We start from the raw sequence: 72089 nt of genomic DNA, 5'->3' as shown, positions 1-72089 counted from the left end.
CATCTTATTCATCTTATTTGCCTCCAGACAAAACACAAAGGCCATTTTGTTCCCAGGACATAAAAAACCCGACAATCAGAATACTAAATAATATATTTAAAATTTTTAATCAAAGTTTGTTTGTTCAGTTCCAGGGATGGAACCCAGGGGCACTTACCCACTGACCCACATCCCCAGCCCTTTTTATTTTTTTATTTAGAGACAGGGTCTTGCTCAGTGGCTCAGGCCCTCACTAAGTTGCTGAAGCTGGCTTTGAACTTGCCATCCTCCTGCCTCAGCTTCCCGAGGTGCTGGGATTACCGGCCTGCACCACTGCACCAGGCTATTTTAAGTTTTGGGGTTTTCTGTTTTTTTAATAATATTATGTGATCGGCCATGTCTCCCCAAGAACACGATTTCCTGGGAAAACCTAACAGAACAACCCAAACCTGAGAGCTGGTCGCCTTCCAGCATGATTTACTAGGAAGTGGCGTCTTGACGGTCGGGCAGCCATGACACAGCTACCGAGGCCCTACGGAGAAGCAGAGCAGTTGACCCTGTGAGAGAACCCTGAGATGACATAAGCTGAGTTCCTCAGCTGGCACCCAAAAGCCTGTGGCCAGAGGTCTAGGATCCTGGCCATGTGACATCTGCCTGGTGACCTTACGTGGACAGGGAGGCCTCAGCCGGTTCTCGTATCCACACAAGCCCACAGCCTTTGTCCCCCCCCTCCCACCCAGCCTTCCCATCCACACGGAGGTCTCCCTTTCCTGTGGTCTAAAATTCACAGGCCTCTGAGTCCTCGGCGTCCTCAATACAAGTGAGAGAAATCAGATCCGTTTCCCTGGCACCACTTGTCACTTTGAAAGACCATGCATGGCTCCTGGATAATCCAGAAGTATTTCTGGCCAAAAGATAGACGGCAAAAGCCACATCAAGATGCAGAACTGTCAGACGGGCTGACGAATAATGAGGACTGAAACTCAGGACAGGAAAGAATTGGTGGTTTCTGCTTTGTCTTTTTAAACTCCGTCTAACTTCTCTCCATCTATTCATTTATTTCTGAAGATAACCTTTTCTACTGCAAGAGAAACCTTGGCCTGGATGGTTACTATCATGAATCTGTGTAAGTAGCTTTTGGGGCTGACAGCCGGGAAGGCCAGGAGGAGAGAGATCCGCCTGCCTTGTACCTGAGACACTCGGCCACCTGTTCAACGTGGGGCAAAATCATAACAAAGCACTTCATTGACCAAGCAAAAGAACCCTTCCTTCTGCTCCACGCTCTCTCCCCACCCTTTGGCAAAAGCCTGGGTAAATAGGTACATTCGGTGCCAGGACTTGAAGGTCAACAAACTCCTGCTTTGTCAGAGCAACCTGGGAATCAAGTCAACTGGACTTCACGGAAATGCCCTACCTCCCCGCTCCAGGGGTGTCTGAGCCCAGGGATTAGGAGTAAAAGTGTTTCAGGGAAGTTTGCCAAGAAGATACACAGCAGACGCCTGATACCGTGGCCTGGCTTGGGGCCACCCGAAGGTTTGGCAATACCATCTCAGCTGACCTCCACCCGTGGGCTGTGTATGGATGGGGACTGCTTCCTTCAGAGTGACCATCACAGTGCTCCAGCTCTTCTATGGTGGCAGAATGCTAAGTTATCCCTAGACTTCCCAGGCCCTGGTGTACACACTCTATAATTTCCTCACTTGGAAGGGTGGGCAGGACCCGGGAATAGTAAAATACCATATACATTACTTTATATAATGAAGGTGAAGGAGGGTTAATATATGATTAAAGTCCTTGATCAGTTGACTTGACTTTAGGGATTTTTATCTCATTTGGGCCCAACTTTACCAGCTGACTTTCAGTTGCTCATACCGGAGAGTACCTGGGCGGGCCTGGCCTAATCAGATGAGCCCTTTAAAAGGGATCTATCTACAAGTCACAGATGGCAGAAAGCAGAGAGACTTGAAGCAGTACAGACATTCTTTGGGTTGAAAAAGAAAAACTGTCATGTATGAAGTGAGCCACATGGCTGGGAATGGAGGCTGAGGGCCTTTCTTAGTCCTACAGTCGCAAGGGAATGAATTCTGCAATAACCAGTGAACTTGGAGGCTGACCTCGAGCCTTACATGGGAATCACAGCCGCAGCCAACACCTTCATCTTGGCCTGTCAGACTCTGCACAAAGAACCCAGCTATGGGAAGTCTAGACTCCTGACACTGGGAACCCCCGGGATGAGAAAGGGGTACTGTGTTCAGCTACTGTGGTTGTTTACTGCGTGTGTAGAAAACAAATGTGTCATCCTAGGAGCTACAGAAAGAAAATGAATCTGCATCTTCTGGACACACTGTCTGCCTCCAGGTGGACTCCTGAGGTCGGGTTTCTTCACGCAGAGGTGAAGCAGACTGTGGAGTGGATGAAGGAAAGTTGGTGGGGACACGGACGAACACTCCCCAAATCCCCATTCCTGGCTGTCTGGGTCATTAAAAGTCTGGCTGATCTTAAGAATGTGCTCTGCAAGAAGGAAACCCACCCAAACCATTTTGCTTCATATGAGATGGTCACAAGATCAGATGCACATTTACTCAAAGACTACGTCGATATCTGAAATTTGGGGAGTGGCTCTCCACCAGAAGATAAAATGTCCACCAGAGTTCCCTAAAGCAGGTGACAGAAGACATCTGAACTCAAAATCCAACCTGGCACAAGAGCCACAAGGGGCACGGTGCCTTTCTGTGCTTGGAGGACTATTCCCGAAGATGATTCTTGATCCAGAACTGTCTCTCTGGCTCAGGGTTGACAACTAACCTGCTGGAAACTTCCTAGCAAATTATGTCATGACACACCTGCATTTGACAGATGAGGAGACTGAGGTCCAGGGAGCGTAGCTACCTTTCCCAAAGCCACCCAGCCAGATGCGACGGAAGAAAGACCCAAACAAGTCTTTCAACTGTTTCCCATCTGGCCAGCTTCAGTACAAAATGAGCCAAATGCCTACTGGTTAAACTGCCAATTCTAGTAAGTAGGACATTAGGTTCAGATCTTGCCTCAGCCTGAAACCAGCTGTCCTGCTCTGCCCAGAAGCATGACACGGACTCTCCTGACAGCCGCACTCTCCTCTCCTCTGCTGTGCTATCGGCACTCCCATCTCCTACGGCTAAGCAACCATGAAATGACTCAGCGATCCAGGTCCAAACCTCCCTGGGTGTCTCAGTTTCCTGCAGCTGCGGTAACGAAATACCACAAATTGTGTGGCTTCAAACAACAGAAATCTATTGTTTCTCACTGTTCTGGAGCCCAGAAATCTCAAATCAGGGTGTCAGCAGGGTCATGCTCCCTCTGAAGCTCTGAGGAGAATCCCTTCCTCCAGCAGTTCACAGCCTCCCAGGGCCTCTTCCCTGTGTGTGTGTGTGTGTGTGTCTGTGGCCTCTGTGTCTCTTCTGGAGATAACACCTGTCATACTGGGCTCAGGGCCTGCCTTCGTCCAGGACTACTGCATCTGAATTTAGCTAATTACATCTACAAAGACCCTGTTTTCAAATCAGGTCGTATTCTGAGGTTCAGAGAAGTCATGAGTTTTGAGGGGACACTGTACAGTCCTCTACATTGGGTTTTAACTGTACAGTCGACACAAAGCCCAACCAACTTCCCCAATGCTACTGTGTGTAGCGTTGCCCTTCCCCCACCACGCCCCACACTGCCAAGTGCTATAATAAACCAGGACCCAGAAATTAGAGAGTTGAGCTAGAGATAACTTTAGAAAGCACCTAGCCAACGGCTGTTAATAATCCTGGATACATCTGAAAAGAACTAGGGACAGTTGGAAAATACCAGTGTCCAAGCCCACCCAATACAGAGATTGGGATGCAGTGGGTCCAACATGTGACCTGGACATTGGTAGTTTTTAAAGCTGCCAGATGATTCTAATACGCAACCAGTATTGAAAAGCCACCAATTTAGCCCTACCCACAGTTTTCAGATGAAAGATATGAGGCAAACAAGGCTTCGGCCAACACTGTCCCCACCGTATACTATCACCTCCAAGCCTTTAAGTGTTAATTCTCTGCCCAAGTGGAAAGCTCTGTTCACCTATTATGGTTCAATATTAGTTGTCCCCCAAATCTCATTGTGAGACAATGCAAAAAGATTTAGAGGTGAAATGATGGCGCTATGAGAGACTTAACCCAGTCAGTGAATTAACCGAGTAGTAACTGATGATGGGGGGAGTGTGGCTGGAGGAGGAGGGTCCCTGGCAGGGTGTGCCTTGGTCTTTGTTGAGCAGAGCTCTCTGATTCCTGGTGTGATCCTTGAACCACTTCTCTCTGCCATCCTCTTCCACTGTGACCTTCAGCCTTGCTTGAGGCCCAGAGGAATGGCGCTGACCTTCTAGCACCAGGACCTCTGAAAAAACTTTTCCTCCGCTAATTGCTCTTGACAGGTCTTTTGATCACAGCAGTAAAATATCTGACTAAACTACCTGGGTGGGACAAGGCCCTGAAGTTGTCAGAACAAAATCCCTGTGATGTCCACACCATCGCCTCATAAGAGAGAAGCCAGGAAGACCCCAGCAACCACAGGCAAGATGGCGGCCATCTGGTGGTTGTCACCATGCCCTCATCAATCTGTGATGCATACCCATGACCTTTAGAATGACATTGCACTTGTAAGGGCTTTGTAAACTGTGAAGTGCTGTGAAAATGTGCCTTATCACTCTTATTCCTTCTTTTGTGATCCTCCAGAAGACTTTGTAAAGCTCCATATGTGTACACCTTGCCTACTCGCCCATTTGATTTCCATTATAATGTGTTCTTCTGTGTCTTTCTGGCTGCTACTTATTTCCTTATATTTTAAAAGTAAGAATAATTTTGTTACTTCTTTTTAATTTTGATGCATTTCAGTGACATACTCAATATAGCCAATTCTTCTTTCCCTTGCCTGAACTAAGGAAAAAAAAAAAAGCCCAAGTATGCACTGACTTAAAACTTTCTTTCAAACAATACTCACTTTGGGGACCATTTAGTTATTTATGAGCTTCAAAACAAAAAGAAGAAGAAAAATAAAACAAACCATGGGAATATTCTAATGGAGACATGGCAAGGCGCACTGCTCGGCATCCCCTTAGGCATGTCCCCAATCCATCTTCTTATTACTCCAAATCTGCTCCAAATGTGGAAGAACCCAAGACCATGGGGGATAGGAGTTCAAGTGACCTATGCAGACTTCTGTATCCCTCAGGTTATGACAGTTAAAAATCGAGAGACTAGAAACCTTGTTAAAATTATTCGTTTGTCTTTTTGTCCAGTCCACACCTTTGGGAAAACATGTTCAAATCCTAAGAGAACCACCACATGCATCTTAAATATTTGGGCACATGGAATGACAAGAGTGAGCCAGTCTGGGTGGTCCTTCCCAGAGTGCCCATTAGGATTCTGACCTCCCTGTTCACAACTCAGCACAAGGCAACCTGGAGTTTCCCCAAAGCTCTGAGCCATTGGTGCATTTGGCTCTGAGGGGGCACTGGGCTCACTGGGCCTGGAGAGGAGAAAGGGGGAGGAGGGGCCCAAGAGCTCTTTTCAGATCCCGAAGGAACTGTCCACCCCACCCCAGTCTTTTTCACAAATGTCAACCACTTCCATTCTTACCAAGGAGTCTCTCGCTCCCCCTCTAAACACGCACACGCACACACACACACACACACACACACACACACGCATTTCAAGTCTTATTCCTGGAATCCCCAAGGCCAGAGTCTTTTCAGTTAGTTAGCTGTTTTCTGAGCAGGGAAACCTGGACAGAGGCTTCCCGGTGCACCTTTTTGTGGGTTTCTGCTGAAGCTGCCTTTTGGTTTGTGGAGAGGCGGCCAAGGGTCCTTTGCTAAGGAACATATGCAAGAGGTTGACTTTCCAGAATCCAGAAAAGAAACCCCAAAAGAGGTGGGGTTTGGTGACAGGCAAAGCTGAGCCTGGCGTCATAGTGACCACAGGCCCAGCCCCATCACTGCCTTTGTCTCCTGCTCAGCTGGCAACATGGCTGAGCCCTGGACTGCAGCAATCCAGGGTCTGTGGCCCGGCTTCCCAGAAGGACCCAGTGTCCAGTCTGCCTGACTGCTTTGGATACTGTTAAAAGATGAAACCAAGTGGATGGATTTACTGGTTGCCTGGCAATAGACTCAGGAACACTTCAGTAATGGGGACTGGGCTCCAGACCCACAGGCATCAGGGTTCCCCAGCAGCAGGAACCTCATCCCCTGCCACTCCCTGCCCTCTGGCTCCACAACATGCAGCCCCGCTACCTCTCAGGGACAGGCCAAGGGCCCCAGAGGAAGTTTTGGGGTGCAGCCATGGGGTGCCTCCTCCCACCTGTCAGTGCCACTGGATGCCCTCAGGCCTATAGGCCTATTCCAGAGGAGGAGGCCAGAAGACAGACAAGCTCAGGGAGGACTGCTGGCCCTAGGAGGCTCAGCTAGGGAGGCAAGGGGATGGGGATCACCGGATCTCAGATGCTCACCCCTTAGTAAGACCATCTTCACACAGTGTGAGCCCCCGGGGCATTTGACTCCAAGGTCAGGGGAGCATTGGGCTCTCTGGGCTTGGAGAGGAGAAAGGTCCAGGAGGGCCCCAGGAGCTCTTTTCAATTCCCCTCCCCTGGCCCATCTGTTTGCACAGAGATTGGGCTCAGGATCTCTAGAGCAAGTTGTCAGCCTTAGGTGTGACAAGAAGCTCCCTGTCCTGGACAGGGCTTCCAAGGCAGGACTGGAAGTCACAGGACAGAGCAAAACCCCCTTCTATAGACACTCCACAACACATCAGAAAAACACAACCTGACCCTCAGGAGCCAGGGCTGAGACCAGAGTGCTCATTCCACACCTCACTTCTCTTCCCCCTGAAAGGTCACCTTTCGGCACACAGGCCACCCTGGGCCGACACCCAGAGGGCCGGGTTGGGTTTGGATGAAGTCCAAAGACTGTGTCTGTATCAGACCAGAGGGGTCAACCCAACTCGTGCTTCAAGTTCTCTGGTCTCAAGGCCAGCTCATGAGAGGGTGAAATGAGGTGCCTGGCTTCAGGGGACGGGAGCAAGCGCCACCTAGTGGTGGAAGGAGGGACTGGCCTGGGTGGGCATAGGGCTCTGGCCTTAGACCAACAGACCACCCACTTTGATTTACCTATTTTTTAGGACTGTGAGTAAATATTATGCCACTGAAAACAGTGTCTTCAGTGAGCAGGCTCCACGATACAGCTACCCTCCATTGTTAAGCCTGACAGAAATCCAGACCAGCTCTACACACCTAGGTAGTCAGCAGAGACTGACCAAAGGGGACAGCTAGTGACCATTGTCCCTCAGGGGTGCTTTGTAGAGAGCCAGGAACTCAGCATTCACCTGTGTTCCGTCTCTGTGGAAGTCTTGAGTCCATATATGCTTGTGAACTCACATCTTGTGCATTTTGACAACTTGTTTTCAGGACTGTCACTGAATGAGAAAAGCAAGTAAGAGAAAAGGTAATCTGTATGCATTGCAGAGTTTACAGAGAACTTCTAAATAGATCACCTCCTATACACCCGTGAGACATTGTTCCAGGTTCACAGATGAGAAGAGTGAGGCTAAGAGATTAAATGACCATTCAGATATATCCAGAGACATCTGGGGCCAGATTGAGGACCCGATGTCTGCTGGGAATTTCATTGTTTTATTTATTTCTTTTCTTAAGCATTAGTACTGCCTCAAAAATCATTCTAAGGAAGAGGCCAGTAATATGTTTAGTTTGTTAGTACTTAATCCAGAAAATTAAAAGCAAATAAGTAAACATAAACTGTAGTGCTGTTTGAGTACACCCCTTTTTATAAAACCAAAGGAGCATTCTCAGAAAAAGCTGTTCTTCTCTTTCTGGAACCTGGACTTATTCTGGGTTATTCTGGACCCTAAAGAGGATCCAAAACATTGGAAGAGCTCTGGCAGGTGTTAGTTGTGAATATAGAAGGTAAGAGTTTAAGAATTGACCTAACTCAATTCATGAGTGTCAGCCACGTAGAGAGATGGCCTCACAGGGGGAACAGAGCTCAGCAGACCAGCTAGACTAGGGACAATCCTAGGCTAGCCACAGGGGGCCATTGTTCTTATCTTCTCACCAAGAGTACATTGCAGAGCATGGCAGAAGAGATCACAGAAGAGATGGGAGTTAGTGGTGGCGCCATCAAGAAAAATGACTTCTAAAGAGCTGCTAGGTCAGGCAGAAGCAGAATGTAAAGTGGAGGGTAATCCCCAAAAAGGGTGAAATGAATAGCACATGGGATAAAATCCCATTGGTGGCCAGCCCCAGCCCTTATTCCTCAAATTGATGGCTTCCCTCTCCTCCATGCAGTTCCATGCTGCTGAACAGACTTTCCCATGAACCTTGACTTGACCCACCTACCTCCATCATTTAGAGGCAAAAAATGGTCACCCTGGGTTCTCCCTGAGTAAATGGTCTTCTTTGAGGCAAGGGTTGTCAGAGACTCAGGTGGAACCCTCTGCAAAGGGAACAAGTGACCTTGTCAAGCCAGGACCACAATAGAAGGTGCTACCCCTGGGGCGTCCCTGAGCACACAGGCTCTCTCATGACCTCAACCCACATGTCTCTGTGAACAATTCAGCCAGTTCCTTTGTGACCAGAGTCCACAGGTATCCATCTGGTCTTTAAGTGGCTGTACCTTGCAATGAAATAACACACTAAACCAAGATCCAAAGGTCCAAAGAGAAATTGGTGAATGGAAGAGCTCAAACCTAATGCACGGTGTGGAAAGAGAAGTCATGCTGTAACTTTCATGTTCTTCCAATGATGGGACAGTTTGGTTCTTGCTATGGCCTGGATCTGGAATGTCCCCCCAAACCTCTTTTGTTGAAGTCTCCACTGCAGTAGAGTTCAGGGGTGGGGCTTTGGGAAAGTGACTGGATCCTAAGTGTGAGGTGGTGGGATCTAGGCATATTAGGGCATGGTTGGGGGAAGTGGCCAATGGGGGTGTGTCCTTAGGACTCTGTCTTGTCCCTGGTCCCTTCCTCATTCTCTCTCTGCTTGTTAGTTACTGTGAGCTGAGCAGCTTGCTCCCACCACACCCTTCTTCCATGATGTTCTGCCTCTGGTCAGGCCCAAAGCAATGGAACCAGCCAACCATGGACCAAATCCCCTAAAATCATGAACCCCAATAAATCTTTCCTCCTTTAATTTTGGTCACAGCAATGAAAAGCTGATCAACACAGTTCTCTTAACCATGGAACAGAAGATGGGTTTGGGGGTCTTAAAAAAAAAAGACACTCTCCTAAAATTCTTCCAAAATGTAATTATGAAACAGTGAAAGTGAAGACTGAGGCGCAGGCGTAGACTTGCTAAGACTGCTGGGGATCATACAAGGGATCCCTGAGCTCAGTCTGCAGCATGGGGTGAGGTGGGGTGGGCCTGTGCCAGCACACACGTGTCCATGCCATGTGCGAATATACCTTTGTAAACACGCCTGTGTGTGAGAAAGAGTAGGTATTGTGACAGTGTGGTGAGCATGAGTATGCATGTCTGTGTAAACACGTGTGTGCGTGATTGTGTGTGTTTCAGGGCAGTCTGTCGGAGGAGTGAAGGCTTTCAATTCCCAGATAAAGAGATACAAACTGGCCATTATCTATGAAGACCTCGTTCTCTCAGAACTCCTTTCCCAGCTTACCTCTGTCACTCATCCCCATTTTCTGAGGAAGAACTATCCAGAAAGCACAACCTTGTGATGCTCTTGTGTACCTTCTCAGCCTGCTGCCCGAGGGTCTGTGGTGAGAGGGGGTTTGTCGTTGGAACCGTTGTTTGAACTTTGACTAAAAGGCAGAATGGGATCCTCTCTGGCCTGAGAACTTTTCACACCATTGGTCCAAAGAAGTATTCAGCATCTGTCCATATTTGCATTCTGTATGCTTTGAAGAACACGCATTTTGTTTTAAAAGCCAGTGTAGTAAAGAATTTAAGCCAGGAGATTCACTTCAGAACACTTCTCACCTCTGCACAGGAGCAGATCCTTCTAGAGAACAGAAAGGGAACTTAGGGGAGGAGCTGCTGATGGGGAGGAGCTGCTGATGGGGCGTGGCTTGGGCCAGGGGGTGGGGCTTGGAGGGGATGGTAAAAAAAAACGGGAACTAGCAGCTTTAGGAGTGAAGCAGCCTGCAGGACCTCAATTTCAGTCATCTGGACAAAGACTGGTCACTTACATTGTCTGAGGCCTCCTTAAGTTTCCGTTCAAATGTCTTTGTGTTTCTTAGTTCCAATATGGATTATCTCCAAATACTGATCATCTCTGGTTCAAATTTGCTGTCACAATTTTAAAAGAAGCTCATAATATTCATTTTACTTCTTTATACCTAAATGGAGAATTCAAACTACAAAAATGAATAAATACGAAGAGACTGGCTCCATTTAAACGTTTTTATAATCTGTTTAATTTTTAAGGCACACGGAGTTTATGATCACGTTAACATCTAGAAGTATTAAAAGGCACTAGTAACACTGGTAGTCTACTCATTTGCCAAGTTGACATGTAACATTACAAAACTCGATTTAAAAATCTGATTTCTAACAGCTGTGGGACAGCATGGACAAAGGTGACACATCTAGACACAACCGCCATAAATTCAACGTTGACAAAGAAAGCCGACTTCTGGGACGAGATCCCAGCATCCCGTAAATGGGGAAAGAGTGGCCACCATATTGAAGGCTTTGTTTTTTTATGAGACATTTTTCACCAAATTCCAAAGTTGTGACCCTTAGTGCATTTTATTCTCTTTCAAACAAATCACCCACAGAGCAGGTGCATGCATGAAAGATGAGCATTTTAGCATCCACCACACACAACCAGCCATACCAGAAGGGGTTTTGTAAGATGCATGTGAATGTCCAGCAATAGACCTGAAAGGACTGTGAGTATGGAAGCGGCCCTCCATTCTGTCCTCTGTGCCTGAGGCTGGGGCGCAGCAGCCCCCCCACACCCACAGCTCTGATGTGTGTTGGTTACAGGGTGGTGGAGAGAAAGCCACAGACCGCCCAGGAACTCTCTGAGTCAATCATTTCCACTTCCTCCCTAACTGGACTATTTACCAGAACTGCCCAAGAGTAGTTACCATGAATTTAATCTCCTGGGTTTCCCCTGCCTGACCTCTAAATGAAATAAAAAGAGCAGAGAAGGGACAGTGGCTGGGCTAGCCCCCACCACAGCATCATCACTAAAGAAGGGCCGTGTTGGAGCTTAGAGAGCACAGTCATGAGAAAGAATCAAGGTGTGCTGGCTTCACACTGCAGCACAGGGCAGGGAGTCTCCAAGTTGCAGCTGGAATGAAGAGTCCCCGTGAACGCACAGTCTTTGCAAGAGGGGCCGGAGCAGAAGGAGTTACTGGAAAGGAACCAAGGGCTCAGATGAGCATTCTCCTACTCTGGCCCTCCTAGAATCAGAGGCAGCAGCACCTGGAGGCCAAGACAGTGAGGTTCATTCTTGGTAGCTGGTGACTCCACAGCCTCTATGGGTCCCCATCTCTTTAAAATCTGACCAAAAGTGTCCTCTGTAGCTCTGCAGTGTTGAATCTTTTTGTGTGTCTTAAGTCCTCTATGACTGACCATCAAGGAAAGACTTTAAAATGAACACAATACCATATAAAAATGAATGAAATTGTGTGTGATGCACATGTCGACATGCACAGAAGACAAAATTTGGAAGATGTTCACCAATCATTTATCAGTAATGAAGTGGAGTAAAATTATAGGAGATTGTTTTTACTTCCTTCCTTATATTCTCTGATGTTATCTTGAAGTATTAAAATGGGAGGGTATCATCTTTGCATTATAAAAACAGTATCTTCATCTTGAAAATACTTAATTATTAAATTAATAGTTAAGAAAAACCGACTACATATGATTATGAAAAGTATCAAAGACAAACCAAGTCTTTAAAATTTGAAAGAACTGAATCCAAATCTAATTTGCTTTGAAACTTTCAACTGCAAAGTGCATTCCCTAAATGTCACAGATTATGAGGTCAGTGAATGCCAAAGATATAAATTAATATAGTCCAGGCAAACTGGTATGTTTAACAAAAGGTACTGGCATATTAAAGTTTGCCAATGAGTTGACAAATCATGAGGCCACGTATCATTTGCCATTGAGTGGGTCCCGCTCTAGACATTATTTTGCAAAAGATGGTTATTGAGGGAAATGCATGAAAACACGCTCTTTTGGAAACCTAGCTCATTCCTCTGAGGCACAGGACAGGAAGCACCCCCGTTTCACTTCATTCTTTTTGCAACATCTGAATACGCATGTTCGATCTCCTGGTCGGCGGGACACGTGTTGGTGAACTCATCCCTAGCGTAAGCATTGTCCAAGTATCTCCAGATGCCGGTCATTTCAGAAGGAAATTCAAAATCTCTGTATTTCTTGGCCACAATCTGAAAACAAAGAAGGAAATGATCAGTAAGGGGAAATCCACTAACGTAGGCCATCAAATCAGACCATTCATTCTCTGGACGCATGTTAACTCAATTCCTGATGTCATCCCACAGTCATTGGGGCTACCCACAGTCATTGGGGCTACCCACAGCGGCACTGTGACTTTGAATGGGGGACATCTTGAGTACAGGAAAGGCAGTGGAGGTACTGAATACCAAATGGTAGCTCCTGCAGTCCTGCCCATCAAACTGCCCTGCACTCCGTCGGCCAGTTGGTTTGTCCCTGTGTATGGGACAGTGTTCTTTTCACGCATTCTGCTACTGTGTCTTTGGTTCATAAAGATTCATGGTGAACCCTCAGTGTTAGATTGCTACTGCAATCCTGAATACCTGTGTGTGAATCCCACAGGTCTCCATCATTCTGCCACTGAGCAGATCATCTGTGGACCCACCAGACAGATGGGATAGTTTCATGAGCAAAACAAGACACGAATCCCTCCCCTGATGGAGCTAATGGGTGTAAGAAAGGGAAAATGAGTGTGAGCAAAAGAGGAAGGGTGTATCACACTGAGGACCGTATCAGTTTGCTCAAGCTGCCATAACAAGTACCACAAAGTCGGTAACTAAGTACAACAGAAATTTATTCTCTCACAGCCCTGGAAATCAAAACCAAGACATCAGAGGGCTCTACTCCTCTGCAGGCTCCGGGAAGTGTCTGTGCGGTTTCTCTCTTAGCTCCTGCAGTTCCTGTGGCAGCGTGACTTGGGTCTCACACAGCGCTCTCCCTGCAGGCAGGTCTGTCTCAAGTCCCCCCGACCTTTTTGCAAGGACATCAGTCAGATGGGAGTAGACCCCACCCCACTTCAGTACGACTTCATCTTAACTTATTTCTTCTGCAAAGACCCAACTGCCAAATGAGGTCAGATCCTGAGATACAGGGGCTTAGACCCCCAACATAGGAATTTGGGGAGGGGGTAGAAACAATTCAACTTGTGGCAGGGAACCAGACCTACAAAAGGCCAGTTCTGCCTTGTCATCTCTCCTCCCTGGGATGTCTGAATGAGGCAAGCAAGGGATCAACCACCAATCAGATCTTCGGGACTTACTTCTGAGCCTCTGGAGACCAGCAGCCGTGGGTGCGGTGTAGCAGCACATCAGGACCAGACAACGTCAGAAGGCCTGATGTTGATGTAAGCAATCTGTTTTCCTTTGTCCACATTTGCTTGGTTTGCATTTCTCTACCTTTTTATTTTACCGTTTCTGAGTAAGTTTGCCGAGTAGTGTTCCTCTCATTGTTGGAATCTTGTTTTCTATTTTCTGAAGGTGATTCTTTGTCTTCTTTCTGTTCTGTGTGATTCATGTGTGTTTCTCCCTTTCTGGTAACTCAGAGGGTCTGCAGTTCATGTTAACTCTTGTCAACTTAACACGCTGTCTGTTGCCTCCTGTCAAGGACAAATGCGGGGATTTGTGTGTCTACACTTCTTTCCATTTCTACTCCCTTATCCTCCTTCCAATGACTATAACATCCAGGTTTGCTACCTTCTGACTATTCTGTGGCTATAATTGCTGTTTGGTCTTAATACAGTTTTAGAATTAAATAGGTTCTTCACCATGTGTCCTTCTATATCACACAGCTTCTCTGTTCCTAGATTCTTATTTTTATTATTTTTATTTATCATTTTACTTCACCATATAGCTATTTTATTTTATTTTTGTTTTTATTTTAGCGAGGAACTTCAGGGATCTATTCTACAATATGGAGAAGACATACCTTTGCCCCCTGCCCCAGACACAACTGTTATGACCCCGGAGTTGGCCAGCAATGCCCCTTAAGGCCCCATGTGGGGTTCTAAAGACAAATCAGAGCATGAAAATGCTAAGCTTTCTTCCCCATACCATTATTTATGGAATTCACTTTTTCACTAGTAGCAGAAATTTTACTAAAAATTGGTCACTAAACTGACTTTTTGATATTTTTCCCTCTTAAATTTCTTTGCTAAATATCTTCACTGCCCAACGACTTCTGCTTCTTATTTTCTTGTGAACACTGTTAAATGGCTTAAGATGGCTTATGTGACTGGAACTAGGAGTCTAGGTCGGAATTGCAATTTGCCCAGATGTAAAATTCTTATATCATACATCCCAGCCTGACCCTTAATTCTTTACAGATGCTAACCTCTATTTTATGATCTTCCTTATTTTTAATGTCATCAAGATATTGGAGGTCAGTCTGAATTTCACCCCTCTGCAGGTCCTTGCTTTACCATGATGATGATTATGATTATGATGACTATGATTATCACTGTTGTTATGATCATTACTGTCTGCTACGGTTTGAATATGGTTCGGGTGTGTCATCCAAAGGTTCCTGTGTGGGAAGCGTGGGCCTCGGTGGGGAAGGATTGAGGGACCTTTAAGAGGAGGGGCCTGGTAGAAGACCATTGGGGGAACTGCCCCCAGAATGGATCAGGCAATTCTCATGTGACTCATTCGTCCTCTTAAGAAGGTTATTATAAAAGAACAAGGCTGGCCCCTCCTTGCTGTCTGGCTTCCAGTCCCACCCTCTTCTCCTCACACACTCTCACCAGTGCTGCCTTGGGGGCCTCACCAGAGCCAAGCCAAGGCCCACACCAGGCCCTAGAATCTCCAAAATAGAGAATTAAATAAACTTCTTTGCTTCCTTCATGGCCCAGCTTCAGGTATTTCCTTATAACAATGAAAAATGGGAAAACTTCAGTACCCAGAAGGTTCTTTTGACTTCTCATAGCTCCATAGAGCATCATGTGTGTCTTACTGTGCTGACGTTCTGGGCTGTATTTCCCTAAACATGGTACATAATTTAAAGTGGAGGCGCTGGTTGTTCTTTATTAAATAATTATCCCCTTGAAATCCACCCCTCTTTAAATTTGTCTTTTTCCATTTTCTTTCTCTGTTCTCCTGTTTCCGCTATGTGCATCTGGGAACCCAGGAACCCCCTTGGTCCCTTTTGTTCTTTTCCACTTGGTTTTGGATGACCTTTCGGACCCAGCCTCCGAATCCCTTGCCGCCTTCTGCTGCTCCCAACATGACCGTCTTCTCTGCGTTGACTTTATCTGTCTTTGCGTTTTGCTGCACGCCCTGCCAGCCTGATGTCCAGCCTGCTGTGGGATGGTCTCCAACATCTTGGGTCTTGTCTTTGAGCTTTCTCTGGAAAGGCCCCCACTCTCTTTCATGTCTTGAGCCTGTAGGAAATCTGGAATGCTCTTTCATTGACTGGAAAAGGTCTTCCTCACATGTTCGCTCTCCTCTGCCTTCTTCCTTTCCTCCGTTCCTTCTCTTTGTCCTTTTTCCTCTCCCCTGTCATCTCACAGGTGCACAGCGGTCCCACTTGGATTCTTCCTGGTTATCAGTCACCTTTCATCAAGGAAGACTTACCATCCGACCACGGTGAGGCTCCTGGTATAGCACCTGCCTGGCATGGGGAAGGCCCTGGGTCCCATCCTTGGAACCAGGAAGAACTTTTTTTTTTTTTTTTTTAAGTGCAGAAGGTAAAAAGGAAGGTCGACAGGGCAAGTGGCAGATTGATTTGGGTGTGTGCCCTCAACCTCCGAACACTGTGCCCTGCTCTGTCCCCGAGGCACGCTGAGGTGAGCTGGGACCAGGTTAGGGCAGAGAAAGGGTACCCTCTCCACAAAGATTAGGCAGGAGGTCGCCACGGCTGGAGATGAAGCTTCAGCCACTTCTCATCTTGACTGGGTTGGGGGCTTGTTTCTCTTCTCTCATCAGCAGAGACCAGGCAGAATACCACTTCCTTCTCTCCCCCTGCTCCATCTCCCCTCCAAGTGGTACCTGGCTGGGTCACAGGCTGGAAAGATGGCCCTCCATCCGTCCGTCCACTCCTCCTCCTAGAGAGCACGGTTCCAAAGGCTCCGGATGCCTGTCCCCTCTTCCCTGACCCTGAGGCAGCTCACCCTGGATGAGGTTTCTTAGTCTTCCGTGGGCGATCTGTCTTTGCTGGTCCTTTTATAAAAGATGAAGCTAACATTCTATTTTTTTATATTGTTTTTTTCTGGGTTTCAGGAAGGGGAATAAATTTTAAATCCCTTCGCTCTCATCTTTTGCCATAATTCCCCTAGATTGATTCTCATTTCCTTTCAGAAGTACTCCATCCTGGAAGATCATTAAGCCATTTGGGATCTTGAGTGCTAAATGGCTTTAAAGATTTTGCAGCTAGGGCTGATCCTGAGCCATGGCTGCTTTCTCTCACTCCGAAGCTCACCTCTTCTACGGAAACGTAAAGCAGTGTTTTCCACAGGCGCTCACCCAGTGGCCACTGACGCGGATTGGGATATTCTCCCTGCTCAGGCTCCGTGTGCCTCTGCGAGCACTCCTTACCCAGCAAACGCCCAAACGCATTCGCTGAAAGGGACTGAGTTGAAACACAGTGACATAAATACCTGTTGGAAAGCTGTTCCCAAATTCAGCAGCTTTTAGGGGACTCAGTTGCTTCAGTTAGAGGTCGGGGACCAGGGCAGTGGCAAAGCTATGGAAAGGACACTCCCTTGAGGGATCCGCGTCATCTCCAGACCTGCATTTGGATGGCTATCCCTCAAGCATGACAGGTGCAAGAGAAGAGGGAAGGTAAACAGGGCAAGGCAAAGAGGGCAAAGAGGCGGAAAGAAGAGATGCAGTTGAGAGTGGCAAGGCTAGGGAGTGGAGCAGCCAGGAAGGACACTGGTGGCCCCCGGGAACAGCGCCACAGACCAGGCGAACCTGAAGCGTCATTCCAGGCGTCAATTAATCGCGCTGTTAGAACACAGTCTTGACTTGCGCTTCCTGTGTCTCGCCCATCACCCCAAGGTGATGGGGTGATGCCAAGGACCTTGCTCTGCACCTGGTGGGATTGTAACCACCAAGATGCCCGAGAACAAAGCATCAGCTTCTCCCTGAGGTATCTGAGAACCCAGCAATAGAAACAATGACAAAAACAACATCCCTGAGTGCTAGAGAGGCTGAGAGCACTGCTGAGAGACAGCAGCCACCCAGGAGTCCAAGCTGGGGGCTCTCTGCCCAGAAACCCCGGGGGCTGCCCCTGGAAGTTCTGGTTTAGTCAGTCAGATTGGAGGACGTAAATGTCTAAAAAGGCCCCAAATAATTCTCCTTTCTTCTAACACTGGAGAACCACTGTCTAGGAAGTCTTCAGATCCCAGTAACTTAGAACCCACAACCCTCCCATCATGGGAAGACAGCACCAACCATGGCGGGGGCCAAGTCAGGGAGCTGTCTTCCATCATCCACAGTGGACTGAGGTCACAGTTAAACAGCCCCAGCTTCCAGGCATCACCTCCAGGCCTCAAGCCAAGGAGAGCCCCTGTTCCTGCCCAGATTCCTTCAGTGTAACTTCCTCAGGCCACGAAGTTCAGACGGACAAGAGCAGCGAGGACAGAGGGTCAGGGGCCAAGTTCACAGGTACCTCATGGGAACATTTAGGGCCCTTTGTTTCTGTATCTGAAACTTGTGGCTTGGCCACCTCGAACGGAAATGAGCTCGTTTTCAATTCAAGAGTCCACATTTCAGGTGGTCGGAACGTCTGGCTCAAAATACACAGCAAAGCCTCATTCAGGCCTGGAGCACGGGTTTGGGGAGGAAAGACAGACCTTAATGATATGGAGCTTGGGTAAGAGGTTGCAGTCGGCCAGCGTGAGCTCGTCCCCATCCAGGAACTTCCTCCCGGAAACAGCCACCTCCTCCGTGCTGTAGGCATTGATCTCATCCGGCAGGGGACTAGTCAAGTAACTGTCCAACTTCTTCAGGGCCCGCAACAGGTTCTTCTCATAAACTGAAACAGAAAGGCAAGGAATCACTAAGACAGGCCGTGCCACGTGGGGCCACTCACTTCTCACTAGCCATGAAGGAAGGTGGCTGTCGCTGCTCCTTCCTGACAGGGACAGCCAGGGATGGGCATGGGGAAGGGAAAGACGTGGAGGAGGAGGCAGTATCTGAATGACAACTCACTCCCCCTGAAGAATTACCCTGCTGCCTACACAACTTGCAACTTCTGGAATGCATCCATTCATCCGAAAAATAAAATGAAACAAGATACTCATGGAAAGCTCACGTGGGGTGGCCCCCATTTAAGCCACTCCTGTGGTCCACCAGGAAACACCTGGAAGGTGAATTTTTCCCCTAATGATATCATCTCCCGGTTCCCAGCCCCTAGAAGAAGCCATCAGTGTCTTGAAACCCAGGTGCGGAGCTGAGGGTGGAGTGTGGCTTCCTCATTTCCAGATTCCCGTCTCTACCCTCAGTGCCCAGGTCCGACTGGGCTGCACTGGAAGCCGCGTGGAGGTCCACGTGGAAACAGGACGGGAAGACGGGAGGTACTCACTCTCGTTGGCATCCTTCTTGGTATTTTTAATAAATGCTGAGAATTTGGCAAACACGTCATTTCCTGCTGAGTTGGATTCAGGGTGTTGGGGCCCCAGCTTAGGGTACCTTGAAAAGTTCAAAATTGGAGGATCACAGGTAAGCAGTGTTTATTAGGCTGACACACTAAGGGGAAGTGGATATAAAAATGGAAACCCCTCCTTGGTTGTTTTCCTGATTTTTTTCATTTTTCAAGGTTGAGAAGAAACATAAGTTGGAGGAATCACACTGGACTGAGAGTTTTGGCCCTGACAATGACCAGTCCTGGGACCAAGGGCATGGGGAGGCCTTGCTGGCTTAACTTCCCATCTAGTCCAGTGGAGGAGATAGACTAGAAGGTTCCTCCCCGTCCACTGCTCCGTGGTGCTTCATCCTAACTCACCCCTTGGCTGCCAGCAGCGAATCTGAGGGACGGCTAACTGCTCATTTTGGATCTAAATGTCCTCCAAAGGCCCATGTTAAAGACTTGGTCTGCAGCTGGTGACACTATTGGGAGGTGGTGGAACCTTTAGGACATGGGGCTTTGTGGGGGGAGCTGGGTCACCGGGGACTTGCCCTTGAAGGGGATATTGGGACCCCAGCCCCTCCTCTTCCTCGCACTTTGGCTCCTGACCTCCAGAGGTAAACGGGCCTCCACTGCCCCGTTTTTGCCATGATGCACTGTGCTGACCACCATCCAGAGCAGCAGGGCTCAGCAACCATGGACGGAAACCTCTGAAACCATGAGCCAAAATAAACCTTTTCCCATATGACGTTGATTATCTCAGGCGTCTTGTCATAGTGATGGAAAGCTGATGAACTTCACACCATGGACACCTCCCCCCACCTCCCGCCATCCCACGTGAAGGGGCAAGCGGTGTGCACAGAGCAGTGACGCCCAAGCTACCTTAACTCAAGGTTCCTGATCTGGCCCTGTGCCTCCTGGGGCCCCTCATGACAAAAGAAGGAAGTGCCGGGGCCACAGAGAACTAAACCTCCGTCCATCGGGGCCAAGCGCCTGCAGGTTGTGAAGAGTGGTTTTTGGAGGCCTACCTCGGGGGGGCCAGCTTCTCCTCCAAGAACTCCTCGATCTTATTCACGTCCGTCTTGACTTCACCATCAAAAGTCATAAAAGGTGGGTTCGTTCCGGGAGCCAGGTTCTGCAGGTCCGCGGGTTTCCTAGGGAGAGGGAGCATCAGACTGTGCGCGTGTAGCCTTGAGTCACCCCCTAGGCTTAGCAGTGTCCTCCCCGACTTAGCAGACACATCCTTCAGAATTTTCATAAGACTGTGGGTTTACAAAAGGGCGACAAACGTGGTGACGAACGTGAAGACACGCGTCAATAAACGCCAGGCTGGATTTGCTCCCTCGTGGCCCCTTTCTGGATACAGAGGTGGAAGGGTTAACTTTGCCAGTGTCCTCAGCTGGGAGCAGCGCTCAGCCAGGCATCTAGAGGTACACGGCTGACCCCGATGTGGGACAGCAGGTGCCTTAGGGTCACCAACTCCCACTCCTTCCTGACGACAGCCCGGCTGCCCTGAGAGCTACGCTGCTTGGCCCCTCTCCAGGCTCCACTTCCGGCTCCTGCCGAGGATGGACACACCTCTGATCTGTCCCCCGGGTCCTAGGGACAGGAATACCTGTGGGGTGGCGGTGGGGGGATCAGGTTCCATGGTTTCAGCAACGCAGAGGCTCGTCTTACCTTTTCAGGTCCACCGTCGTCACGTTGAATATGACGCCCTTTAGCCAGAGAATCATAAAGAGACGCTGAGAAAATGGGCAATTTCCGATGCTCTCGCCATCGTACCCGGCCTGCACATGGAAAGAGGTCTTGATCTGAGCCGGTCTCACCGTGATAAGTGTGGGCACACGGTCATCGTGAATGTTTGTCAATGCTCACGACCCTCTAAGCAGCCTTCTGAAGCCACTTGAACGTGGCATCTAGGGCACAGTAGAGGTGGGTGTGGGGGGGAGGGAAGGACAGACTTTCCCTCCTTCCCGCCCCCTCCCTCACCACTTCCTGCCTCCCTGGGCCTCAGAACAGCAGTTCACAGAGGGAAGAGCAGCGAGCGAGCCGGTTCTCCCTCCATTAGCAAAGACACACAGGAAGGACACCCTCTTTCCCTCGGTGACCTGATCCTCTCCGAGGGAGGCACGAGCTCCTCCTTCCCGTGAGCTTGCTTTAGAGGCGCGCCTGCACCGTGCCACCAGCTCGGCCAGTCTCCACGGAGCTCGTCCCTGGGACCAGCTTGGGATTATGGGAACTCAAACATCCGAGCACACAGCAAGCCTGGCCTCTCCCCTCTTCTGACTCATGGGGGTGGGAGACAAGAGGCAGGAAGCACTTGGACCAAGAAGACAGAGCATCCCGGTTGGTCCTGAGGCAGAGGGATGTAAAACCACCCCTTCCCAGTGACCTCCACCCACACCCCAACACAGACACTGAAACCCACTGAACCCCTGGGGCTCCTGCAGAAGACCAAGGCAGGTGTTGGGGAAGATGGTTGTGGGGCTTTGCAATTCCTAGTGAGAGAATGAAAGATAACAAGGGACGTTCTGGACTCTTCTTCCCTTTCCATCTCTTCCACCTTGCAAACCTCTGGCACGGTCAGGGCACTAATAACCCAACACGCTGCTAAAAAAGGCAAGGGGTGGGGGGTGCCTTGAACACATCCTTGTTTCTGCTGTGGCTTGGACACATTTGTGCTCCAGACGTTCAAGTGCTGGGAGTCTGGTCCCCAGTGTGACAGTGTTGGGAGCTGGTGTGGAACCTTTGAGAAGTGGGGCCTCATGGAAAGTGAGGAAGTCACTGGGACACAGGCTCAGAAGGGACTAACTATCAGAATGAGTTCTCATGACAGCAAGTCAGTATAAAGATAGCAAGACCAGGCCCTCCCTGCTTCCTGGACTCTTGTCTCACCAGGTGACCTGCATGTGATGCCATCTGTCACAAGGCCCTCATCAGAGCCAAGCAGACGCCAGTGCCATGCTCATGGGACGACAGAACTGTGAGCTAAATAAGCCTCTTTTCTTTATACAGTTCCCAGCCTCAGGCATTTTGTTATTGCAACAGAAAACAGACTAATACTTCTTGCCCACACCCAGCCAGCCTTTAATTACAAAAGCCTAGCCACATTCAATACTCGAACTCCATTTCTGCCATATACAAACAAAAGAAAGTTAAGGACACCACACCGTTCCAGGTAGATGATAACAGGAAGACAGGAGGCAGCAAGTGAATTGCTTGTTTGCAAAGTGAAGGAAAGAAAAAAGATGGCTCAGGAGAATTAGACAACTTCAAGAGTACCCCGGAGCTGATTCCCTGACTTTGGCGACCCTAAGAAACCTGGAGAGGTTATTAATGACTGATCAATGGATAAAAGACCATTCATTAATGTCCCTGCAGATAAAGAGGATAAACAGTAGACAACCCAATTTTTAAGAAACTTGATCAGCCTCCACAAGACAGGGAACCCAGGGGCCAACGAGTACATGAAAGGTTCTGAACATCATTAGACGCTGGGGCAATGCCAACAGGAGGTGCCACCGTGCACCTGGCAGGTGGCTAGAATCTAAAGGCCTGACAACACCTACAGAAATGCAGAGTGACTGTCATTCTCATGAATGACACCACCTGGTGTCAGGTAGCACCAACTGGTGTCGGGAGAGCTACTGGGGTGAACTGTAGCGCTTACCAGAGTTAAGCACACATTAACCCTGTGACCCAGTAATTCCATTCCAGAAAGAAACGAGTGCTTATGGGCACCCCAAGACGCTTACACCAATGTTCTTTGCAGCTTTAGTAGAACAGCCCAAACCTGGACATGACCCATATTCCATCACAGCCAAATGAGCAGGCCCGCTGTGGCCCAGTCAGACAAGAGGATACCACGGCACAATGCAAAACAACGAGCTGTCACAGCACACAGCAGTGTGGCCACCTCACACCAGCACAACGTGGACCGACAGAAGCAGACGCAAGAGTCCCATGTAGCTCAGGCTTAAGTGCAAGTTCAGGGAAAGTCTTGTGAGGATGATCTCAGAACCACAGGTGCCCTAGGAAGATGGCACCCTAGGATAGTGCCCTGCAGGGAGCCCTCAGCGTGGTGGAAACACTCTCCACCTGGTCCAGGTGATGGCTACCAGGTGTAAGGTTGGAGTCCTTATTGAATGCTAACTTTTGGCTCAATTAAAAAAATATATATATATTATTTAAAAAAAAAAAAACAAGGGAGTGGGATTCAGGGGGCTCTTGTACGGGGCCCAGCAATCTCAATTCTTAAGAAGCCAAGGTGATGTAATGCTGGTGGAGCCAGATCCACACCAGAAGTGTGGCCGTCACTCAGGGTAATGCCAATGACACCCAAGAGGACTGTCAATGTGTGAGTCAGAACGAGGAGAATCCCCCCCACCCCGAAGCTGGATGATCCAATGATAAGAAGACTCCCAAAGCTTTCTCATTAGCGAAGACAGCTGCACACACGGAGATGACAGCCAGACTTAATCCACCTGACGCCAACAGCCAACAGCCCTGGATGGCGGAATTCAGAGTCCCCCAGCTCCGAGTCTGGGCTCCTCCGCACCTCTCCGCCCTCCCACTCTCACTTTCTGGAGACGGCATTTATGTGCCTGTTGACCTGTTACAAGGGAGGGTCTGAGAACGCGCCAGTCTGTGGAGTGGTAGGAGCCTGATGGATGTGTATCTCTCCAGGTTCTCATGACCACTCCTTAGAGACCTGAACCTCCGCCCTGTATTGCCCACCTGAGGCCACTCCTGCCTCAGGGCCCTGCATCCTGTGGCCCTCTTGAAGTCCCCCCCCCCCCAACCACCGCCGTGTCTCCTGCTGCAGAGTGAGCCAGGGGAAGCAGAGAAGGAGCCAGACAAAACTCCCAGGGGCTTGCTGCTTGGGGGCCCTCTTCAGCTACGGCCCCCCCTGGCTCAGCAGCCTGCTTAGCTCCCCCAGGTTGGGGCAGTCAAGCCAAGCAGAGGGGGAGGGGGAGGAAAGCACAGGACACGGAGTCACATAGTTTGGCCAGTCCTGACTCGCTCTGCAGCTTTGAAACCTCTTATATCTGTAATAGCTACACTAAGTGTGGCCCAGGAAAGTCTAAATTCAGTGCTGCAGAGTGGGGCGGTTGTTTCCCTCCCAAGATAACCTGCCTCCCCAGCCTTGGGAATCCTGGTAGATCTCATCCTCCGTGCAGCGAAATCCCTGCTGAGCTCCGTGCCATCCTGCCCCGTGGTGGAGCGTCCTCCCTAAGCTCACCTTGACAAAGAGCTCTGTGTCTACAAAGGGCCTCCCCCTGCCCAGCCACCGAGCAGAGCGTCTGGAGAATAAGCAGACGCACCGTTCTCTGCCTTGTTCTGTCTCAGTTCCCTCCGACTCAAGTCAGGGTTTCCTTGCAACTGTCCTACCATTTCCTGACGTCTGGCTGCTGCTTCTTTGGAAGGACTAGTGGGGCTGGGAGCCATCGATTTCTTTTTAAAAAAAAATAAAAGCTGCCTCTGCAGGGATGCAGACCCCGGGCTTAGAAGTGTGATGGAAGCTTCGCCTGTTCGTTTTGTCCCAGCGTGGCTAGTAAACTCAAGGCCGTCAGGCATTTTAGAAAAATTAGCTAGCTGCTGCGACTGCCAATAAAACAGGATTTACATATCCAGAGTTGCCTCATCTTAAATTGCTCTAAAAAATTTTTTTTTCCTGTCTCCGTCTGTTGTAAATGAGGGGGTTACGGGAACATGGTGGGAGTGACGAGGACGCCTCGCTGCCTAATTTTATTACTTTAATGCGCTTCAGTGCTAGGAGGTGCCAGCAGGGATAAAGGCAAAGATAGGCCATCTCCACGGCCCATTATAGAGCAATAATGGCAGCGGAGCACCGAGGTCGCGTTCATTAACCAGACGAGATGATGGGATAAATAGACGCATATTAGGAGAGAGCAACTGACACTGCTGTCCTCATCAGGACGCTCTACCCTGTGAAGTTTTATTTTCCAGTGCTGAATCCACGCACCCCCACCCCCACCCCCACCCCCAGCTAATTGCACTCTGGACTCACATTTCTCAGCAGGGTTCTCAGCCTGCAGGGGAAGTTTCTGTATGTCTACGTTTCTGATAAAATCAAATTAGGCAGTTTGAGAGATCAGAGTGTCCTGGGTTTCCAGCAGAGACCTAGGCACTTGGATAACCTGGGACTGAATGTTTGCAGTTCAGTTTGGACTCTTTTGAGCATCTGCAATAGCAATTCTGCAGAGAAGAGTTCGGGATGCCTCGGGCAAATTCTGAGAAACTCTGCTTGCAACCGATTCCTACTGTGGCTTTGAGAATGTTGGGAACTCTGCCAGGTTCCAGCCTGCACCCCCCAACCCCCACAAGGAGTCCCCAAAGCGTGAATGGGAAGGGTCCGAATGGCAGTGCCAAGGTCAGCAGCTGGTGCCCGTCACAGGCCCTCTCAAGATCAGAGCCTCTCCCACTTCTCTGCCACCCCGACGCCACTCCAATTTGTGGAAAAGATGCATTTTTAATTTCCTAGAAGCATCTTTTTGCTTCAGGCCAATGACCTCCCTGATGAGTTCTTGGTACCGGGCACCATCCATACCATCACCTTCCACCAAAATGACCTCATGCCCACGGCTGCCTTTGAAGGACCAAACAGACCCAGACATCCAAGCGCACAGCTGACGGGGTGGGGACCCTCAAGGGAACCTCAGCCGCCCCACAGCATCCCACCCCCTCATGTCCCCTAGAGCAGGCCACACCCACCACCTTGATCCCCCGACTTCTTGGTTCTACCTTCTTTCTAGAAATTTCTGTGTGGGCCTAGAGGGTAAACACGTGCTATAAAGCAAGTTCTCTACTCTTCTCCAATATACTGAAAAACAGTTGAAGGTGGCGGCAGAGGGGGGACGAAAGAGAGGAAATCAGTTGGCCATATTCTCACTGTTCTTTTTCTGGTGAACAGATTTCAGCCAGGGAGGTTGGACCTGCATCCGGGTGCAAAAAAATTCTTCAGTCCCGGAATAAACTGGGGGGGGAAAGACCTGGGGACCTGAGGGTTGGTGGCTTGATTAGATGCCATCATGGGAGTGGAGGAACTCAGTGAGGAATGATGGGCTGCTGTCTCCGATGTTCTGGAGGGACTTCAGGCTGAACAAGGACAGTAGCAACCAGAAGAAGCCAGAGTCAGGGGACGGTTTAATGTGGCCAGTCTTCTCCTCAAAGAGAAGCCATGGGGTCAAACGAGCCAGCCAGGACTCTCCTCTGCTGTCTTAGTCAGTTTTCTGCTGCTATAACAGAATGCCACAGCCTGGATGATTGATAATGAAAAGAGATGTATTTCTCCTCGTTCTGGAGTCCAGAAAGTCCAATGTTGAGGTGCTGGCCTCTGGTGAGGGTCTTCCTGCTGCATCATAACATCATGAAGGACATCACTTGGCCAGAGAGTGGCCAAGAGCCACCACAGCACTCCCATGATGACAGCCTTCATCCTTTCATGAGGTGGAGCCCTTGTGACCTAATCACCCATGAGTAAATTGCAACGGGACTTCAGGGGGGGGGTGGACATTAAAGCCTAGAGAAGGCCCAACGCAGGCCGGCCCAAGGGAAGGAGTTAGAGCAAATCAGGTGGAGATGGGGTAGGACTCCCTCCCCTCCTCTGAGTCCCACCGATGAACTCCATGAATTCATCCCTGGGTCCATGGCCTTACTTGCTTTGGGAAGTGGCAATCAAACAGGCACTTCATAGCTCAGCACCAAGGCCTGACCCCCAAGACAAACAGCCAGCTCTCCCTGGGTTCCCGCACCCTCCTGGGTGGGTCCCTTCCCTTGGCACTCACAACTGACTCCAGCGTTGGCCGAAGCCCCTTGTGGAATACGAGAGCTACAAACTAGGCCCTGGAGGAGCTGGGGTGGTCAGCAGTCCGCACATAGAGAGTCCGCAACGTGGAGAGTCCCTGTCCCAGAGACACCCCTGCATCTGGGCCCTGTGCGGTGGGCAAGGACCAGGGGAGACTGCCCCATTCCTGCAAGAGGGCCTCACAGGACAGTCGGGGACAGTCCAGTTGGGTCTTTCTTGCTTCCCAGTGAAAGCAGGTGGGAAGACTAGGATCTCTTTCTGACCCAGGCCATGGTGGGCATCTGGGGTCAGGGGCCCATCTTCACTCATCTGGGCTGCTCCTGCAGGCTGTTTACTAGAACAAAGGAAACACTCAAAAGAAAAGCAAAAAACAAAACACGGAGGGTCTGCAGCACTTGCTCCCATGGCCTGGGGCCTGGTCCACCCCAGGGAGCCCCCAGCAGCTCTTCCTCCTTTTCTAGATGGTTATCCATGAATGGTTTCCCTTTCTGAAACTCACTGAATCTCACTGCTAAGACATCACCCACAGAGAGCCGGCAAGAGGCCAGAGCCAGTGGCAGCCAGTCCTTCAGGCCCTGCTGGCCGATGGTGGGGCCTTCATGTGCAATATTTCAGTACACCTGCGACTTCTCAATTTTGAGTCATTCTATAAATTTTTAAAAATTACAATGTTCTCCATGTGTCTAAGTTAACGTTTCCAATTTCAGCAAGGTTCTTCCAAGGTCAAGGGCAATGGGTGCAGGCATTGGGGCCAGGGATAGCCAGTGGACATGGGCCTCACCTCTGACTAATGATGTGGCCTTGGGCAATTCATTTGTTCTCCTGGGCTTCCTCCATTTTAAAAAAACAGGGCTCTAATCCCTGGTGCACCAGAACATCCCGGGCACCCGATGAAGGGAGCTGTTATTGTCATTATCGTCGTCAGCATCACCCTCATTACTCTCCCAAATCTGAGCACAGTCCAGGTCAGACAATTATGGAATTCAGGGCACTTTTTAACAAGCCTCAATTAGCGGGATATTCATGCCAATCTGTAGAATCCTAAAAGAATGACTGATTTTTTTTTTCTCTCTCTCTCAAAAAGTAACTCATCCCATACTTACTCCAAGTGGAAATGAAGAGCCAAAGTACTTTTCCTTCTTTTTTTTGTAGTAGTAGATGGATGGAATGCCTTTATTTTATTTGCTTATTTTTATGTGGTGCTGAGGATGGAACCCAGTGCCTCACGTATGCCAGGCAAGCACTTTCCCACTGAGCTACAGCGACAGCTTCCAACGTCTTTTTCTTAATTGCAAAGCAAACAGATCGTCAGCCAGGAGGCAAAAATGCAAGACCCTGGCCTGGCATTCATGTCTGGTGCCACACAAATCTCCTAGTGAAGGTTCAAGAGGACAAAACACCTGCAGAGCTGCACACGCCTTGGCTTTGACCTTGACCTTGACCTTGACCTTTGGAGGCTGATGAGCTCAAGGCATTCTTGACACCAAACTCTCTGCCCATGGAAGGAAAAGGCTGGTCTCCTGTCTGAACTTTTGGAGTTGGAACTAAGGCAATCTGAGCAGGGGCAGCTGCCTCTTGCCCACCATCACCTGGGAAAGAGGATTCCATAAATGGGAGGAGAAGGGGGCCACTCCCCTCTGGGGACTGGAGTTCAACCTAAGGGCTTGGGAGATCCACCTCAAGTAAGGTCAGCATGACAAAATGGCAGAGAGGAAAAAACCAGCCCCGCCCTTTCTTGGCCAAATAAGAATTTTTTTGGAGGAATGTCCTTCGAAATCAGCAATTTCTCAGGTGATTTTTAAAAATCTGATAGTAGCTCCCTGCCTGCCGGCTGATCCCCATATGGGTCTGATTCATGTGTGGATGTCATCAGATTTCATCCTTTCGAAATCTTGGAAGGTGGGTCCTGTAATTCCTCCCGTTTTACAGATGAATGAATGAGGCTCAGAGAAGCCAAGCAGGTTGCCCAGAGAGGCAAACAAGATGGGGTGATCCGGCTCTCCCTTGTTCTCCCAAACCAGATGCAGCTTCAGGTCCTCGGGACGGAGACCAGGCTCTCTCCCTCCTTTACCTGGAGAGCAGTGGCTCACTCGCCTGCTTCCCGCCTCTGAACCCCTCTCTACCGGGCATTTCTAGCCCTTCCCTGGTCTTTCCTGTCCCCAGAGGAGGCTAATCCTGGTAAGTTGCAGGTTCCCGGGGTCATTCTGCTGGAGTGCCACCCATGGCTCTCAGGGGCCCAGAGAAGACGCCCACCTGTCAGGGCCTCTCTCTTCATTTGGAAGGAAAGGCTAATGGCACCTACCCCTTAGTACTGGGTGGAAATTAGGTGAACCACAGAACAAAGCCTGCACACAGGGGCCTGTCTGCTGGGCCCTCCTTCCCAAACCTCCCTCCCTGCCCCCACCCTCCCCCCTCCTCTGCGTCCTTCCCTCCCCCTCCTGCCCCTCCCACAGCAGCCAGTTAAGCCAGTTACTCTGCTCAGGGTTGTCCTCTCTGGGGCAACTGCCATATCCATAATGAGCTCAGGCCACCTTCCTAAAATGCTCCTTGTCCCTGCGCCACCACGGTAAGTCAACTCTTTGTCCTCCACGTCTCTCTCTGTAAGTCTGGTCGGTACCTCTCACCTTCTCCGAATCCCACTCACAATGCCATGGGCTCTACCTGGTGTAGCACCCCAGGGTTCCCCAATGTCCCCTCCTGGTGATCCTCCACAGGGTGGTATGGGCCGGCCTCTGGTGTCTCCTTGCAGCACCAACCCCGCATTCACGTCCTTCAGGGGTACTCCCCCCCCCAGGAGCCCTGCAGGCCCAGGTCACCCCAGCCTTCCCCTCCCCAAAGACCTGCCCAGCCTGCCTGTTGGGCGCTCCTCTCCCACCGACCCCAGAAGACAATTGCTGGGTGACCAATCCCAAGACTGTCCTGATTATAAAACTGAAAGTCCCTTGTCCCCCAAGTCCTGGGCAAGTTGGGACAGCTGGTCACCCTATCGTCTGCTCAGATGAGACCCTTATTTTGACATGATTAGGTCCGGCAGGGTTACCTAGAAACAGACCTCTGCTTCACCTCCACCACCACAGCAGCATCGATAAAGTGATCAGCTGGACAGTGGATCCCTTGAATGTCACCAAGCAGGTGACAGCCAAGATAAGGAATGCTCAGCTCCCTGGGCAAGAGGACAAACACACAGGGTCTGAGATCTACAGGGAGGAGAGGGAAGCCCCGCTCTAAGTCTGTTGAGAGCCAGCTCATACAGGGACAGTCTGTCCCCACCCAGTGCAGAAAGTCTGCTGCAGCTCAGTGCGACAGGCAAGCAGGGAAATCGGAGGTGAGTGCCCGTCAGGGTGACACACTGCCCAAACCAGGACCTCCTCCGTTTTAAATTCCTGAACTGCCCTCAACAAAGGCCGCCGTTTCTCTTTGATCCTCCACACAACTCCTGAGATTAAAAAGAAAAATCTGAACCTCTGTCCAAGTGGGGAAGGAAGACCTTCCAGGCATCCCCCACACCACTGGCGGCCGGTGGGGGATGGCGTCCTTGTTCCCCAAGGGGGTGCCTCCTGCCAGGAATGTTGGGCTGGAGTATCCATTCCTACCTGTCACCTTGGCACAGCGCCCACCTCTCATTCAAAGAAGATGATACATAATTGGATGCATCTTCTCAAAAATATGATACCTGAGGCTTTAAGAAGACCATGGCTCTTCTCTGTCCCTTAAAAATGTGGTTGTGAACAACAAAACGACTTTGTTACAAATATATATATATATATGATGTTACAAATACATAATAATGGTGGTGGTGGTGGTGGCAGCTAAGGTAGCACTAACTTCGCCACACATTCTTCTTAGCACTTTCCTTGTGTTACCCTCTCAGACGTAGATACTGTCATTATCACCATTTTCAGGACCAGAGAGGGAGAGAAACTGCCCAAGGCCACACAGCACAATGTGAACCCAGGCAGTCAGCTAGAACCCATCCTCTTCATCCCACCCCAGGCAAATGGACAGGCTCCCGGTCTCCCTCTAGTAGGACCTTCCCCAGAGAAGTAGAAGTTTGCTGATTTGTTTTGCCCATCCCTGTTCAGCAAGGACTCAGGTAGCTTGCAGGAATCATTATGAAAATGATAAGAGAATAGATAGATATCAGAAGCAAGTGGAGATCACAAAAGAGATTAGTTACGACAGAAAATGGGGCTGGGGGTGGGGAGCCACCAAAAATGAAGGTCCTGTGTGCTGGGGCAGCAGAAGGAAGAATTTTTGACAGCCCCAGTGGACCCTGGCTGTGGGCTACAGCTTCTGTTCCCACTCTAGAATACACTTGCCAGAAGTCAGCACAGCAATGACATCGACTTTGCCTCTCCCTCCCCACACCTGGAGTACAATCCCAATCAACAAGAGACCCCTCATCCCCCACCCAGCACCCTGGCAGACCAAGCCAGGCTGGCATCTGCCTGCAGAAACCAGAGAGTCCTGCAGAGCTGGGAATTTGAGCCCAGGGTTCCACCTCTTCTTCCAAATAGGGCAGGCAGGGCCAAGGGACTTCCAAGAAGACCTGACTAATCCACTCTAATCCATGTATCAGCTTCCAGTCACTGGCCAAAAGAGTGTGAGTCTGGAATTTTTCTAAGGCAGGTAAGACCAGGGCCTGCACTGGCCCCAAGAGTGCTAAGCGCCAACAGACCTGTAAGATAGTGAATCCGAGTGGTTTAAAGCCCCCAAGTCCGTGGTAATTTTTTATAGCAGCAAAAGAAAACTCATACAGCTGGATTTCCATAAGGCCTTTCCCCAAGACAACTCACTGGGTCAACTAAATGGTCATGGAAAAGGATAAACTTGAAGCAGGTAACACTCAGCCTGCCTCTAGAAGCTTCCTGCAATGGAGTCTTTCCAATCATCTGCCGGGGATTAGCATGCTGACCCCCGGCACCAAGAAGCCCTGTGTTGAACCCACCGACAATCAAGCCAAGACTGCAGCTCCTGTGTGTGGACTTGGGAACTCCAGTAACTGTTTGACCTGAACTTCCAGGAGGCCTGCTGGTTCCTGCCTGTCACCTCTGGGGCCACAGCCTCTGGAGGACAAGACACGCATGGAGCTTTCTAGTTGGATTCAGTCAACTTTTCCCCCAACTTTTTAATTTGGCAAGATGGATTTCAGAATCTCCCTGTCCAAAAACTTAACAGGGAAGAGATGCACAAGAGGATAAGGGCTCTACCTGGGACAGGTTCACTTTCTTTAATCTTGGTTCCTAACTGGTTTCCAGGACCTGCCCACAAATGGCCAACTGGGGGGAAACTGGAAGATGCTGTTGGCGCCCCCTGGTGGTCTTGAGGTGCACTTTCAGATTTATCCTGACCACTCAACCACTGCCATCCCAAATGACAGAAAATGACACTATTTTTTACCCCCCCACCCCCACCCCAGGGGCTTCACCATCCAGATTTAGCCAGGACTCAGGAATTTCCTGCTACATAGGATTTTCTGTTTTAAAACCAGCAAAGTCTGAGAAAAGTAGGAGGAGTTGGCCTCCCTCTCCCCACAACCCTCTTGGACCCCTTGGAAAAACGACTTGAGGGTGACATCTTTTCAGTCCTATGCACTGTGGACACCCTGTCCCAAACATAACTGGGAGCACACATCTTAATTTGAGTTCAGAAGCCAGACTGTTCAGACTTTGTTTGTGCTATGAAAATAATAATTGAAGATTGGTACGTTATTTCTCAACCCTCACTGAAGAACTAGGGGCGGGGACCAGGAGAAAGTACACAGTAGGTAAGGGTCCTGCGTCACCCCAAATGCTGGCAGAGCAGACCCTAAAACAGAAGTCGTGATGAACCGCAAAAGTGTTCAAATGCAACGTTCTCAATTTGTTCAAAATTCTCTGGGCTTTTTTTGCAAAACTTCAGAAATAAGTCGCTTCTGTGGGAGGGCAGTACCTGCTTTCCCTTCAATTTTCTCTAAAATGTTTGTAACTGTTAAGGCAGCCAAAGGCCTGGGGCTATCTATTTGCAAAGGGGGAAAAGTCTGGGGCCTTAAACACTCTCAGCTGAGTTTAACCAACTCAAAATTTTCATGTATTGGTCATTAAAATACATGAAAATTTTCTGCAGCTGGCAACTGGGATTCTATAGAACCTTTTGTCCCGACTGAAACTCGTCAGTTCAGAAATATCTGAATGGTTCTTAACAGAAGTAAGAGATGGGATTTGAGGAAAGCGTGGACTTTGGAACGCTTTCTTTTTCATACTAAAGAGAGCAGAAATCAGAAGCTTTGTGGGTAACCTTTCAGGCAGGACCCAGAGGTTGACTGTGGGATGATTTGTGAGGTCTGGGAGTGTCCACCGGTCTTAAAATGTCTCCAACACTTTCTATGAAAATCTGAATCTCAGAGAACTGTCTAGAAAAAAGCCACAGTCTGTCAGGTGGTGGCCTTCCCCAGGGACAACCACAGGGCACCAGTGCCCTTGGCCACTAACCTTCCCACAAGCAGACATTCTCTGTCCATTTCCTCACACACAAAATGAACAAGTCCATCTTCCAGAACTTTCTACAACTTGTCATGGGTGACACCTTCCCACAGACGTCAGATGAAGTGGCAAAGGCTAAGGACACTCTTGTCCCCACTTTGTAGGGATGTGCTTGCAGGGGTTTGAAGTGGTTTTGAGAAGCAGTGTTAATTACCACAGCTGGTCACTGTAGCTACGAAGAATATTCACAATCTAAAATCAAAGCACTGGGAATGCTGAAAAACAGCCACCTCGGAGTCGAGTCGATTTGGTTTCCAAAACTGAAGTTCTTAATCGATCTCGTGGATTATTATTTTTGCTTCATGTTAAAAGGAAAAACAGACCAAGAGCCACTCCCAATTAGGTAATTCATTTCTCCTGCAGTTGTCTTGCTTAATGGAAGAACTTCCACAAGAACAGCAAATAAACAAAGAACTCCTAGCTCAGATATAAATGCCTAGAGAGCCTTTGAGGTCCCTGGTGCCCTGAGGTAGGATTTCTCCATTCAAATGCAAATTTGGTAAACTCTGCCTGTATCTTCATGCTTAAGAAACCTTCGCCACAGCTACCTGCTAAGTTCCCCAGATGCTGCCTTTTCTCCTAGCCATGGAGACTTGGGGCTAAGCCTGCTCTACCAAACCAAAACCTCAGGTTTCACAAGCTTTGGACTCAAACCACCCTGTCCTTTTTGCATCCGTTAGAGGAGACAAAAGAATCAAAAAAAGCTCTACCTTCCCCATGTCCCACTCTGGCCTGCACTGACCCATGCAAAGGGAAGGTCCCTGGCCCCAGGCCCAAGGGGATCAGCTACTCTCCAAACAATCAACCAGGAGTCCATAAAATCATTTTATATATAAAACAGGAAAAGTTGGCTTTTGGTTTCAAAAGCAGGAAAATTGGAGCCAGGATCCAAAAAAAAAAAAAAAAAAAAAGTGGCATTTAGGAAAATCACAGAAGTTTCCTGGAACCGTGTTCAGAGGGGTGACTACTCCACTTTTAGCCGTCAGACTTTATTTCATGTTTCCTTGTCATTGCTGCATCCTTACAGGTTCAAGGGCTCCTGGGTCAGAGATGATTGATTTGCTAAATTTGAGCATGATTTGACAATGAGCAGAAAGAGTGGCACCCCGTAGAGGTCAGCAACCCAACTGGAAAGTGCTTAGGACATCACAGAATCATCTGGAAGCTCTACCTTCCCCATGTCCCACTCTGGCCTGCACTGACCCATGCAAAGGGAAGGTCCCTGGCCCCAGGCCCAACGGGATCAGCTACTCTCCAAACAAGGATACTCACCAACTGGCCAGCCAAGCCAACACCCTGGCTTCGTTAGAAACCTTCACGCCACGTGCTTTCTTTGGCAAATATGATGACTCCCTCCCCACCCTCACCCCTGAGAAAAAGGGAGCGTGTTTCCCTCGCCCCAACCCAGCCTGAGATCAGCATCACAGAACTGTCCATAACCTGGGGGAGGAACAAGGCCTCTTGTTCTCAAAGGGGGCAGGCATGCTAAGGGACCGGAAACCAATGACCCTGATTTGTGGCAAATTGTGTAATGGCTACAGCTGTCCAGGGTCAGGGTACTGAGTCGCTTCGCCCGGACATGCAGACGGACACAGGGACACCATGGAAGAAGACTGGGTTCTATACGGCTCATTGATTATCCAAAGTCCACGCCTAGTTAATTGAGGAACTGCCAGAGGTCAGGGACAAAGCCAAGTAAGGCCTGAGAAACCGGAATTCAAAGAGGAAGCATCCAAATCTTGCTGTGTAAACTCACCTGCACATATTTCCTTGTGTGCCAGTAAATAGGAAAATACCCCCTATTCAGAAGAAAACGGGAGGCAATGGTCATCCGGCTGTGATCTGAGGTGAGGTCACTGCCCTCCAGGGGCTGATCATACCCAGGCGGTGGCCTGCCCTCATTAACAGGGAGCCATGAGCTGGACCAGGGAAGGACCCCCACTCACCCCTCCTTCACCTTCATCCCCGGAGACCTGTCATTTGTTTGAGAAGATACAAGGTTCCAGCCGATCCTGCTGGAACCTCCAAATAAGCTCTCCTGACCCATGAATCGGAAACAGATGAAGAAAGTCACGGAGCCATCTTTTACAATGGATTGAAGAAGCAGAAAGGTGGAAGATAGGGGTAAGGCAGCAGAACTAGTCTCGCCACGTTTCTGGAGGGCCGGGTCAGGATGGGGCCAGGAGCACCCTTTCACCCTGTCTCGGAGGTGAATCCAAAATGACGACGCTCTCCAGGAAACATCAGAGCCCACGAGGACAGGGAACCGTTTGAAAGCATTCACCAAACCTAAGAATTTCCAAAAGAAAAATCTTCAGTGGCTGCAGTCCCCAGAGAAGGTCTCATCTGCCACCGGGCACAGGCACAGGGTGTGTTCTCAGAAAAAAAAGGAGGACTTCAAATCCTGTATAGGACCAAATGAGACACTTGTAGAGCACTTTTCACATTAAAAAAAAAAAAAGTGGACTAAAAATAACATTTTTCAGTAAACAATAATAAAAAAAAAATAGCATGGGTCGTATGCTGAAAGGTGTGTGCTCTGAACAGAGGACTATGGAAGCGTCTCTGGTTTTAATTTGCACCCTTTTCCCAGTCCCAAAAGGAAAAACACCAAAAACCCTCCCAACGCCCCTTAGCCTGGGCTTCTCCAAGCTGCACCTCCTGGAAACACACCAGGTGCAGGGACACTCACCATGTCTTCCTAAGAGAGGACTTATCACGGCCACCAAAGGCCTGGGGAGCCACTGAGGAGACAGAAGGCCGACAAATCCCTTCCCTTCTCTCGGTTCTCCCCTCTTCCTGCCCCAGAAACCACAGCACGTGGAAGACACAGGCCGGGAGAGGCCTCGAGATGGGCCTTTGCTCTCACTCTACACCTCAGCAGAACCTGCCTCCTCACTCCCACCTCGCCCCACGCTGAGCACAACTTCTTAAAAGTTATTAGAAAGCAAGGTTCTATTGGAATAAAAGTGAACGGCTTATTTCCATGCATCTGTGAGAGCTCTTGACAACCTGTCACTGAAATAGAGACATCCATAGATATTAAAATAAGAGCTCAAACCAGGCGCAGGAGCGCACACCTGTCATCCCAGCATCTTGAGAGGCTGAGGCAGGAGGATCGTAGGTTCAAAGCCAGCCTCAGTAATGCAATGAGACTGTCTCAAAAATTTTTTTTAAAAAGAGGGTGGGGGTGGTGCTGGGCATGTGGCTCAGCGGCTAAGCATCCATGGGTTTAATTTCTGGTACCAAGAGGAGGGGCAAGGAAGGGGAAAGAGTTTTTATCAGGGTGTTTGAAGGGCAGGGGGAGTGTTTGGTGGATTGTAGGTGTTTCTGACTCTACAGCCCAGGCGTGGGCACCTTGCAGACTTAAAACTTCTCATGCTGAACTATCACCCACTGGTGCTCCTTGGGGAAGGACACTAGTAACAAGTGGCCTGCATTCTAGGGGGAGATGGCTTGAGTGGGATTTGTACCCTGACTGGTTTTCCCTTGGAAACAGTGACGCCACAGAGGATGACTCACTTTGCTAAAGGCCAAAGGAATGGCTTTCTAACGTGCTCGATCGACCACGAAATGGGGAGGAGTGTCCTGTGGACACGAGTTTTGCTAAACCTGAACCACCCAAGAGGCCACAGAGATACCATGAGTGAAACCCACAGGAAGGACAGAGAGGGTGCCAGTCCACTGTCCAGGAGCCAAGGTCACCTCTGCAGCGGTGGTTATGGAACACAGGAGGGCTTCTGGCTTTGGTGAGCTTTTGGCCTGGCAACCCTGAGAATTTGATGTCCCAGCTGGAATTCTGGAACTCCTGCTTGTGAGTCTCCTTAGAGATGAAGGGAAGCCATTCATTCACGTGGTTTCACATTTATGAGATTTGCCACCAAGGTCCCCAGCATCTTTCTTCCTGCACCCTCTGCCCAGGCTTCTCTCAGCTCAGTGTCACTGTCTCCGTCCCCCACAGTTGTGCCAGCAATCAGGGAGCCCCCACTGGTCTTACCCCCACCTCTGGGCTAGGTGCAAGGCGGTGCTATGGAGGGGTGGGGAGGGAGGCCAGAGCAGGCCATCCTGCAGTCACGAGATGCAAGGACAGAGCATCCACTGAGGACGTCTATGCTGACCATCTGGAAGCCCTCTCTGTTTCTTGAGCCTCACTGCAAGAGGCAGAAGGCTGCCCCCACCACCACCCAGTGAGCCCCTCACCCTTGGTCCCTTGCCTTCCCTTGGCTGCCCTCTAGTGGACAACTAAATAATGGGCAAGGACAGCCACACCCACAAAATCCAGTGGCAGAAGTAAGAGGCCTGCAGAAAAAGAAGCAACCAGTGGAAGGGTCCTTCCCGCCCACGCTGAAGAGGAATTAAGGGAGGCCAGGGTGGCCCTCATGTCCAAGTCTGTTGGCAATGGTCACTGCTTTCCTGCTAGCTAATCCCACGACACAAATGATATGCATCACACTTCCCCGAAGACCACAAAGAAAAAAAATGCTACTTTAAGTGCAGGAAGCCCTATTTTAGAGAAAGAAAAGTGGATTCTGTTTTCTTAAATAAATAAAAGGCTGCCCACTTCCTCCAGGGGCTCTGGCCTGTCGGCCTACTCGATGGCTGCGGCCAGCCACCCAGCCCCACAGCGCGAAGCTACATCTGACCACTCCAACGTGCTACCAATTGTTCACTCCGGGTCTCACGGGGATCACACACAACCTTAAAGCACACTGCTCCCTCTTCAGGTCCTTAGAATCTAGAAATAATTTCATTCATTATTCACACCTAAATCCAAAGAAATACATAAAATTTTGTAACGTGGATCTGAACTTTTCAAAAGCCTCCTAATCCTTCACATATTCCCAGCTATATATTGCATGTATTCCTTCCGATGGCTGTAACAATTAATTCATTATTAGATGGATTAAATGGTTGACCCACGTAGCTTAGCTACCAAACCCCAAGGCTTGGAGCTTTCAATTCTGGCAAGAGGCTTAGTGATGTTAGCGTCTATTGTCACAGCAGGTGGAATCAAGTCATAAAAAGTACATGAACAAATAACATAGCACTCTCCATTTTTTCTCATATATGAGTTATGCTTGAAAAATGCCAGGGCTATTTTTAATCCTGATTTAATAATATGGCCCGATACCAACTGAAGCTTATACATGGAGATGAAAAGCTTATTTCCTTGTAAAATTCTCACAAGGAATTATTACAACAAAGGCACATCTTGTTCTGGGAAGTCTGCTTGATAATGCAGCCTGTTGTTGTATACCCTGGTGGTTTATGTTCTTGAATGACAGTCTTCCGATCCCCACAGTGACTCAAAGGGGAAAAAATGCAGGCATCAAATAGAGGGACCAAGGTTCCTTTCCTCTGCCTGGCTGACTCCAAACTGCTTTAAACCTCCCACCTTGGCCCTGTCTCTTTACCACCCAGACTTCACCCGTTCAGAGGAAAATGTAAGCTACGTGACTGAGTCACCAATGGCTGTGTAACAAACACCCCCAAATTTAGGAACCTAAAATCTCTGTTTTAGATACCTTATGATTTTGAGAGTCAGGAATGTGAGCATGGCTTTCTTGGGTGATCCCTCTGTTCCTGTGACACTAACAAAGGTCACTCATGGTGTCCATTTGGTGGATAGACTGGTCGGAGTAGGAGGGAAAGGCAGCTTTACCTGGGTACCCAGTGTCTTGTAGGATTATCAAATAGAGCACCTGCAGGTGGCCTCTCAGCACGTGGCCCCAGGATGGTCAATGAATCAGGCAGAAGCCACGCAGCCTTTGGTGACAAAAATCACCCAGCATCACTTGCACCATGTTCTACTGATGGCCAAGAGCCATGAAAGTCAAGTCAGATTCAGAGGAAGGAAGGTTAGACCCTACTTCTCAGAGGCAGGCCTGTCAAAGAACGTGCGGCCATCTTCAGTCTGCCCCGCTGAGATTCCAGGTTTGTTCCCAAATGCCCAAAATCATTTATTAATAGACTCAGTTTTCTGCTAACTTGAACTGGCTTATGGAAACCATGGTAATGTCTAAAAGTGACAGATCATGAATTCTTTTATGTTCAGCGATGGTCAGAGCTGCATGTCTGCAGTGCTTACACTGGCAAACCTCCATACCTGGAGAAATTTTGCTCTTCTGCGGCTATTTGGAATTCCAAGATCACCATGTGTTGATTAAACGGCAGTGAGTAAAGAATGTCCCCTTCACATCTGATGTGCTAACACCTCTGAGCTTTCTTAAGCACTGAACTCTGTTTGGAAAGTTAAATGACACCAAGAAGCCCCTGAGTACAACCCAAATCTCCATCCAGTCTGACCAGTTAGGGAAGCAGGATAGACAGCGTCTGACTTGGAGTTCAAAGGAACAAATTTGGGGGAAAAGACCGTATCTTTCCAGGGTTATTCAAATGCACCTCCAAGGCCCTGACACCAGAGGTACCAGTGAACTGTTAATATTCTTCATTTAGGGAAAAACCTGTGTCCCTGGATCTCCAGGCCAATGACACCTTGCTCCATGCAGTCTTGGAAGCACACGGTGGCTGTGAGATGCGCAGTGTTTGGGACACACTGTGTGGCCGCTGCCCTAAGAGCCCCAGCAGAGCATCCCTCGTGCGCCCCAACCTGGAAAACAGAACTGTGACCTCCCTGCTCTGACTCCTTGCCCCTGGTCCCACGGGGGCTCAATATGGAACAGAGGTACTATCGGGGACACTGCTGGGGGTGCACAATGCGGTTCTGCCTGCTGTACTGGAGCATCCCATGTCCCAAAGAAGTTTAGAAAAAATGCCAGCATAATGCCAGAAGCAGAATGGCCCCATCTTCTCTGCTCTCAGCAGCTGGCCACCCTGTCCAGGGAGAGGGCCACGAGGTGGAAGACAGTCAGAACTAGCAGGACGTTCTGCGCTCACTCACTGGGAAACACAAAGGGGGCCCTGATAGGCTGTCCTATCTGCTTGACACGCACTGTATTTCTTCTTCTTTGGAAAAACAGAGATGGCAGAAATGAGCATGTGGGGTGACCCAGATCACTGGTCAAGGCCCTCTCTATGTGGGTACTGTAGCGATGGCCCTTGGTCTGCTTCTCCCTACTCAGGTCCTCAGCCACTTTTCCTGCTGTAGCCTCCTGCCGTAGACACAAGGGGAGAGGTATGTGGGAGGCCATCCTTGCAAGTGATTTGACTCACCTCCCGGGCTGGGTGAGAGGCGCTTAGACACAGCTGTGTCAGAGCTTTCCCCACCCTTCTCCAGGTCTGAGGGCTTGTCCTTGCAGAGGCGTGTCTGGCCACTGCCCCGAAGACCCAATCATAGCCCCTGACCTTGGGATGCTGCCCCCCTTAACTAACTTCATTGGATGGGGTTTTCCCCAGAATTTTTTATTTCCCAATAAAAGCCCACTCCCTGGCGTGTTCTCTCTCGCGCTAGTCTCTTCAGTAAACCTCTCTACCGCATTAGGTGGATGGGGGTGGGAGCTAGGAGAAGCTGCCTTGGAGCTGGTTTTAAAGGTAATTAGAGTCTTGTCTCTTTAACTTAAAACTCCCTAGCAATGACTTATGAATTGAACCTTCTTTCATGCAGCCAGCGCTGGTCACGTGGCAGAGAGGTGCTTTCCGCATCCCACAGTATTTCAATAGTTAAGTCGCTGTCCTCAGACAGAGCCAATGTCTACAAGTACGATCTGACTCGAGCAACATCATGGGTTCAGATGAAGAGATGCTATAGGATAAGATTTTACATTCTACAAAACACACCGACCACCTAAATCTTCCCACCTAGCCTAGAAGCCATGCTTCTCTGTGGCTGTCACTCAGGTATCCATCCTTGGTACAGACGGACAGATAACACTATTCAACCTGCAGCAGACGGCTGTCCCTCAAGGCCAGAGATCTAGAGTCTAAAACTTCCCCTGCTGTGGTCTGAATCTTAAATATTTCCCAAAGGTCCACGTGCTGAAAGTCTGCTCCCACCGTGGCGCAGTTGAGAGATCACGGAACCTTTAAGGGGTGGGGCCATGAGAGGTCTTGAAGGGGACAGTAGGATCCCAGAACCTCTTCTTCCTCTTTGTAGCTTCCTGGCCATGAAGTGAGTGACTCTGCTCCATCACCTGCTCCCCACCATGATGTGCTGCCTGGCCACAAGCCCCAGAGCAGCAAGGCTAAGCAACCATGAACTAGACCCTCCAAGCTGTAAGTCAAGCTAACCTTTCTAAGTTGATTATCTCCTTGGAGTGACATGGGTGACACCAAGCTGACTGACACACCCTTGACCGTGGTCTCTGCCCACTGCCTGCCCTTTCCACCTTCTCCCACAACCCCTTGTGGCCTTCCTTCCTCGCACCATAGGGGAACTGTTCCTCTCTGCTTCACCCTCCAGGCTCCAGAAAAGCACTGGCTATGGGTATTCTCATCCCTGCTGCCCCCCTCCCCAAGCACAATGTCTGAGCCTTGGAAGGTAACCAGTAAATCTGTTTTAACTATATGCTGTGCTAACCAATCCTCCTGCCAAAGACACGCGGGTCTGCCATTCTGAAAGCGGGTTCTCCAGGATTGGGCCCCAAACACCACATGGCAGTTTGGAAAACTTCTTCCACATCAATAGACTCAATAGACTTCTACGTGAACCGTCAAGCACAGAAAGGGAGAGAAACAGTGAGTCGAAGGAGAGTTCACAAACCCAGTAAAATTCCGGAATTAAAGACTATTTTTAAAACTGAAGTTTTCTTGCACACGCATATAAGATTAGACTTAGCCCCTGCACACTGCATAAAAGTGTCTATCAACGCTGCCTGTTTCTCAATAGAGTCTCCCCCTCAGAAGTTTCCAAACCATCTTTAAGAGTATTCAGTTCCCCCTCCCACTCACCAAACATGAGCCATGAGGAGGTTCATGATCCTGCATAGTTCACTAGACCTCCGGCCGAGATCCGTCTCCATTCTCTGTGAGTTTGTTGATTCACTCTTTCAGCAGGTGGAAGCAGAAATGGGAAATCTGTCTAGGAGACACCCCTCTAGGGACAGTATTTTGCTGTCGCTGCATCACAGACGATGTTTTCCCAAGGGTTTTGATTCATGGGAATCAAATTTCTTTCAGTAGAGAGCACAAAAGATCAAAGTGATACACCTGGCATTTTCAGATAGGGTCATGTGGGCACAGCTGGATCCTACTCTCTACGCGGTTTAAATTCCGTTAGGAGCTCTCTGCATTTAACACAGAGTTCCACTCTGAAAGTGCATGCGCTTGCTAAAATGTACCTGATAATTAAAAAGAGAGAAAAGCAAAGCTGGAAATATCTAATCCCTCAGGATTTAATAAGTTATGGAATATAAAGAACAACAGAGCATTTAAAGGCTCCAGCGAATGAAGCTTAAGATCGCAAGAGCACCCAGGTAGCCTGAGCTTCACATTCCCACGCATCGGTTATGAGAGATTACTAAGACTATGAGAGTGAATGACTCCAGTCAACGCACTCCCAGAAAAACCAAGGCAACCCGTGTGTCAGAAAAGGGTCTACATTCTTCACCCTAAAAATCAAGAATGGAGCCAAAAGCCAACTTGAAAATTAAGCAATGGATGTCAACAACCAGCTCACAGAAAACAGACACTGATAGTACTTAAATACATAAAAGCATCTTCGATCTCACATATAATAAAAGAAACATGAATTAAAAGACAATGGACATCATTTCTCACTTTGCAGATTCAAAGTTTGGGTGGGGAGGTCCAGTGGAGTAAACGTGGCATTGATCAAGGGTCAGAGAAGATTGTTACCTGGTACTGCCTCTTGGAAGAGGAAATTTGGAAAAGGTTGTCAAATTTCAAGTATTCAATGATATTTCAAAGAATTTAACTGATATTTAATCATACATCTCTGGGGATATTCACTACACTATCACTTAACCATCTTTTTGATTGTGGATATAAAGGCCTATATATCCACCGGTGAGGGATCGAGTATAGGGAACACCCATCTCCAAATACTATGAAATTTTAACAAGTTCATGAGAGAGCTCTAGGCACTGAGAGGAACGAGTCCCGGGATATAATGTTAAAGGGAGAAAGCAAGACCAACATATCTTCAGTGCATTCATTTTTTTGTGGAGGAAAATAAGCAGCTATGGGGTCTTTAAAAATGTGTACACAAATTCTTGACTTTTCCTTTAAGGGGCAGAGTCTAATGCCACTCTCTCTGAGGTCTGGGCTTAGTGAGTGATTCCTAAAAGGCAAAATAGAGCAGAAGTGACAGTGTGCGGCCTCAAAGAGGTGGAAGCCTCTTCCTTGGTTTGTCTTAGATCCCTGCTCTCGGGAAAGCCAGAGGCCACGTTGGGAGAGCACTAATGCAGCCCTGTGGAAAGAGTCCCAGCGGATGAGGAACCAATCCTGCCAAAGACATGTGAGTCTACCATCTTGGAAGTGGGTCTCCGGCCTAGTTGGTCCTTCAGACAAGACAACTGCCCTAGCGCACACCATAACTGCCACCCCATGAACCAGAACCACTCAACTACCCGTCGCAAATTCCTGACACAGAGAAACTCGGAAGAATGTCTGTGGTTTTAAAGTTTTAAGTCTCAGAGTAATCTGTTGCACAGCCGTCGATAGCTAACACAATGAGGATATTTACATTCATGCTTGGATATGCACAGAACCTTCCTGGAAAGAGATATTTAGTGGTTATCTAAAGAAACAAACAAACAAACAAAAAACAGGAAAGCTGGACCTCCAAGGTAGACGAGGACATATTTCATTGTATTATATCTTCATGTGTGTAAGTTTTGTTATGTTACTGTATTATCTTTTAAATAAATAGTAGGTACATTTCACAGTTGAGAGATCAGGGAACCTTTAAGGAGTGGGGCCATGGGAGGTCACAAAAGAAATCCATGGGCCACATGAACATATTGTTCCAAATTCTGTATGAACCTATTTAATGTATATTTCATTTTTACTTTACTTAAATAAAAAGTATGGACTTCATAAGCAAAATACATTTTTTTTAATATTTATTTTTTTAGTTATGTGGTGCTAAGGATCGAACCCAGGGCCTCACACGCACTAGGCGCACACTCTATCACTGAGCCACAACCCCAGCCTGCAAAATACATTTCTAACTTTATACACACACACACACACACACACACACACACACACATACATACTGTGTGTGTGTGTGTGTGTGTGTGTGTGTGTGTATATATATATATATATATATATATATATATATATATATGATGTTTAGTGTCTTAAATATTTCTTGCTGTGATAGAACCTGTGGGTTCTTTATTCAGAGCCATTTCCCTTTTTCTATAAAAAAAACTCCAATTCTTTCAGGATGTTAGTGCATCTTGCCCAGGGTGATGAGTCAAAGTAGGTCTCGGGGGTCACCAAACCTTCTCTTAAAGGGCCCAGCAGTAAAGATCCCAGGCTTTGAGGCCCACAGAGTCTCTGTCCCATGACTCCGTTTTGCTGTTGCAGGGAAAGCAGTCATAAATAAAACATGTAAATATAATTACGGCTGGGTCCAGGAAAAGGAGAAAAACCTTTATTGAGGGGCACTGACAATGGAATGTATCTCTGTGTGTCATGAAATCTCCTTCTTTTGCTATTCTTTCAACCATTTACAAAGGGAAGAAGCGTTCTTAGGTTGCAGGTGGACAAAAGCAGCTGGCAGCCTGGTTTTGACCTGTTAGACATCATTTGCTGACCCTGGTCTAAGCCACACTGGTCACACCCTTCCACCTCAGCCCACCCCAGCCCACCCCACACTCCCAATCCCTGGGGCCTAGGTAAGGCCTGCAGGGGGCCCGGGCACGAAGCCAGCCCCAGCCAAGGGGACTGAAGGAAAGTCCCCTCCAGTTGTGGGGAGGGGCCCTTCCCCTGATTCCTCCAGGTTGGGGGACAAAGCCCCAGCCCTTCCCCCTCTTCCTGCACCAGGTGTTGGATCAGATCTGATGCTGGAGGCTAAAGGAGCCAGCTTTTGATGATCAAGGGAGAGAGAACACACAGAGTCAGTCTGTGCCCTCCGTGGTGGCTAAATTGCGGCATCCCATTTCTTGTAAGGATAAGAACAAACTGTAGTTTAAACCCCCTTGTTAGCAGCTCATCTACTGACTGCAGCCAAACACACTCCTAATACCAGGGAGCTCCCGCTGCAGGCCCCTCAGCCTCTCGCTCACCCCCATGCTCCTTCCCTTCACACGTGCACTAACTGGGATCTCTCAAGTGCCAGGCACTGCGCTAAAGCCTAGAGAACAGAGATGGATAAAGCAACTCGGTCTTTGCCACTCGGCTCCAGCGCAGGGGAGACGTGACGTTGGCATGAGGTATGACACTGCTCAATATCCGTCCTTTGTAACAGAAGCTGCGCTCTGGGAGGCAAGGACCTTCTCAGTCTTGCTGCTATGGTATGAATCTGTCCCCTAAAGTTCATGTGCTGGCAGCTATACTCCAAACTCAGATGTCCGTGGTATTTAGAAGTGAGAGTGGGCCCTCATGATGGTTATCGGTAACTCAATCAACTGGATGAGGAAGAGATCCTTGAGTTGACAGCACTCTAAAACTCAGTCTTCTACGTGATACCCACCACCAAGTTATGATACATCTGGCCTTCACCAGATAGATGCCAAGAAGGGGCTGGCACCATGTTCTTGAACTTTCCGGCCTCCAGAACTATGAACTAAATAAACTTCTATTCTTTATCAATTACCTAGCCTTGGATATTTTGTTATAGCAACAGAATAGACTAAGACACTTGCCAAGGTTCTAGCGTGGTTTCCAACACACGGCCCTTCGTGGGTGTGGAATGAGACTGGCACAAGGCTTCAGGTTCCAGGCTTCTCTAAGAATGGGGGAGAGGGTGGGCTGATCCCTGATACACATTCCTTCAAATCCTTGGTCTTACCTAGGCACGTGAAATGAAAAGGGTAAATTTACACACTTAGAGGACCCAGTGTAGTATTTCTGAGGATATCCTGCCAACTTCAGATGCCCGAGGAGATAGGATAGCTGAGTGCATCTCAGGGAGAAAGGCTGGCCATGTGAGACCAAGGACATGAAGGACACCAAGGGAGGGCTACGCTGAAGGCAAGGAACACAATTGCTACCGTGAAGCATGCAGCCGTCAGCCCACACAGGGATGGGAGCAGCGGCCTGTGCACCAGGCAGGACAGAGCCACAGCTCCCCAAGCTCCCAGCTTTGAGCCCTGATGTTGACATCTCCAAGGAGGAAGCTCGCCTTGTGCCTCTCACTAGGGGCACTGGACTGGGCTGGTGGGGAACTGACCCGTGCCATGTCCAGATTTTGCTTCTCAGTAGCTCTCAAACCCAACCACCTACCTGTCGTCATCATCAGGAAGCACCAACCAAAAAGCGCCAACCGAGAGCCCACTGCTCGCCAGGTGGTGAGGCCAGAGGCCATCAGGACGGGGCTCTCAGTGTGGCCCCCGGGGCCCGCATGGGCCCACACCGTGCCTTCATGCACGAAGTCAGCAAAACGTCCTGTCCTACCTATTTTCAGCATGAGTAACTGTACTGATTTCATGTATGTAATTCACAAATGGGTTTTCTATGATAATCAGGAAAAACCCACAAAACAGTGGTTCGAAGGGAGAATTCAAGGCACAGAAGCCCACCCTCACTCGTTTCCTCTAGAACACCCGGCACCCACACAGTTAGGAAAGCAGCCCTGGCTGGCTCCCAGGGAGACGTGTGCAGCAAGCCACAGCCGGCTGGTCCACCCGGCCTCAGCTGCTGGTCCCTCGGGTGCCTGTGGACGCCTGGTGTGGCAATGCAGCGGGTCCTCTTTTCTCTTTTTGGCATTTCTGGGTGACGATGCTTACTCGAAGGCCATGTCTGTCCCGAGTTTCATTTTGTTCCATCAGGTGTCAGTTTCACCTCTTTGAAGAATCCCAATGATGCAAGCGCATGAGCTCAGGGACTTGTTCTCCTTAAACACGGGCCGTCCACAGCACAGTTTAAGAAATTCCTAGGCTGTGGCCCTGGATCACTCCCGGGTCACACAGAGCGTTTTAGAGTCATGTAAAATTCGCCAGGAAACCCATATTTCTGAGCACCCACTCCTAGCCCCTGCCTCAAAGTGCCCCTGCTGAATCAGACGTCACCAACCACTTCAGCTCTTGTGTCTTGTTTGCTGCTTCTGTGTTGTGTTACCCTTTGTTGTTGTGAGTAAAGAAGGAAAAAACTTCTCTCACAAAATATGACTGGGGGGTTGGTTACCTTGGAATGGGATGATATAGTTAATGCTTCTAAAGAAACGTTAGGGAGGAAAAAAAAACTAAAAATTAGCATGATCCATGATTGATTTGCCACAGGATCATTCGCGGAGGACTTGTGGGCTGTTGTATGGGGTTCTGGCTCTTTTACAAGAATACAGCCTTGGATCCTTACAGAAGAAAACGAAGGCAGCTAACAACAGGATGACTTTCATCAAGATGGGAATATAATCTATCAGGTAGCTAAAATCAGAAGGCAACGGGAAGCAATTAGAATTACTATTACGGGGCTGGGGTTGTGGCTCAGAGGTAGAGCGCTCGAGTAGTGCATGTAAGGCCCTGGGTTCGATCCTCAGCACCACATAAAAATAAATAAAGGTATTGTGTCCAACTACAACTAAAAAATAAATATTTTTTTTTAAAAAAAGAATTACTATTACAGGTTACTAGGTCTCTTTCTGGTATCTTTTTGTAACCAATATGTTTGTTTTTAAGAATAGGAAGAAAAGTAAAAGTTAAAGCTCACAAATAGAATGTGGCTTAATTAATTTTAAAATGTGTTTCCTAGGCCTCATATGAAGGCTGGAGGGACTCTTCCTACAGAGCAGTTCTGTGAATTCTATGTTCCAGCTACACCGCAGAAAATCCACTATTACAACAAATCCCATGCTATGTATGGTGATAATGCACATTTTGAAAACCTTAGTGTTAAAATTTTTTAAAAGGTCGAAATAAATAAATAAATGCCATTAGGTCCAAAGTGGGGGAACCCTACCCACCATGAGTACTCAACAAAACCCAGGTGACGTGTCCACTGTGAAATGCAGACTCCACCTCAAACAGAGCCCAAGAAGGAACCCAGAAAAGGCTAAATCTGGCAAAGAAATCTGTATCTGAGCCAGGTTAAGTATTTTAAATCAACTATTACAAACGCAGAGGATACGGCAGCCCAAAGGTCTTTGCTTGTTCATTGCTTTCGGGGTCTCATTAGTCCCTCTGTGACCCCCTTTATTTTTACGGAGAATGATGGGAAGAAACTGAGACGGCTTACTGAGATGAGGCACATCTTAAGAGAACCTCAGAAGTTAGCTGGCCTCACTGTTTGCTTCCCTGAAGGAAAATTATAAATAAAAAGGACACTAGAACACCCAGCCAAGTACTGCATGGAGGTTGAGCTGCCCTGGCCTTAGCCTACAGTCACTCCTGAACAGCATTGAGAAAAGGAACTGTTTTCACTTTTTACAACACTCTTATTCCCCAAAGAATGGACATAATTAGACACCTAGAGGAATTTTCTCTTCAAAAAGAAATCGAGACAGTCTCCATACAGAATCAACGGAAGCATAAAGGAGCTAGGCAGACATAGCAATAAACACCCAAATCTACACCGTGCTTATTTCAAGACAAGCAGAGCTCAAAGGGCTTTATGGAATCTATACTTGAATCTCCACAACAGGAGGTAGGTCCTATCATTGTCCCCATTTTGCTCAAGAGATAACAAAGGCACAGAAGGGCTGAATACCTTCCTTGCCCACGGTCACACGGTAAGAAAGTTGCAGAGCTAGGATTTGATTCCAGCCCTACAGGCTCTGAAGTGCACGTTTTTTACTACAATACTATACTCATACAGACTGTCACCCATTCAGACTTTCCTCTGGCCCACACCTGCATTCTGTCCTGGACATAATGATACATTTCACACAGTCCAGAAAAGAGACAAGGACAGTGCCATGTGTGCGTGAAACGTCAACAGAGGGACATCCAACCCAGACTGCGGTGGAAAAGCCTCCCCAGAAGGGGTGAAGTCCACGCTGACTCCTGGACATGCAGCCAACCATCAGGACGAAGACAGGGACAGGAATAAGTGGGAGCGATGCCTTTCAGGCAGAGGGCACAGTGTGTGCGACATTTCAAGGCGGGAAGGAATAAATACCAAGAATGACACCATAGTGCCAGGAGTGACAAAAGATGGGGACTCCCCAGCAATACCCAGGAAAGGCCAGAGAGAAAGGGGGAGGGTTAACATCATGAAGGGCTTGTGCTTGGCTCCGGAATATGGGTTCACCTGAAATTCTGCAATAAACAACTAAATAATTGTACACTAAGAAGCAAAATGATTGGGTTTTTCCTGGCTCACGGGTGATTTAGAAGGGACTACATTGAAGAGACTCCGACAGAAACAAGAGAAAGGTAAGAAGCTGTAACACAAGACCATTTGCTGGAATCCTGCAGCCATGCCACCAGAGCAATGGAAAGTTCCTTAAACCAAGTAGGGCTGAACCGACCGGCAGCACACACCCAGTCTTCCCACAGCCTTCCCAGGGCTTGTGCCCTCAGGTTATGCCCCAATGCATCATTTGATGTTTCATTCCAGTGTCTTAAAAAAAAAAATGCTGCTGGGAACAGCTCCTTCTCACTATAGAATTAACACAAGCCTGCTTCTCCCCAAGTTCTTTGCCACTTAAACACTCCTTGAAATTCTGATATGAATCATTTTGGGAACCCCACCACCACCACCCCTTTTACTTATTAACATTTCAGCCCAGGAAGTTTAGGCCACAACAGGCTTCTATAAGCCTGAAAGTATTTCTAAAGGATTAGAATTCAACGAGAATGCACATTCTTGATCTTATTATCTCCAGCTTCCCAGGGGTCTGGCCAAAGTTCTTCAGAATGGCTTTTTTTTTTTTTTTAACAAAGCTTCTGGTGTGAGCAGCTACTGGACTTTGCCCATGTATTTTTGGAACCTCGTAAAAACACTTATTTAAACTCAAGACATCCTTCCTCTTGTCTCCTCCATCTTTTCTCTACAGACTCCTTCACACATTAAATCACTGCTCTCTTCCCAACTGAAGTGAGATAGAATCTCTCTCTCTCTCTCTCTCTCTCTCTCTCTCACACACACACACACACACACACACACACACACACAGGCAGATGATTGTCAAGTCAGCAGCCTCTTGCATTCTTTCAAAGTAAATGGTGAGATGCTCAATGAAAACGATAATAGGCAAATAAGTTTCCCGTTTCCTCCCAAACGCATTGGGGTTCTTAAAACGGAATTGCTTTTTGAAACTTAAAACTGTTGACCAGCTCTGGGCCTTGGGATTTCAGTCCTGGGGCTACTTCTCACACTGAACCTACCAGTTTGCATTGTTTCACTTCAGGGATCAGAGTTTGCTTTGGCAAAAATCCTTGGAACACCAATAGGGCTTGTCACTTTTGATCCGTCCCGCCCCCCTAGTTAATTCTTTAGTAACCTCCCGACCAGGGGGTCCAGTTAGGATTTCAGGACAAAAACAGTGGAATGCTGACCCCACACCCGCACTATCCACCGCCCTAGCCCTAGCCCTCCCCCAAATGCTCCTGCAACTCTTCTTGAAAACCTAGTTGGGGAGGTGGAACGCCTGGTGACAGTTAGGACACGGGGGAGGAAGGAACCTCCCCACGAGTCCGTCTTGGATCCGAGGGGACCAAGACGAGAGAAGACGTCCTAAAATTTGGGGGAAGCGAAATTTACCTTGACGAAGAGGGTGATGTCGTGCTCCTGCCCCGGGTCCCCCTCCTCCGACGCCTCGCCGTTCTCGCGGCGGCCGTTCTCGGGCGCAGACTCGTCGCTGCCCTGCGCGCTGCCCTCCTCCGCCAGGTGGTTGCTGAGCTTGGCCTCGGGCTCCTCGGGCCCCGTCTCCTCGGCCACCTCCCGATCCTGGGTGCCGTCCGGGGGCTCCTCCTCTCCCCCAACTGCCGAGGCATCCTCGCTCGGGGTCGGCTCTCGCCTCTCGTCTTCCGCCTCCATCTCCCTCTGGCCCCCACCCGAGTCCCCATCCTCGCCAGCATCTGCCTTCGCGTCCCCAGGCACCGCTTCTCCAGACCCCACCTCCCCCGTGGCTCCTGCAGACTCTTCCGGGCTGGGCCCCCCGGTTTCCGCGACAGCGACCTCAGTGGTCTCGGACTGGGACTGGGGACTCTGTTGCTCCCGGTCCTGGTCCTGGAGTTCACCGTCTGCCTCTAGCGCCCCTCCCGCCAGCCCCTGGGCGTCCATGCTGTCCCCTGAAAATCCCTGGGCGTCTATGGTGACCCCCGGAGCCTCCAGCCCGTGCTCCGTCTCCTCCTGCGCCACTGGGATCCCGGGGTCCCCGGACTCCCCGGACACCCCCTGAGCCTCCCCTGCGGCCTCGCCCTGCACGCCGCACTCCGGGCTCGCCTCCTCCACCTGCCCGTCCGCCGCCTCCCCTCCCTGGGGAGCCTCGGCGCCCCGCGGCTCGCCCTCCTCCGCCTCGGTTTGCGCTCCCCCTGGGCCGCGAGTCTCTGTCCCGGGGCCACTGCCCGCTCCCGGCGACAGCTCCTCCGTGCACCCTGGGTCCGGCCCTTCGCCTTCTTCCTCCTGGTCCGCCGCCGTCGCCGCTGCGCCCGCCCCCTCTCCCCCGGGCGCCTCCGCGGCGCCCTCGCTCGCCTCCCGCCCCTCCGCCTCCTGGCCTATGGCCCCGGCTTCGCCCTGTCGCTCGGCCAGAAGCGCTGGGTCCTCGGCCGGCCCCTGGGGACCCGAAGCGCCACCCTCTGGCTCGGTAGCCTCAGCCATGGCCACAGATTCTCGTCCTTGACCGGAGACCCTTCCTTGACGCAGCAGAGGTGCTGGTGGCGCCTAGCGAGGAGCGAGGTGCGGGGACTGCTGCGCCCTCTCCGGGAGGTCGCCCCACTCAGGACTCTGACCGCCAAAGTTTCGTGCGGAGCGAATTCCTCTCTGCCCCAAGACGCTGCGCCCCTTCTCGCTGGCTTAAGGACTGTGGGCTCTTCTAGTGATTCTCCCGTTTTTTTCACCCGACTGCAGTCTGGACGCGGAGCCTGGAGGTGCAGTGCAGGCACCTTTGAAGTGCGGGACCCGCTGTCCACTGCGCTGGGGTTGATCAGAAGTCCTTGGAGCCAATTCCATCCCCCTGGGGTTTGGGCGGGGTTTGCGTCCCCCCTCCCATCTTTGGGTGGCCTGGGAGCCTGGCCAATGATAGCCTTCCTGTGGCCCTTGTGGATTTTAATGAAAAGATTCTGATTCTACTGGGCTCTTGGTGTTTTCTGGAACCGTTTCAAGTTCCATAGACATTTAAATCACCCTCAGAAACACACCCTGGCACTTAAACTCCTGATTCCCACCTCACCCCTGAAGTGAAGCATTGAGCAGTTCAGATGCCCAACAGATGATGTCCACCTTGTACCTTGTGTCCAAGGGCAAGGGTCCCTGAGAAAAGGAACAGGGGAGACCACAGTAGGCCGCCTTCCAATTTCAGCAGAGCCCTGCTGAGAGGTTGCAGAGGCCTGAAGAGAGAAGCAAAAGGAGCCAGATGAGACCTGTGGTGAGAGAGACCTGTGGGTCTCTCCAGGCATGACAGGTACTGCGAGCCCTGCACTGGGAGATCTTAATACTTAACGGCCCTGTTCTCTGAAGCACTGCGAGTCTGTGTACCTCGTGGACTCTCCCAGATTTTTTTTTAACTTCATGACACCTTTTTGCCCTCGGTGTTGTGTGTTAAGGGTTTGGAAAGCTGGATGTAGGAAGGGAAAAAAATCCAAGAAGCTAGAGGCAGGAACGGCGGAATTCATTGCACTAGCAATATTCCAGGATCACAGACCAGATTCCTTCTCTATAAAAAGGAATATGTGTTTTAAAAGAAAAATTAAGAACGAAAGGGAGAGAACCGTTCCAAACTAAAACTAGTCAAGAACACAATAAAACAAAGCTCTAGACCAATATCTACTAAGAACACAGATGAAAAATTTCTCAACAAACCACTAGAAAATAAAATTCAACAGCACGTCAGAAAGATCATATGCTGGGATCAAGTTGGTTGCACTCCAGGGATGCAAGGATGGTTCAACATATGCAAATCGATGAACTTAATGCATAGCATCAATAGAATGAAAAATGAAAATCATGGGATCCTCTTAATTAGATGGAGAAAAAGCATTTGATAAAATTCAATATTCCTTTATGTTAAAATCTCTGAACAAATGAGGTATAGAAAGATCCTATTTCAATATGATAAAGGCCATCTCTGGCAAACCCAAAGTCAACATCTTATTGAATGGGGAAAGCGGGAAGCACATCCTCTAAGATCAGGAACAAGACAAGCCTGTCAGCTCTCTCTGCTCTTATTCAGTATAGTACTAGAAATTTTAACCACAGTAGTTAGGCAAGAGAAAGACGTAAAGGGCATACAAATAGAAAGGGAGGAAGTAAAATGATCCCTGTCTGCAGACAATATGATAGGAAAACCTAAAACCTGCACCAGAGACTATTAGAACTGATAAACAGATTCAGTAAAGTAACAGGGTACAAAATCAACATACAAAAATCAGTAGCTTTTCTATACATCAGTAATGAATTTGCTAAGAAAGAAAGCACAAAAGCAATCCCATTTGCATTAGCTACAAAAATAAAACTACCTAGGAATAAATTTAGTCAAGGAAATAAAAGAACTCTACAGTGCAATTTACAAAACAGTGATGAAATGAATTGAAGAAGACCCCCAAAATGGAAAGATTTCCATGTTTTTGTTTTTTTGTTTGTTTGTTTGTGCTAGAGATTGAACCCAGGGATTTGTGCATGTGAGGCAAGCACTCTGGTAACTGAGCTATATCCCCAGACTAGGTTCCCATGTTTATGGATTAAAAGAACTAATATTGTTGAAATGTCAATACTGTTGGAATGACCTATAGATTCAACGCAATCCCCATCAAAACAGAATAGAGATCCCCACAATAAACCCACATATCTACAGTCAACTAATTTTAGACAGAGGCACCAAAAAAATGCAGGTCACAGGGCAGCCTTTCTGATAAATGGTGCAGGGGAAGCCAGACGGCCACATGCAGAGGACTCACATTTGATCCTACTTCTCACCCTGCAGAAAAATCCACTCAAAATGGATCAAAACCCTAAATGAGAGATCTGAAACTACTAGAATAAAATGTAAAGGAAACACTTTAATATATTGGTCCATTTTTTGGATAGGACCTCAAAAGCATAGAAAACAAAGATAAAAATCACAAATGAGATGACATCAAACTAAAAAGCAAAGCAAATCTTCAACAGAGTGAAGAGACAATCTACAGCAGAAAATATATAGGATAAATATTTCCCACCATTTATCTGTACGAAGGTTATAGAATATAGAAGGATTTTCATCATAACTTTCTTTTTGTGTATTTATTTTATTGACTTGTAGTCATTGTACATATTAATAGCGTTCAGTGTAATATTTCCATACCTGTAACTATCATATACCAATTTGCATTTCCCCTAACCTTCCCAACTAGTAACCACTGTTCTACTTTAGTTGTTTTTTTTTTTCAGCTTTCACATATGCTGTGGTTTGGATGCAAGGTGTCCCTCAAAAGCCTATATGTGAGACAATGCAAGAAGGTTCAGAGGAAGAAGATTGGGTTGTGAGAGTCTAACCCAATCAGTGATTAATTCCCTGATAAGGATTAACTGAGTGGTAACTGAAGTGATAGGGTTTGGCTAGAGGAAGTGGGAATTGGGGACGTGGCTTTGGGGTATATATTTATATCTGGCCATTGGAGTCTCTCTCCTGACCACCATGTGAGCTACATCCCTCTGTCACACTCTTTGACCATGATGTCCTGCCTCACCTCGAGCCCTGAGGAACAGAGCCTGTTGTCTGTGGATTGAGAACTCTGAAACCGTGAGCCCCCAAATAAACTCTTCCTCCTCTGAAGTCATTCTGGTTGGGTCTCTTAGTCACAGTGAAAAAGCTGACTCAAACAACCCATGAGAGAGAACATGTGGTACTTGCCTTTCTGTGTCTGGTTTATTTCACTTAACATAATGTCCTCCAGTTCCATCATTTTGCTGAAAATGGCAGAACTTCCTTCTTCATTGATGAATAATATTCCATGCATGTTATCTCTCACATTTTTGTTTACAATGAAAAGCATGTAGTGAGCCTCCTATGAGGCAGGCTAGCTCTGTGGAATATAGTAAGGAACTAAATTACCCAAGAGGATACCATCTAAGGAAAGGAAGAGAGACCTGAGCTGGCGCTCCCTGCTCCCGCCATGATGCCTCCCTCCGTGGGATGATGCATGAGAAGCACTTCGTCAGATGCCAACACCTTGATTCTGCAACTCCATCCTCCAGAACAGTGAGAAGGAAATTAGTTAATTTTCTTATTTATGTTTAATTACCCAGTCTGTGGGCTTCTATCATAAGAGCCCAAAACAGACTAAGATAACAGGACAGGAGCCCAGAGACACTCAGCTTCATGTCACCTTCCTCCAGGGTCGTACTCTCCTGGAAAGGAACAAGATAGAGACACATCTTTGAGTAGATGCCCCAAAGCAGCAACTACTCAACATATGTCCCCATGTAGGTGAGGTAAACAGATGTGTGGGGCACAGATCTGCTCCAAAACAGGAGTCCTGGTGCACTCACCAGACCAAGAAAGCAGCCATCACCTTTATCCCTTAAGCAAGAAGCCAGCACTGTCAGCCCCACAGCACACACACCACAGGTTTAGAGTCCCTTATGAGGACATCTCAAGGCCAGATGTGTTTCAGAAAACAGCAACGTGGAAAAAATGATTGAGTGTCCATACTGCATATTACATAACACAACGACACACCACCCTGCGATCAAGCACATTAATATTTCTGCAGTGACACAGGCGGACCTCATGTTATGCAAGATGTGTGAAAACCACACATGGCTTCAGGGGCCCCCCAGTTTAGATTTACCCGCCAAGTGAGTTCAGGTCAGTCTGGCTTGCTTCTAGATATGTTCCCCCAAAGCTTGCCATATTCTGAGCTTTTTAGGATTTCAGAATGCATTAAGCATTAAGCAGTAAACCACTGAAGGGCTCTAGGTTTATTGGCCCCACTTGGGAAACTGTGAGGTTAGTTACAAGTCCAACTTTGTTCTTAACAAGAAGCCAATGGTCTCCCAGGGACCAAATTTAAAGGATGTCATTACTTGTGTGAGTGATGACATTCCACAACTTTGAATCAAGCAGATGTGTCCGGGTGTACTGACTACAGGAGGGCGTGAGTATCTCAGGAAAAATCTTCTCTTCAGTTGCTTGTGGAGTTGGCTAGCCACAGACTGTTTGCTGCCTGGCTGGCTGAGAGTTGGCACTGGTATGTCCTTGTAGAAAAAGATGCTGATAAAGTCTACTCTGTCCTGGACACTGATCCTGCATGCACAGGCTGTTTTATTTTATAGTTTGGGATTTATACATTTATCAGGTTTGGATTCATTTACCCACATTGATATTGGCTCTCCAAATACCATCTTCCTCTCTGTGTGGTGTAGAATCTTTGACTTTTAATGTTAATCGTAATAAGCACTTTTAAATTTCATATAATTTTGCAATTTATTCATTAACTGTAATTATAGTTTATTTCTAAATAAATACAGGCACAACACAGAAAATATAGAAGATACAAATAACAGAACTCCCCACAACTTTTCTATCGTCCATGACTAAATATTAAAATTAAAATTAAAATTTAAAATTTAGTCATGACATTATTAAAATAGTCCATGACAGATTGTTTAGACACTGGAGATACGCAATAACAACATGAGAAAGTCTCCTCTTCTTCAGGGCTTTGGGGCTTGAACAAAAATAGAGTTAACAATGCAACCAGATAACTTTGGATAATGTTAAGCTTTATAAAGACATCTACACCAGTGTGTACAGACACCCACACATACCCAAAAACCAGAACTCCTTTTCTCTCACACCCTGTATCCAACCCACCAGCAAATCCTATTGTCTCCACTTTGTAAAATAAAATATAAAGAATTTCCCTAACAATTCTCATATTGACCTCAGAGTCACACTTTGAGACAGGTCATCCTAATTCTTGTCTTTATAACTGCTATCTTAATAAGTTCAAAACGGAGCTCACACGCAGTATTAAGTTCAAGTGCAGATTTCACCTTAGCTGGGATAACTAAGTCCAAAGTGGATTTTTGTTGTTGTTAGTTTGTTTTTGTTTTTTTGAGATGGGGTCTCACTATATTGCCCAAGCTGATTTCAAACTCCTGGGGTTAAGCAATTTCCCTCACTCTCCTCAGTATTGGGACTATAGGTGTGTGCTATTACACCTGGCCAAAGTGTCTTTAAACAGAGGCTCTGCTGATAACAATTCCTTTAAGTTCAATTAACTTGAGCTGTTACAAGTCTGATGCAGATGTCACTATTAGACAATATTTAGTGATTTACACCGGATTCCTCATAAAGTTGAAGACAAATTCACTGAAAAGTGTAATCAACAATCATTTAACATGGCTAACTGAGTCACCTCCTAAAACATAAAACATAACCAGAATACAACCGCTTTTCTCTACCTCCATTGCTACCACTCTTGCTGGATTATTACCAAAGCCTCCTCACTGGCTCCTGCTTTTCCTGGGCCTTCTACAGTCTATACTGCATCCACAGCCTACTGAGCCACACCAGTCTGACTGGCCATGCTGCTTTCATGCATGAAATCTTTCAAACTCTTCCTGCCTCACACCAAGAAAAGTTGAGCCCTATGCATGAAGTAGGAGGTCCTATAAAATGTGACAACCTCAATCTCTTTCTGGCCTCATTTCCTACTACATTTGTCCTCCTTTATCAGATATTTTAGTTTCCACTGTTTCAGTTACCAGTGGTCAATTGTGCTCCAGAAATATCAGGTAGAGAATTCCAGAAATTAACAATAATTAATAAATTTTAAATTGCATGCTGTCCTGTCCAGGATGTGAGTCATCCCTTCGTCCAGTGTATCCACACTGTATATGCTGCATGCCCATTAGTTACTTAGTAGCCATATCATCTATTAGATTCATTGCTAAGGTATCACACAGCTTGAGTTCAAGTGATCCCTAGTTTACTTAATAATGCCCCCAAAGTTATTGTTGTTCTTTTCTTACTGTGCTTAATTTACAAGTTAAACTTTATTATAGGGAAAATATAGGAAAATGAACATATAGAAAAAAGTAGTATATGTAGGATTCAGTAGTTCCGTGATTGTAGGCATTCAGTGGAGGTCTTGGAACCTGCCAGCACAGATTAAGGGGAATTACTGTGCACTCCCCTAGCTCCTGACACATTGGTCTTTGTGCTGCTGTTGGAACTTCTGGGAGTTCCTCTGTCTGGGATGCTCCCTGCATCCTCATGGCCTGCTCCCTTACCTCACTGAAGTGTCTGATTAACCTATTTTCCCTAAGCACCCTTGTTTAAAGCATAGTCCATACTCCCTGGCATCCTTCTCCACCTAATTCTTCCCCATAGCAGTCACCTCCACCTTACATATAATATATTCTACTCACTTATTATGTCTACCCTAACTCATGCCCCTTCTGTGAAGGTAGGGGATCTTGTCTGTCATTGCCTAGAATGGAGTCACACAGCAGAAGCTCGATAAAAATTTACTAAATGAATGAATACATGCATGCTTTTATGTATCTATCAATCTGAATTAGTTTTTAAAAATATTTCTCATAGTTGTTTTTAACTTTGGGGGACAAACTAATGTCACAAGACTTGTGTTCACAGCAATTCTTATCTATTGACTTTGGTGAATACCTCAGCAAACACTTTTAGTTATCAGTAGGGGCTAACTAGTTCATGTAAAGGAACACAAATACCAAATAAATAGAGTAACGAAGGTCACTGTGAAGTCAAAGATTTGCACATGGTCAACCCTGTCGCCAGCACTAGATTAGCTATTTAAATAGCAGGAAGGGTTAAACAGAGGTGACAGCTTCGTGGATGGGCAATAAAAGGCATGACTGTTGGTCATTAAATAGTCTTTAATAATTGTAGAGCTATTTCTCCTGCCATGTTCATGAGGAATCATGAAGCAGAGTAGCTCTGAGATCACAAAAACTCAGGATGTTTTGTCTTGTTTTGGTATCAGGGATTGATCCCAGGGTCACTCAACCACTGAGCCACATCCTCAGCCCTTTTTTTCATATTTTATTTAGAGACAGAGTCTCAATGAGCTGCTAGGGCCTCACCAAGTTGCTGAGGCTGGCTTTGAACTTGCGATTCCTCCTGCCTTAGCCTCCCAAGCTGCTGTGATTACAGGCATGGGCCACCATACCCAGCTTTTTCAAGGGCTCTTAAACTACTTAAGAGTTTGTTGTTTTCTAGAATAGATAGACTTGCTTCCACACGGATCCCAGTCTTTTTCCAGCTGGTGGAGGTGTCTCCTCCTTCAGAAGTGCTCTTGCAACTCTAGTTTATCTTCAACATTCAGATCATAGCATGACAACTGCTCCTTCCCCTCTCTAAGTGGCTTCAAATCTACTCTTGATCCACCTGGCTTTGCTCAGTGACTTATTAAGGCATTTCAGAGACCTGAGCAAGCAGGCAGAGATTGCAGGCTAAGCCAGTGAAGCACGTCCACACATCTTGCAAGTCAGGGGGACATTCCACGGCGTGGACACAAAGGACCATCATGGCAAATGGGTGGGTTCTCAGATGGCCTGATTTAAATGCCTGCCTTACCTTCTAGTCCCTGTGTGGGCTTGATTCAGCTTTTCATCTGCAACAGGGGAGGTTTTAGTAGGACCATTGTCATTATGAATTTTAAATCAAATAATGTATGTGTTATACCCTGCACCTCATTTGTTACGACCTCGTTGATGGCATTGTCGCAGAGAGCGTAGCGGTCACAGCTTGACGGCATTTAATAAATGTTGAAAGACTCTCAGACTAGAGTGACCCTTTGTCCCACTCAGCCAGTGATGGTCCTAGAAATCATGCCTGCAGTCTCAGCTGTGTGATTATGAGAGCGCCTCTGCTGTCACTCCTGGAAGTATCCCAGGGTGGACAATGATGAACTCATGAACTCATCCAGCTGGCGAGAGGATTCTCTGTTTTCTTGTGGGTGTTCTACGTGACCTGGCACGGTTCTCAGAACGAACGCAATTTTGAGTGGAAGGTTGCTGAATGATTGAACAGATAAAGGAAGAGGAGGAAGAAGAAGACCCTTTGTTATCTTATTACAAACCATCAGCAGAAAGTCCTCCCAGGGGCTTGGATTGTGGCTCAGTTGCCAAGCACGTATGAGGCACTGGGTTCGATCCTCAGTACCACATAAAAACAAATAAAATAAAGGTATTGGGTCCATCTGCAACTAAAGCAAATTAAAAAAAAAAAAAAGCCCTTCCAGAAAGATACCCTCTAATCTGGATGGGAAAGGCAGAGGATCATCACAGGCCTCAGATATAACAGGGTGAGCCCTGGGGGAGCAGGGGAGGGGTGGGAGCACGTGTGACCACACTCCAGGCTGGCCTCTGCACCCCTGGGACTGCATTTAGGCCTCTGGTTCTCACAACACCTTCACTTCTGACACCAGGATCAACAGTAGGATTTTGCTGGACATAGAAATGATACCAAAACTTGGACAGAAGCTCAATTTATTTGTGTTTATTTTTGAATTTATTTATGTTTGAATTGACTTATTTTTTAATTGAACCCAGAAGTGCTTTACCCCTGAGCCACATCCCCAGCCATTTTATTATTTTGAGACAGGGTCTCACTAAGTTGCTTAGAGCCTCACGAAGTTGCTGAGGCTGGCTTTGAACTTGCAATCCTCCTGTCTCAACCTCCTCTCAACTCTGCTGCTTTCTGACTATTGTTTTGGGCAACCCACCTCTTGACAATAAACCTGCTGCATATTCTGAGCTTTGAAAAAGATAATATTTGAAAGTGTTTTGTAAGCCATGGGATTTCTGCACAAATGCCAAGTAATATCATTAATTTGCCTACTGCACCTGGCTAGAGAGTCAATATTCAACCTTTTACATCTATCAGTAAATTTTTACTTAGCATTATAGTATTTTTATAATGCTAAGTAAAAATTGCCTACCTCTTTTAAGAACTTGAGTTTCTTTAACTCTTTTAAACCCCTCAAAAATTCTGAACCCAACATGGATAGTAACCTGACAAAACTGATCTGTGGTCATATATTTGAGAAGTGATCTCAACTGGGACAAGATATTGTACAAGTTCTGGACACAATTTTCCATTGTCATGGTTGGAGGATGCTACTGGTATCTAGTAGATAGAGGGCTGGGATGCTTCTAAACATCCTAAAATCCATAGACAGACCCCCCCAACAAGCAGTCAAAAAATGATAATGATTATGTTTGAGGAGGGCCAGACTCTCTCCAGCCCCCTGTTGATTTCACCAGAGCTTTGTAATTGTAGATGAAGGGGTATGTTTTGAGTGGCAAGAACCCAGAACCCCTTAAAACATCTCCTATAAGGTCGGCACACACCTGTAGTCCCAGCTACTTGGGAGGCTGAGGTAAGAGACCACGTGAGCCCAGGAATTAGAGGCCAGCCTGAGCAACATAATAAGACCCTCTCTCAAAAACAAAACAAACATCTCCTACAGTTTACTAATGAGTCTTGACGAGCAGCTATATGGGATATCGTTGGAGAGATCATGAAATTTGCATCCAGAAATCTGGGCTCCAATCCTAACTCTGCTGCTTTCTGACTATTGTTTTGGGCAACCCACCTCTTGACAATAAACCTGCTGCATATTCTGAGCTTTGAAAAGAGATAATATTTGAAAGTGTTTTGTAAGCCATGGAATTTCTGCACAAATGCCAAGTAATATCATTAATTTGCCTACAGGCAATGACTGGTCCTATTGTTTTTCATGGTCCAGATATTGGAATTGATCTCACCTTTCTAGAATACAGGAAATTTATCTACAATATTAATGCCTTGACACTTGTCAAAAAGACATTTAATTTCCTAAACTCTAATTTCTTAAATAAAATCCTGTAAAAAAAATGATAGATAAAGGGAAAGAAGGCACTAGAACATAGCTTTCTCCCACACATCTAGAAAAAGTCTCTTACCCTCCAGGAGCTAGGGAAACTCTAAGTGTCCAAGAGACACAAGCTAGCTATTGTGATTCTTTCTGGTCCTTTTTTTTTTTTCCATTCTACGTGTAACTTCAGGTCCATAAAAGAAAGTGTAGTACATCTCAAAGTCCACATCGCTATATGCTAGTCATGAAATTATTATCTAGACAGACTATTTTCATGCTACTCACAAAATTGGAAAGATCTGTCCATTCACCTACCCATCTATTGTCTGCCCATTGTCCATCCATCCACTCATCCACTCATCTCTCCACCCACTGATCCACCCACCCATCCATCCATCCACTCATCCATTCATCCATCCCCACACCCATCCATCTATTTCCATCCACCTCTCTGGCAGACTTCTCTTCATCGCTCCACAAACATTTTCTGAGGACCTTTCCTGTTGGAGAAATGAACATAAACAAAGCACAGCTCCAACCCTGCTGTGAAATTTCACAAAGTGGGAAGACTGAATAAACTGGAGTTCATTAGGTTCATATGCTGTCCCATGACATGCTCGATCAGTAAATTTAATTTCACATGTACTTTGAAGATCCTTAACTACACCCTAGAAGACCACATTTTGTAAAAGTACTCTTACTACTCATAATTTGAAACATTTTTTTAAAATGTGGATTGGAATGTTTGGCATTTATTTATTTATTTAGCACACTTAAGGATGAAATGATTTAGTGCATGATTTTTTTTTATAGAATAACTTACCAACTTATTTTCTTAATTTATTTGATTTCAAGCCAGGGGACCAGAAAGAGAGCAAGGCGGGAAGAGGCCTACCAGGGCTGAGAGCCTGGCTTCCTGTGCACATCCTCCTGGCCACTCATGTGGTGCGTTTGATTACGTGAGTTCTGTGACCTCAGGAAGTCCCTTTCATTTGGTGAGGTATCACCTTGGATGCAGACCTTGGACCAGATGATGTTGGTGTTCCTTCATCAAATTCTGCACTCTGTGATCTAATACCTTAGGTATTTGGAAGTCCCCAATCAAAGGATGATAAAGCTCCGAATCAAAAAGTGAGCAATAAAGGTCTCCCAGGCCCAAAACAATAAAACTGGGTTTGTCTCTTAAAGTATGTTTTCCCCAAAGACAAAGAACTTGCACTGTCATTCAGAGTCTGAGACTTTATTCTAAATGGATTCTAACTTGTTACCTTATTTCTCATCCAGAACACGTTAGAAGCCGTGAACTGGAGGGGGTGAATCTGTTGTCCTTGTGGAAACAAGATGCTTACACGAAAATCAACAGGGCTGAAGGTCTCAAGTTCCAGTTTCTATGAGGTTTATATCTTCATTTCAAATAAGCTAAAACAAATTTATTGATTAAAAAAAAAGAACAAAAAAAAAGCGAGAGAGACAGGGGAAAAGAGAAAGAAAAGAAAATGCTCTACGTGCCTTGCACATGGTAAAAAACAATGAAGGAAAAATCTCAAACCCAGACGGTTGACTAGGAAAAAGGCAGCACAAATATTTTATTTCATTAATGAATTGGCACAGTTTGGGGGACAAACACCACAAAGCATGAATAGCAGATAGAATGACTTGATTTAAATAAGTTGTATGACTCTTTATTATAATTTCAATTAATCCATCCATCTTGCAAATAAAGCAATATAGAATCAACTAGAAATTTACATAGCACAGTAACTTCTCTTTATGTTTACTTTACTACAAATCTACATTGGCATTTTTAATCGTTTTTTCCGTTACTCAATTACAGGCGTGGTTACCAAAAACAAGATCAAGTTTATTAGCCCTTTAAAGTGAGTTTCTAGGGGAGTGGCAGGGAGCCCCGCCCTTGGTAAAGGAGTCAAACAGAAGAAACAACAATCAGATCCAGCCACTGAGGGGAAGGGAACAGGGAGGTTCTTGGTACTGGGTTCTTCCAGGATCCCTTGTCCCCAAGGTAGTATTAGAACTTTCACCTGCCACCTGCCAACTTTGATCTGCCAGGGCAGCTGGTGCCATCCAAATAGCAATGATCCTCGAACTTTCTTGGAAACTAAAACCCCAGGGTGTTACAGGAGTTGTGTGGTGTTCTCAGCTCTTTGGCTCTTCCAGGCAAGACAGGCGTCTTAGTAGAGCATTGCGAAGCCTATTAGAGGGAAAGGGGAAGGGAAGAATGAGTCCCTTCAGAGGGGAGAGGGGCAAGGGGTCCCCTTTGTTTCCCAGTTTTATTGGGGTGGGGGTCCGTCTTAGGGAAGTTTCTAGAGAGTCCTGCCCAGGTACCACCTCTTAACTCTTAACTGACAGTAGGATTGCTTCAAATTTTTAAATCCCTACTGTTATTTTATGGTCCAGTGGTCTTTGGGTTTAATGACCCTGTCCTCCTGAGCCCTGGAATGTTTAGTCGATATGAAGGTCACGACGGGTCCCCCTTCAGGGTAGCTTGTGTCCTGTGGCACTGAGGCCCTGACAATCTCTCTGCAGATAACAGTTTTGGTGAGGACTTCAGCACATCCTATGGACTTAAACCGGGGTAGAGGGCCAGTGGCCTTAGGGAAATTGGGGGTCAAGGCAGCACAGGAAGCCAGCCCTACTGGTTCCTAGAGCTCAGGTCTATCAGCTACCTATCAAAAGAAGCTGAAAAGTATTTCTGCCTCCGTCCTGCAAATGACATGGTTTTCGTTTTACCTCTGTAAAGAGTGTTCTTTGCACATAATGGTTTATCCTTCACTATTTAACACTCTTGGCAAACCTGGGAGGTGGTCATTGTCCTGGCATGCAGCCAGGGCACACTTAGAGTGAAATCACACAGAATTCAACTGCATTAAACTCTAAGTGAATTTTAAAATACTGACTCTCGGCTATGATTTTTTTCTGAAATAATTCCGTGAGGACAGCTCGATCCACTTTGGTCCTTGAAGAAAATAACGTTCACAGGAAAAATCCTTTATATCCATGAAATGAGATTCAGCACTCAGGGTCCAGCAGCATGCTGACCGGGAGGCCATCTTCCTCTCTGCGGAGGGTTTGTTCTGGCCACCATGAAGCCTCTGCACCCCTGCCCGCTGCCAGCCTTCCAGTGTTGCTGCTAACTCTTAAAAAACAAAACAAAAACAAAAATAAACAAACAACAACGACAACAACAAAACCCTTTGGGTTCTTATTGTTTATTTGTTCTTGAAAGTAGGGCCTTCAGGTAGCCTTGGGACTTGAGGTCCTCTCTTTACCCTAGCTTAACAATTGTCCTACAAGGACAGTGACAATACTGTATCAGTGTATTGTAGCCCTAAAAACAATAAAAGGTGTTCTGGAAGGATCCCACTGCCAAAGATGTTCTTGGCAGGGAAATTTGGAAAAGACCAAGGGATGTGGAGGCCTCTGTGGTGCCAAGCACACTAAGATCAGCAGGGGCAGCTCTGATGGAGCCCCCAGCATCCTTCTTACCAGCTATAAAACTTGGAGCTTGTTCCTTAACCCTTCAGTGCCTTGGTGACTTCTTCTATGGCATGGGCCTGTTAGTGCCGGTCTGATGGGGATGCTGTGTGTCAGTGTGCATAAGATGCAGTCTATCTTGTTGTTTGCAGATTCACCTACCTGCAAATACCTTTTTTATTTGAATATTTTTGTATACAAATATTTACAACCCCAATTTAGATTGGTAAATATTTGTAACCCCAAAATGAAGACTCAAAGTGTTTTCATGGTCTTTCACAAGCACACTCATGTGCAGAGCACAGCTGCCCAGGGTACACCCACCCAGCCAAGGTGGACAAGAAGGGCTTTCCCTTCCAGTATGGAGGTGTCCTTGCCCAGTCTATTTAGAGCTGTGTTTTTCACATACTTGTGTTTTTGTTGGTGCTATTTTTTGTTTAAAATGACCCCCCAAGTACAGTGCTGAAGCACTAGGTAATGTTTCAAAGCACAAGGAAGCTTCGACGTACCTTATAGAGAAAATGTGTGTACTAGATAAGCTTTGTGCAAGCATGAGTTGTAGTCCTGTTGACTCTGAGTTCAATATAATGAATCAAGAACGTATATTAAATAAGAGAGACAGAAAACAAGCTTATGTATTGACCAGGTGACAAAAATGTGAGGAGGGGCTCTTGGGAACCTAGTCCTATTTCCTGAGGAGCAAAGGTCCGGGATTCACTAATTCAGTGTTCTTGATGACGCTATGGAGCATGCAATGAATGACAAGAATCAACAGTACTTGGATGTCTGACCCAGAGTAAATGGCCTCTGGTCATTGCTGCTTACCATCATTGTCTGTAAAGATCTTACAGTCATAGAGGTCAAGTTCATTGTAAGAACCCCCTGGAAATCCAATTTTTTACACACCAGCTATAGAATGAGTTGATTCATCTTCATCACAAGGTGGTTCAAGCCACCTTCATCTCTAGCCTAGACGGTTACAATAAAAACTCTTACTCTTCTCCTGCCACCACAGGGGAAGAGTATTCTCAATCAAGCAACTTTGCCATCCTTTCTTTCCTCTCACTTTATTTTATTTTTAATTTAATTTAAATTATTTATTTATTTGTGTGTGTGTGTGTGTGTGTGTGTGTGTGTGTATTCTGGAGATGGAACCCAGGGCCTTGTACATGTTAAGAGCATGTTCTTCCTTTAGCCATAACTCAGCCCTCTTGAGTCATTCTTTAAAATATCACTTCCCTGCTCAAATTCTTGCAGTGACTTCACTTTAAACTTAGAGCCAAATCTTAAAGTCTTCCAGGAACCTGCAACCCTACTTACCCTGGCACGGTCTCTTAGTTCCTCCTTGACGTACGTCCCTGCACTCAGTCTAACCCACCCCTGTCTGATGCACTCTACCTCCTTCTCTACACAGCTTACCCTCTGACTTGGCTTCTGGTGCTGCTGAGGTCACCTGGACATGGCCACCTCACTGACCCTCCCGCTGATCTCCCCTCCCACCACCATCCCCATCCTCTTGCCCTGACCCATTGTTCTGCTTGTTGATCATCTGTCTCCCCACTAGGCAGGAAGCTCATGGAGGGCAGAGAGTCCCTTAAGCACCACTGTCCCATCTGTACCTGGAACAGTGCTGGACATGCAGGAGGCTGATAGTCATTATTTGTTACATAAATGGATAGTATTTGGACTTGATTTTCTGTCCAGATTGCTCAGATATTGTAGGATTGCTTGCACAGCCAATATTTTTGCTTAGGGAGCAAATGTCCTCTTCATTCATCCAGTCTGCCAGCCATCAAATATGTATTGCCTGGCAAAATAACCCTGTAGTTCATGCCCAAGTGGAGGTGAACAAGTAACTTGTGAACTGTCTAGAAAGTAAATATCTAAGAGTAGTCAGCCACCTCGTTTTTTTCTCTCCAGAGTCATTTGCATATCTTCCTTTTGGATCTCCCTATCAATGATTTACCCAATAGCCCCAGGATTTTTCTAAGGCAAAAACTACTGTTTCCTCACCTCCACCATATGCTGATCTCAAGACCTAGGGTTCTACTCTCCTCTACAGAGATCTGATCACAATCCCAAGGAACAACAGCTAAAACTCAAAGAGGAAATGACCCTGTTCCTTGACTCCAAGTTCCCCTGAGGTGTTCCCCATGTGTAGCCCTAGGGAAAGCCTTCCATGGGTTAAAAATGGGGCCCAATCTGCCCCTGACAGCCTCACACTGGGACACAGTCCAGCAGCCTCAGTGTGGGCTTGCTTTCTCCTTAACCCTCAGAACAAAAATGCTCTTATTTTACAGAGTCATAGACGGCCGCTTCTTTCACCAAAGAAAAAAGGACTATGCAGGCTTAGTACTCCTAACCGTAACCCTAACTGTTTAATTTATAAATGAAATAGAGCTTTTGAAAACTCCATTTCCTATTGAGACCCTAAACCTCAGAGAAGACATTCACAGTGCTTGTTGACATATAGGATTGCCTTTCTAAGATATTTCCAAACAATTCCTTCTCCCCCATCTCATTGCCCTTGGTTTCTGAGTGTCTTTGGATGAGTTTCCCTCCACATCTCCAGTCTTCAGTTCCCAAGTTGTATCCACTGTTAGAAGGTGGTCCCTGCATAGGAGACGGACCCCACACGTACTAAAGGAGAATCTGTGTGAACAAAATCCATAAGCTGTAGACGTGCAAAGGAAAGGCACTCACTCTGCCAGACTTGGAGTGCTCCAAGGCAGCAGTGCATCAGAACAGACAGAAAAGTGTGTCAGAATAAAAGATGCCTCCGCCTTACCTCCAGCTGGTCACACTCAGGTTCCTGGTGTCTGTTCTGTAGGTTCTGTAGTAATGTCACACGTCCTCCCAGATTTGGGAAGATATTGCTCTGAGGATCACACAACTATACCTTCATGGGAACTTAAGCCAATGAGCAACCACTCTAAAGAGAATCCGCACTTTTAAGCCTAACTCTGGTTGAGAAATAAAGCTCCGTGCTCATTAGAATGCTTCAGACATTTAACATCAACTTAGAAAATTATTTTTTCTGGTCTCTGATTGTTTCCTGACGTTACCCCCAGGTGGGAGAAAATGTAATGAAGGCATATTGTGACCATATGGATTTTTATAGTGAGGATGTGACTAAGGCACCTGTAAGATCTAAATGCAATTGAAGTATACAGTAGGAAATGGGAAGGTTGTAGATTTTTTTGGAGGAGGGAGAAAATTGGTGAAGACATAAACTTTAAAAGAACCGTATTTGGTGACAATCTGGGTATTTGGGACATATTTATTTCTCCTTGTAAATGTAAGTGGTTTTTAAGGGATTGTTGCTCTGCATGATCTCCGGTGCACTTATATTCATTATAGCTGAAAAGAATCCTGTTGGGTGAGTCCAGAAACATTTGATATAGGTAAAGCTCGAAAGCTGTTGTGTAAGCCTGTCTTCAAACCAGGAAGCTGAGTTTTCCCAGAATCAAATGGGCTCACGTTTCAATAGAAACTCGGGGCTCACAAAATCACAGTTGTGTTTTTCTACCCTCAGTGAAACTCTTCTTGCTTTTCACCTTTTTCATTTTTGCTTTCTTTCAGCGCATGTACACGGCTGTGAACTCAGAGAGCAAGTCTCCATAGGATGAAGTTAAATGTTTCACCCGCGGGAGAACTTTGGGGGCTTTGTTCAAATTCTCTTTCATCAGATTTAAAGGCATAATTGTCAGACTGTTTTAAGCTGAGCAGTCAACCAAGGCACAGAAATAACTAGGGATTATGTACCTCCTTCAAACAGGTTGGTCATGCACAGACGTGAGTCAACAGAGAAAAGGGCCCAGGTTCCATCCCTGGGGTACACACAGAAATTAGCAGAAAGGAGTCACAATCCCTTTTTAAGGTTGCAGCAACAAAATGAGCTTGATCTCTAAACCTTACAAGGCGTCACAACCCAAGTCCCCAAGACACACAGGTAAAATGCTTCTTCCCCAGGTAACAGGGAAGAAAAACATGCTTTTATATTCATGAATCTCAAACTAAAATTTAGCATCTCCTTCCATTATGAATATAGAGAATAGATGATAACATCATAATTGTACTCAATAAAAATCATTGATATTTTTATATCTCATTACACATGGAAGCATCTCAAAATGTTATTTACACTCATCACTTGGAAATTCCAGTAGTTACTAAACTTACCTCTTGATTTTATTTAACAAGACCACAAAGAAACAAACATACATTATTACCAAATCACACATTGCTTCTTAATATCTGATAACTGTATTTCAATCTCATTGGCTTGCTTTGACATTCTATGCAGTAAAAACATTATCAATCAGAGTAGCAAAGATCCATAGCTAAAAAAAAAAAAAAACCCTAACATTCCTTGAACTCGAATCTGCTTCTTAGTAATATTTTAAATGTGATTCTTGAGGGGGGTGCGGCTACACAGACATGTTGATTTATCCAAACATTGCAATTAATGAAAACAACCTAAATGTTCAAGGACTAGGGAACGGACAAACAAACTGTGGTGTACCCCTGACACCGTTCTTGGGAGTCCAAGTCCCATTCCCCCGACCTGGGAAATGATGAGGCAGGTGCAGAAATTAAGTTTTATTTAAAGGATAGAACAGACACAGAGTTCTCCCAGGGAGGAGGGGGCCCGGAGCAGCAGGAGGAAGTGAATCTGGTCCTCTTAGAGTTTCCAGGTTTCTTTCTTCTCAAACCCCATCCTCCAACCACACCCCACCCTCATGCTGCCAAAAGGCGGGAAGGGAGCGTTCAGGGATACTTCTCCCTATTTTCCATTGTCTGCCCAGAAAGGCAGGGAGGGAGCCACCCAGGGGGTAGCATTGACAATTCTGGGCTGGGGAACCATTCCCTGCAGGCAGGTAACCTTGGCCACAGGTGAGGAGGAGTGGAAGTTTCCTGGAGGTATTAGCGGTCCTGTCCTTTTTTCTCACTTCACCCATATAATGGAATATTTCTCAACCACAACAGCAACAATGGAAATGATAAATAAGCTGCAATATGTTCAATAACATGGATAAATCTAAAGTGCATTATGAAAAATTGGAAGAAGCCAGATGAAAAAGGTTCCATGTATATGGCACTGCTATAGTTTGAATATGAAATATTCCCCCAAAGACCGGTGTATTAAAATCTGGTCCCCAGTTGGCACTATTGGAAGGTGGCAGCAATTTTAAGAGGTGGGGCCTAGCGGGAGGTCTTCAGGTCATTGAGGGTGTGGTCTCAGGGAGGACTCTGGGACCTGGGTCTCTTCCACTCTCTCTTCACTTCCTGGCCTGAAGGGGACCACTCCCCTTTGGTTCCACCATGCACTTCGGCCCTGACGTGAGGGTCACTGCAGGCCCAAGGCAGTAGGGCCAATCAATCATGGTCTGGAACCTCCCAAACTGTGAACTAAATCGTGTCTTTTCTCCTTATAAGTTTATCTATCAGGGGCATTTGTTTTAGTAACAGAAAGCGGACTAACACAGGTCAAAACCAGCATTGGTTGGTTGAGGGGAGGGAGTGGGGGACAAGATTGTTGACAGAGGCACAGGGGATAAGGGCAATTGATGGAATTTTTGGATTTTATTAGCTATCAATTTTACCTAAAAATGCTATGAATATAATCCATATGCTGGTTGCTTGAATATTCCCCATGTTCCAGCTCTCCCTAACCATGTGATTCAGGTTGCAAGTCCTGTGCTGAGAGCAGAGGGCAGCCCAGCATCTCTCCCATGGCCTCTGCTCTGACCACCTAGGTCTGCCCCATTCGAGCCCCATCCTTGCTGCTACTCTCTTCTGTCCTCCTCATCTCAGCCTGTTATGCTCTAATCCCTGACCCCAAAAGACCACCAGAGACCAAGATCGATGTAAGCAGCAAAGAGGTGTTTATTGCGAGCTAGCTCAGTCCTCCGCGCACACAGCAACTGGTGATGCTGAGAGACCCCGAGCCCAGGGTTTGCAGCAGTTTTATACACTCTTTGGAGAATGCAGGGACCCCCACATACATCATAGCATCTCTTAGCAAATCATCACACACCATGGGAAAATCAAATAACAACTCTAAAACATGAATAGCGCATTCACTGGCGGGAACAAGTTGGATAAGGATGATTGGTTAGTACAAGAGGGGGATTGGTTTGAACTGATTAGTTTAAGCCAAGAGGGGAGTATGTGCTGAACTACATGGTTTCCCAGCATGTTATCAACCACCATAAACTACTGGGAGGGTCATCTGGCATCCCAGGTATTTTCCCCATCTCATGCTGATTGGTGATTGCTAGGGGGTTGCTATGGGTCCTCACCTAGCCTGACTGAGTCAGGGACACCTGGCTCTGCAGATCTCTCCTGTTATTTGTAGATAAACAACTCAGCAAGGTGGGTATGTGCCTAGGAGAGCTCTATGGGTCTTTC

General features: G+C 47.4%; 1 protein-coding gene across 1 annotated transcript; it reads right to left on the bottom strand.

Moving 5' to 3' along the window:
* Positions 1-12251: 12251 nt before the first annotated feature.
* On the bottom strand, positions 12252-51960 carry Clic6 (chloride intracellular channel 6). The gene is made up of 6 exons (XM_026393578.2): positions 50902-51960; positions 20500-20609; positions 19851-19976; positions 18781-18887; positions 18050-18231; positions 12252-12413 (listed from the first exon to the last, which is right to left on the bottom strand). Exons 1-6 carry the CDS (start codon positions 51958-51960, stop codon positions 12252-12254), a joined length of 1746 nt encoding a protein of 581 aa, XP_026249363.2.
* Between the last annotated feature and the right edge of the window lie 20129 nt (positions 51961-72089).

This window comes from Urocitellus parryii, chromosome 2 (genome assembly GCF_045843805.1).
Source record: "Urocitellus parryii isolate mUroPar1 chromosome 2, mUroPar1.hap1, whole genome shotgun sequence".
NCBI lineage: Eukaryota > Metazoa > Chordata > Mammalia > Rodentia > Sciuridae > Urocitellus > Urocitellus parryii.
Note: the sequence above shows the minus strand (reverse complement) of the source record. Positions and strands in the feature narration are given on the sequence as shown.

Coding starts and splice junctions, on each gene's coding strand:
- Clic6 (XM_026393578.2), bottom strand. CDS start 51,960: ATGGCTGAGGCTACCGAGCCAGAGGGTGGCGCTTCGGGTCCCCAGGGG. Junction 20,610..50,901: donor ACATCACCCTCTTCGTCAAG/GTAAATTTCGCT, acceptor TTCCATGTGCAG/GCCGGGTACGATGGCGAGAG. Junction 18,232..18,780: donor CAAGAAGGATGCCAACGAGA/GTGAGTACCTCC, acceptor TTTCTGTTTCAG/TTTATGAGAAGAACCTGTTG.